The sequence below is a fragment of the Ursus americanus genome, chromosome 23, assembly GCF_024610735.1.
Source record: "Ursus americanus isolate L20-20 chromosome 23, mUrsAme1.1.p, whole genome shotgun sequence".
In the NCBI taxonomy this organism is placed as follows: domain Eukaryota; kingdom Metazoa; phylum Chordata; class Mammalia; order Carnivora; family Ursidae; genus Ursus; species Ursus americanus.
The window spans coordinates 40123581-40194759 of record NC_142149.1 but is presented as its reverse complement, the minus strand read 5'-3'; the positions used below and the strand labels follow the sequence as shown (position 1 = coordinate 40194759).

At 47.7% G+C, this 71179-nt stretch overlaps 1 protein-coding gene and 1 pseudogene across 6 annotated transcripts; one reads left to right on the top strand and one right to left on the bottom strand.

Annotated features, from left to right (window-relative positions):
• Window positions 1–29801: 29801 nt before the first annotated feature.
• Window positions 29802–63796, top strand: LYRM9 (LYR motif containing 9). 6 transcript variants are annotated; one of them, XR_015721360.1, is made up of 6 exons: window positions 29802–29905; window positions 42217–42360; window positions 44000–44092; window positions 45022–45367; window positions 57584–57651; window positions 58436–59490. XR_015721360.1 is itself a non-coding variant. In XM_045773349.2 (5 exons), the coding sequence occupies exons 2-4, from the start codon at window positions 42235–42237 to the stop codon at window positions 57635–57637; spliced, it is 273 nt and encodes a 90-aa protein (XP_045629305.1). In that variant the 5' UTR covers window positions 29802–29905; window positions 42217–42234; the 3' UTR covers window positions 57638–57651; window positions 58436–59490. The 6 variants fall into 6 exon arrangements, 5 of the variants coding, with proteins under 5 accessions (XP_045629305.1, XP_087710760.1, XP_045629303.1 ...); XM_045773349.2 differs by lacking the exon at window positions 45022–45367; XM_087854634.1 differs by lacking the exons at window positions 45022–45367; window positions 57584–57651; window positions 58436–59490 and adding an exon at window positions 63049–63796.
• LOC123776958 (U1 small nuclear ribonucleoprotein C pseudogene) lies at window positions 56011–56476 on the bottom strand (annotated as a pseudogene).
• Window positions 63797–71179: the final 7383 nt, after the last annotated feature.

Here is a 71179-nt window from a genome sequence, read left to right as displayed (position 1 = left end):
GATGAACGAATCTCGAGCGATGGATCATTGGGCATTTAAGTAGAGTAGCTGTCTTTGAAAAGGAGAGGCTTCCAGGGCCCATTGAATGATGTCATACCTCCCACTTGCTCACCAGCAGGCCACCTCTGCCCCCGAAATTCCGCTTCTTTCGGTCTCCCAGAGGAGCCCAAGAATCTGTATTCAGCAGGTGCGTGTGATGTGCACTCGGGTTTGGGAACTCCTGGTGTAGGCAGTTGTTTCACCCTTCCTACACACACACACACACACACACACACCTTCTGATTCTGTTTTGCTTGATCTTCCAACTTCCTGACTTCCCACACCAAATCCAGTCCCCTTCAGGCTGCATTTCTGGTTTGTTGGGCCTTGGTTTTAGCTTTGCTTACTTTCTTGCCACCAGCTCCAAGGAACCCCCCAGCTCCCGACTGGCCCAGCCTCTGCCCACCACCCTCTAGGGGGTCAGGGGGCTTCAGACTTAACCAGCCTTCCTGTCCTCTCTCTCTGCTACTCACAACTTCCATTCCTTGCTACTGCGTCTATTGGCCAGGTCTTCGCCACTGGACCAAAAAGAGGTGGGAACAATTACTCAGATAATTCAGATACTTATTCAAGCAAAAATGATGATTTTTTCCCCCTCCTGAACAATCCAGAGAATTGTGTTAATTCCCAGCTTCACTTTGTCTCTGGAGCCCTGGCCTCTTCATTCTATGACTCTAGTTAAAATTTGCTCCCAGTGATAAATACTTCTGATCTAATTGTTTTCTCTTACTCATGTTCCACTGGGGGGTATTTTCAGGGAAGAGGATCTATCGTAGGTAAATGAGAATTAGCTTCAATCCTGGGTAATATTAGAGTCAAAATGAAGCTGTCATGGTAGACCCACCATCTAAATTTCACTTTCTGGAAGGCCCTGCTCTATTTCATCCCTCCCCAACCCCTGACATACGCAGCAGCAAGGAGCAAATTACCATTTATTAAACTCTAATTATCTTTCCCGTTTTCAATACCATTCTCCGTGTATGTCTGCGGCACGCAAGCCTGTACTCCACTGCCATTAAATTAGCAATAAGTCTTGTTAGCATAGCATCCATATTTATAGACAGGGTTGAGTGACGCTGTAGTGACATGTCACAAAGTCAGATGTCCTTAATAGAAGGTTAGGAACCTGTCTTCATCCTGCAGCAATCCAGGCGCATGGCAGATGGAGGGGATTTGAGGGGACCTAACAAAGACTTAGCTGTTTCGAGATAGTTTCAAGCCTTTCATGCGGGTCTATGAAAGTTCAAACAGAGGGGCACCTGGGTGGCTCGGTCGGTTAAGATCCGACTCTTGATCTCAGCTCAGGTCTTGATCTCAGGGCTGTGAGTTCAAGCCCTGTGTTGGGCTCCACAATGGGTGTGGAGCCTATTAAAAAAAAAAAAAAAAGTCCAAGCAGAGACATCTCCCCTTTGGGAAAAAAGCCCATGTTTTTCACTTGGGTGTCATGGAGATCGGGAGGCTGACAGGAAATGGTGGTGTCCTGTTCTGTTGTTCACACAACAACAGTTCAGAAAGGGCGTTGCAGATCCTGCTTGAGCTGGCTGGGTTTGTACCACTCCTCCCCACCGCGATGTCCAGGCTGGGCATCTGCCTGAGCACAAGATATTCTGGAATGGCCTCCTATGCTAGGTAATCCTCAGGTGGCTTCAGGACAGTAATATGGAACAGGCTACATATTATCAGTAGGGGAAGGTTAGCTGTGCCCCTAGTCAGCCAGGGTCCATGGATAAAACAGATCCAAGATCCAGCGGATCTGGCTAAACACACCCAGGTCTGTGTAATTACAAAGTCCGTGCCCTTTCCAATAATGCTGAACGTCTCACCCCAGAGATCCAAAGCAGACTCTTTTTTTTTCCTGTTTCCCACTGCAAAACTTTGCCCTAACTTCTGAAAAGCATGTGGATTCCCAATCACCATCTTTTAGCCGAATGCTGCCCGAAGAGGCACCAGGTGACCTGCCCACTCCATGGGGACCAACTTCTGTCCCCATCCCCTGCACCTGGCAGGAAGTTCTTCCCGGCGGAGGAAGCCTCATGTTTCACCGGCTGCCCATCCACCCTTCTTGCAAGTCAAGTTCAGCAGCCTCTGGGGCAGTTCCCTGATGAGACCCCAGGTCTTACCTGGTCTCCCCCTTTTTCTCATCTTATTAGATTTAGAATCTGGGAGCTAGAAGAACAGAAGGAAGAACTGACCCACCGCTTTGATTTTGCAGGCAGGTCTGTGACATTGAGGCAGGGGCGGGGAGGGTGTTCAGAATAATCCATTCCCCCCTCGCAGACACCTGGTGTCCCTTCACCTATTGTTCAGTGGGGCTGGCGGCTCCCCGCAGTGTAATCACCCTTGGCTCATTAACAAGCTGCGCTCATTTGCATATCTAACTATCCCCGTACATAGAAAACAGAGCTGATTCCATCTTCCCCTGATGTATATACAGGAAAAGGGCAGGGAGGAAGCAGACAGGAAAACCAGATCATACCCTCCTTCCTCTGTCCCCCGCATTCACCTGTTGGTCAGTTTCTTTGTTAAACCAGCTCATTCTTTCCTTACAGACAAAGCACCGATAAACTTTATCTTGTGTTTACTCTCTCTTTCCTTGCCATTTGGAAAAGCTGTGATTCCTCCCCCTTTTCACTTCCCCTGTTTCCACCTCTCCTTCTCTGGCTCCACTTCTGGGAGAATACCCCATCCCCTCTTTAAAAAAGCAACACAAACACCATAGCCCTCTACATCCATCAGCTTTATGCAAATGCATGAACACACCCACCCTCATTCAGCACGCTCAGAAACAGGAACTGGCTATCTATAGATCAGCCTGATTACAGTTCATTTTTATACAGCTTGAGAAGCGTGAAAAGTCACAGGCTGGGGAGAAACCAGCCCCAAATCGTCATACAGATGATCGTGACACATGTAGATCATTTATTCCAGAAGTGCCTTGATGGGCCCCTGGGATCCACCCTACGGATTTCTTGTCAGTTTATAGGAAAGCCTGCCGTTCTCGTGATGCTTTCTAGGGCAGTGCCATCTTAATCACGGAAGGGGGAGCGCCCATCTCTGCCCAGCTGCCACCTTCTTGGGAAAACGGCTTCCAAACAACAGACCCCAGGGCAGGAGGGCCAGCACTAAAAGAGGAAGTGGCTGGGAGAGAAAAATCTAGAAAGTAGCGGCACTTCCTGCCGGCTTCATCGCTCTCTCCATTCATTCTGCAAGCGTTTATTGGACCACCTGCTGGGTGCACAACCGTGCACTAGTTCTGATCACATTTATTTGACAAACCGTTTTAAGGGCTTGCTAAGTGCCAGTCAGTGTTCTAACTGCTTTGCAAATATTAACTCCTATAATTCTCATCATGCTCCTACGAGACAGGTACTAGCATTACCCTCACTTCACAGAGGTGGAAAACTGAGGCACAGAGAAGTGAAGTAACTTGCCCAAAGTCACACAATGCATAAGCCTGGGGCCGGGATTCTAACCCAGGTGGTTGGCCCCGATTTGTGCTTCCAGCATGGAGCTGGGACAGGGGTAGAATGCAGAGATGACCATTTGTGGCTTCCCTCTCCGGCATTCATTTACCCTTCCTTAGCCAACGGCATCCCTATTCTCTCTTAGGGAATTTACTTCCCCCCTCCTCTGCAAGCTCCTCACGGTTGGGGTGGGTGTGGCCCCCATGCCCAGCTCCAGGGGGTGGATCTTCATCAGTTTAGGCCAATCAGCATAGCTTATCCCCAGCCACCCAGATGGGTCGTGAACAGGCACGTGGCCACAGTGAGTCTTCGGAATTCTGAAGCAGATGTCCAGGGAGACGCTCTCATCTACAGGACAGTGCAATGCGAGGCTCCTGGTGAGAGCTCCTGGGTGAGAAATAAGAGTGGAACAACTAACCTGTGGGGCTTAAGAACGACCAAATGGAAGGTAGAGCCCAGAGACAAGGAGACAAACCACATTCTTGGTGAAACATTTTAAGCCGCTGGATCAGGCTTTGCCTGAAGCTAATTCTACCTCCAAATTTCTCAGTTGCCTGACAAGTAGTAGGCTGTCAATGAATATGTGTTGAACACATAAACTAATAAAATCCCTTTATTGGTTAAGCCAGGTCGAATTGGGTTTTCTGTCGTTGGCAACTGAGATTCCTAACTGGTACACACACACACACACACACACACACACACACACACACACACACACACCAGTGACAAAATAAAAATAAGAAAAATGCAGTATACCTGTACACCTGGATATAGCACACCCTGACAGGGATAAGTCTTGTTAAAACAATATTCTGTAGGATAAGAGACGGGGGTTTGGCCCTCTTTAACCACCAGCATCCTGACCCTAGCAGGCATGGTTCTGTGGGTCTGGGTGCCCATTTGTAACAGTAGAAGGTTTCTCTAAGCTGAGACTTTTGAAAGTGACAAAGGGATTTGTTAAGGGTAAGAGAGCCCACACTCTGGAATGAGACCTAGATGAAGAGTGTGATACATATTTATTGGCTGTAAATGATCGAGCCTCACAGTGGCGCCTGCAGCAGGCACCTGCCCATCCCCCCTCCTAAGGAATGGTGGTCCTCGTGGTGGCCTGGAATGGCTGTGGGAGCAGTTCCTAGTCAGCCAGCATCCCAGCCCGCCCCTCCCTCCCAGGCCTTTATTATTAAAGCCAAGCACCAAGCATTTGGTTCTTTACTTGCTCAATGCTCAGACTTTACGAACTGGGCTGCTATGAGTCCCTGTCTGTGGAAGGCTGTTTCCTTCTTTGTATCCTCCACGCCGCCCCCCTGGCTGTGGGGTTCGCAGCGCTCTGCTCCTAATCAAAGGGCCGAAGGATGGTCTGTTTGCCTTCATCCACACTGGGGCCATGGGGCTCGGGCGTGGTTGGGGAATGCATCTCACACCCATATCCCCTCCAGGAGTTACTCTCGGCCAGGATCCAGGCTGCAAACGGATCCTTGGTTGTGCAGAATCACAGAAGGGGATGAGGAAACCAACTACTCCAAAATCGGTCATGTCACCTATTCAGTTAAAACCAAACCAACAGAGGGGCGCCTGGGTGGCTCAGTCATTAAGCCTCTGCCTTCGGCTCAGAGCGTGATCCCAGGGTCCTGGAATCGAGCCCCGCATCGGGCTCCCTGCTCCGCTGGGAGCCTGCTTCTTCCCTCTCCCACTCCCCCTGCTTGTGTTCCCTCTTTCGCTGGCTGTCTCGCTCTCTGTCAAATCAATTAAAAATAAAAAAAAATCTTAAAACCAAACCAACAGAAATGATTCTGAATATTTTATTCCTCTGACCCACCATCATGACCACTTTATAGATTTCAACATCATGCTCCCCTTTCTTCTTCAGAATACCCCCAACTCCCCAGTTTTCAAATGTATATTTGATCTGTTTGCAAATGCAGGTTTGGAATTTGTTTTTGTTTTTGTTTTTTGCCGGTGGGAGGCTTTGCTCCCCTGTGGACTACAAAGGAATTCCTGGAGGGGTGTGCGTAAGGGAAGGTCTTAGGCATACCCAGGTACCTAAGAAAGCCTGCATGTAAATTAGTGTGTTAAGAAGTTGGCATGATGGTCCTTGGGCCTTATTCTTACCCATAATGCAGGTCTTAAAAACAGCAAAGTCCTGTATTAAAATTTAGAGCCTGTGGGAATTTTTCCCCACCCAGCCAGAGGCAGGAGTCAGTGTATTTGACGTTCAATGGGTGAGTCTTATCCTAAGAAAGTCTGTTCCAGGTCTGGTATATTCCCAGACCCATAAGGACATTTCTCGTTCGAGGCTGTTTACAAAGACCTAAATGAAGACTGTTATTAGACAAACAAACCCCGAACCTTTCGCTAATGTAAGAAACAAGAAAATAAATGGTCTGGCTATTGTCTACTGTCTGGCTAACATAATGTGAGCGTCAGAACTCTTCTCTGATATGTCAGCTAGCCTCAATCGTCCAGCCTCTTTGGTCCAGGGGTGAAAAATACAATCCTCTTACCCAGCAGTAATACTGCTTGGTCTCCTGCCACTTGCCCTGGGGAGGTCCAACTGTGGTTGATTCCTCTCCCATTGTGAGGAGAGTCCCTGGCAGTGGTGTTAATATGTGTCCCTAGGTCTGGTCCTCTTGTCCTACCCTCCCACCCCAGCTCTGTGTTCCCGCTCTAGGACTCCAGCTTGTCACCAGGTGTTTCCTGCTGATACCAACCAAAGATACATGACAGCCGATGCCCGCCAGCATCTCTGCTGAGGTTGCCAGGGCCCAGTGTTGAGAGCTGTTCTATCTGTGCCAAGAAGAGCGTTTCCTGCTGCAGCCAGACCCATTTCTGAGTCATCGCTGGTTATGGTCTAAGCTTCTAGAGCCCAGGCTGGGGTATCATAGGCAATGGCTTTTGCTGGCTTTCTTCAAAAGTCATTGTAGCCCCCTTGACCCTGGAGCCCACTTGATCCCCATCCAAAGGCCAGGATCTTCCAGGTAACCAGCTGAAGGACAACCTCAGAGACAGATACTTGGCTGTGTTCATATCACCCCTCTGCCCCTTTGTCTTTGAACCAAACTAGGTTGCCTTAACTTTCTATAGTGGATTTAACTCTGTTAGCTGCATGACTTTCAGCAAGCAGCTTAACCACTCTAGGTCTTATTTTCTCATCTGTAAAATGGGAATAATGCTTATCTCATTGGGTGGTTGTGAAAATTAAATGTCAAGTCTTCTATGTGCCAGGCACCGAATAAATATTCAATGAATACTATAAGTTATTCTTAGGAAGCTCTTCAGCCCCTAACCAGCTTTCTAAACACATCTGACTCCTGGGATGTTGAGGATGATGATGCTGATGAGGCTGATGATTTTTAAAGATTTATTTATTTATTTATTTTGGGGGAGGGGCTAGAGGGAGAGAGACACTCAAGCAGACTCTGTGCTGGCGCGGAGCCTGATGCAGGGCTCGATCTCACAACCCTAAGATCACGACCTGAGTGAAAACCAAGAGTCGGGCACTTAACTGTGCAACCTGAGCGCCCAGGATTATTATTATTTTTTAATATTTTTGTTTCCATGTATTGAACACTTTCTCTGTGGCAGCCACAGTACTGAGGGCCTGTCATTCGTTCTCCCATTTATTTCTCACTACAGCCCGAGAGGAAGATACTATTGAAAGCTTTGGTTCAGGGCTGAGTACACTGAGGCCCACAGGGATCAAGTGGGCTTTCCCAAGGCCATCCATGCGCTAAGTGGGGGAGTCAGCATTTGAACCCAGAACAAACAAACTGCTCCAAGGCGTGTAACGTTAACTACTCTGAGATATTGTCACTTCAGGATGAATAGAGCTCAGTCTCAAGCTAGTCCCTTGCTAAGGAGATGTTTTGGTTTTTTTACACTATTATTCCTGAAGAAAATTTTGTAATGTCTTATTAGATTAACCAGGAAATCCATGAAGCTGGGACCTGGTCCATGTTCTGTTTGCTTGTCCAGCTACGCTGGTCCAAGAGTGCCCCTCTCATTTCCTGCTTCAAGCCAGGAAAGTCACGCTACCCTGGGCAGAAATGGTGTTCCCTTTCCTTGGTCTTTCACAGACACGGCCTTGGCCCTCTGCTTTCCACGGTAAAGGTACAGGGAAAGGGAGAGATAATTCACAATCCCATTCTTTTAAAAAAAGTCTTTAAATTTATATAGACAGATGTTGTTTTGTTCATTAAATCGTCACGCTTTGCTTTAAATTTTTGGAATAACTTTGAGTTTTGATGTCATTTCAAATTTACAGAAATGCAAGCAAACAGACAAACAAAGAAAAAACTTACAGAAATGTTGCAAGAATAAGACAAGGAATTCCCATATAACCTTCACTCGGATTCACCATTTGTTCACATCCTGCCCCATTGGTTTTCTCTCTGCATTTTTTTTCTAAACCATTAAAAAGCAAGTTGGAGACACCGTGTCCCTTTCATTCCTGTATATTTCACTGTATGTTTCCTACGAACAACCGCATAACCACAGTGGTTATCAAAATCAAGAAATTTTACACTGATACAAGAGCGTCATCTGCTTGGTAATTCATATTCAAGTTTTTCCCAATTATTACAATGATGTCCTTTATAGATATGTTCCCAGGTCTATGATGCATTTCAGGATCACTCGCTGCATTAAATTATCACATCTCTTTAATCTGGAAGAGCTCCTCAGCCTTTCTTTGTATTTTTTACTTTGACATTTTGGAAGATGAAAAGCCAGTTATGCGGCATAATGTACCTAAATGTGTGCTTGTCCGGTGTTTTCTCATGATTAGATTCAGCTCCCGCATTTTGTGCCAGAAACATCAGTGAAGTGGTATTGTGTCCTTCTTAGTGCATCGTATCAGTGGGCCCATGATGTTGGTTCTGTATTGGTGATAGTAGCTTTGGTGGTTTTTGTCTTTGTTTTTACTGTAACGTTGCCGTTTTCCCTTTGCAATTAATAAATAATTGTGAGAGGCTTTTTTCAGCTTCAGCTTTTTCTTCTTGGCCAAAACATCCACAGCAGCTCTGATATTAATTAGGCCTAAAGTGGGAACTGAGCTGGTTCTAGAAAATTCCAGTGTCTTCCTCAGGCTATTGTCCTCTTTCTCTTCTTTTTTTTCTTCTCACTTTTTTTTTTTATCGAGGCATAATTTACACACGTCTCATGTGTATACATATCTTAAATGTGTGGCCCGATCCATTGTTACATACGTATATACCCCTGCAACCAACACCCAGACCAAGGCCCAGAATATTTGCAGCTCCCTAGCTGGTCTCTACCTTTTCTTTCTAGACGTGAGGAGAAGCCATTGGGAAGTTTTGAGCAAGGCAGGTGATCTGCTCTGATGGACGTTATCAGAGGCCACTCGGGTTGCTACGTGAGGAGTCAACAGTGACAGGGCAGGGAGATAGGCTGGGAGGTGACTTCCCTTGGGTTTACCCAGAAACACAGCCTGAGTCAAGCAACTCAGGGCGAGAAGTTTATTTGGGAGGGGTCCCAGAAAGGCCAGGACAGATGCAGGGAAGTGGGACAGGGAAGGGAAAGGAGGCAGAGAAAGATGCATTAATTGAGTTACCGCTGTGGAAAACCGGAATGTAATTCTCCTGAGGGTACCACAGAGAGCCGGGCACATGGCGCGTGCTGGGGGACAGCTTGCCTGGCCTGTGAGGGCTGGTGGTGTGGAAGTGTGTGCTTGCTGCTGTGAGGACAGTGGCGGGCCCACCAGAGAATCTTGCAGAAAGGAGGCCGGAGAGGGGAAACGAGGGCCTCACGGTCACCATAACACTTATTTCAGAGGCCACCCCTTGAGAAACCCCCTGGACTCCCGGAAGTGATTGGGAGGCGGGATAGGAGTGTTTTTGCAGGGGCCCTTATGCTGCTGAAGGAACCGACAGGGATGGGAACGAGGGAAACGTGTCCCCCTTACTAGTCACGAGCTCCATTTCTTCTCTATCCCCAGGCCTGGAAAACCTGGTTGCATTGCGATTGTTCTCTCCATGACTGGCCTGGAGCGCACGCTTAGACCACACATTTCCTGTCCAGTGTGGCTTTCTGAATGCTGACTCCAGTTTACCTCCCCGACCTCTGACCTTAGCTCGGTCCTCTGGACTCAAAGCGCCATCTCTCTCTCCCTGCACACACCTCTTTCTCTGTCATCTGACCCGGTCGTGACCTCCTGCCGGCACATTGCCTTATCTTGCAGCCTGGCACGACTCCCAGAAAGCTGCCCTTGGCTTGTCCTAGTTCATTTCTCTCCCTAATTTGACACTGACATTGACAGATAAAGACAAGAGAGAAGCCAAACCCCAGGGCGTAACCGGTATCATTCAACCTCCACCAAATTAATTCTCAGGATCCCAAGATCATGCCAGCCTGGGATCTGAATTTCCACGGCCTGGGCTGGAAGTGGAGAGTAACTTCTGGAATTGTCACATAGAGGAGCTCTTTGCCCAAGCAGAAATCCCGGTACTGAGATCTGGGGCTCCCGAGTCCAGGTTGTGGGGAGAAGCAGCAAAGCTTGACGTCAGGGAGGAGCAAGAAGAGAGAGAAAATGTGAAGCCGGACCAAGATGAGATACCTGTATCTCACAGCTGCACCCAAGCACGGCCCATGGTCTGCGTGAGAGCTTTCTTATTCCGAGAGGAGAGTAACACCTAGGAATGTCGGCTTGTGTATTTACCATCCCACACCTGCCATATGGAATTGTCTTCTGCCCAAATAAAACCAGTCACAGTTAAGAATTCTGTGGTCCAGGACGACTGGGTGGCTCAGTCGGTTAAGCGGCCGCCTTCGGCTCAGGTCATGATCTTGGGGTCCTGGGATTGAGCCTCAAATCAGGCTCCCTACTCAGCGGGCAGTCTGCTTCTCCCTCCATGCTCTCTCTCTCTCGCTCTTTCTCAAATGAATTTTTAAAAATCTTGAAAAAAAAAAAGAATTCCTTGGCCCTTGATTTTAAGCATCTTTATCATGGCACTCAATCTTATTGAATAGTAATACAAATTAATATTAATATAAATTAATTGATAAATTGCCAGCACAGTCTCAAAACACAAAGACATACCTACTATGAGAGAAGATTCGAGCAAATTGGTAGGGGAGCTGCTTGAAGGCCCTTAATGACCATAGTGAAAGTAGAATTTGGGGGCACCTGAAAGAACTTACAGACACAAGGGGACATTCCTGGAGTCCTGGAGTCCCAGACTTGACCAAAATTTGGCACCTTGACCCTTGCTGGCCGCCTGCCCCATCAGTCGAGACTGGCCTTGGGAGAAGTACCCATAGTCTTGAGCCTTCTTTTATTGCCATCTTTTTTCTAACAAGCCTTTATCTAAATGCAAATGTGGCTCCAACTTTTTGATTAGGATATTATATAGTCATCCGTTCCAGAAAAACCACAATTAACCAGTGATTTTATTTCTGCCTTGACATTTCTTTGTTTGGAAAGTTCATTTGTAGCGTGTGTCTCCTGATGGGAGTGGGCAGAAGGGAGCCATTCGCTGTGTGTGGGGACTGCTGCCACGTGTTCATAGATGGAAAGGTGTTGGTTTGCATCGTCGTGGGTAGGGGGTGACAGTGAGGCGGGGAGGGTGGCAGGGTACCGTACTCTACCTTAAAATATTATTCTAAAACATATTGGCAGCTAAATCTGGCCATGTTTGTGGGATTGGGTGAAGCCTTACTTGAAACGACAAGGCAAGGCACACTTTATTTATTTATTTTTTTAAAGATTTTTATTTATTTATTTATTTGACAGAGATAGAGACAGCCAGGGAGAGAGGGAACACAAGCAGGGGGAGTGGGAGAGGAAGAAGCAGGCTCATAGCGGAGGAGCCTGATGTGGGGCTCGATCCCATAACGCTGGGATCACGCCCTGAGCCGAAGGCTTAACCGCTGTGCCACCCAGGCGCCCCGGCAAGGCACACTTTATGTCAGGATTTTGAGTTTGGTTGGGTTATCCCTCCTGGGGAGACGGCTCAGGGGAGGCCTGGTGCAGAGGGACAGTTACGGGCATCCCGGCTTACCGCGTCCTAGCTGCATGGCCTCGGGCAACTTACCTAGCCTCTCTGGACCTCCAGTTCCTCATTTAAAGAGTATCACTTAAGGGGCACCTGGGTGGCTCAGTCCGTTAAGTGTCTGCCTTCGGCTCAGGTCATGACCCCAGGGTCCTGGGATCGAGCCCCACATCGGGCTTCCTGCTTGCCTGGGAGCCTGCTTCTCCCTCTCCCTCTGCCACTCCCCCTGCTGTGTTCTCTCACTCTGTCTCTCTCATTCTATGTCAAATAAATAAATAAAATCTTAAAAAAAAAAAAAGAGTATCACTTAACTCCTAGGGTTGCTGGAGATTCAATTAAGAGTTAATATTTATCCGGTTTAGAATAGAGCCGGGTGTACAGGACATTGCATGAATGACGTTATCCTTCCCTGCCTGAGGTCGGGTCTACCATCTAATTAAATGTCTACTAAATGTGAGGTGCTGTGCTGTACTTTATATGCATTTTTATTTCATCCTCAAGGATACAAAGTTGTATTACGATCCTTATGATGGTTTTTATGTATAAGCTGGGTTAGGCTCCAGTACCTAGTTATTTACTCAAACATTAATCAGGTGTTGCTGCGAAAGCCTTGTTGGTGTTATTAATAGCTACAGTCAGTTGAGTTAAGTGAAGGAGATTACTCTCAATAATGTGGGTGGGCCTCATCCAATCAGTCGAAGGCTTGAAGATCCACACCTGAGGTTTTCCAGAGAAGAAATTCTGCCTCGGGACCCAACATTAACTCCTGCCCGAGTTTCCAGCCTTACTAGCCTTACCAGCCCTCACCATCATGTCAGTGTGTGTGGATGTGCGTGTGTGTGTATAGGCATGTAAGGAAACAGACGATTTGAGAAATGAAGTAATTGCACAGAGTCATGTAACCAGGACGTGGCAGCCGAGACCTGAACCCGGGTCCCTCTTACTACGAAGCTGACTTCCCATGTAGGCTGCTGTCGCTCCAATCATAACTTGAAGTGCAGGCGAGAAGACCTGTGATTTCGGACTGTTGACGGAGTTCAGAACACTCCCTCACCCTCGAACTCTAACGAAAGGACCGATAGAAGTACAGTTCCTCTGACCATCTGCTCTGCTCTCCACTCTGGTGGCATCAGGAGGAAAGCCTGGGGTGGGGAACAGGGAGAGAGGAGGGGGAGGAAGAAGGGTTCTGTCAGTGGGGCTTTGGGTAGCAACAGAAACTGACCTTCATCAAGTTACCCAGAAATGTCATTGAGGCGGGCAGCTCAGAGGAAGAAGGGCCGTGGAGCTGGGTCACGGGAGCCCTAGCCATGGTCTCACCGCATGCACAGCCTGGTGAGGCGACTGCGGCTGCAGAGACACCCCCCTCCCCCGGAACTGGCCCCTTCTTCGGGCAAAGTGCTCAAGAGGACATCTGTCCAGCCAGCGGCTTAGATCGCACGCTTGCCCCAGTCTGTGGCCGGACGCAGGGAGAGGCATGCGCTTATACCTGGAAGGGTGCTAGCAATTAAAACCCACAGGAAACAAGGCGAGCTTTACCTGGGGTATTATTAAGAAGGGAAATGCATGTGCGACAGCCAAAATGATATATGACCATGACAGCAGCAGGAGAGTCTTAACTTGAATCCCTTTCTGCAAAATATTTCAGGAGGGGGGCATCACCAGCCTCCAGAAATGGGGCTTGGGCTTGTAGGGGTGATAAGGGGCACGTCTCTCAGCTTTAGCTTAAGATTTGGGGGTTTAGGAAAAGGTTCTTTGTATATAAGTTTTCTTTTCTTTCTTTCCTTTTTTTTTTTTAAAGATTTTATTTATTTATTTATTCGACAGAGATAGAGACAGCCAGCGAGAGAGGGAACACAAGCAGGGGGAGTGGGAGAGGAAGAAGCAGGCTCACAGCGGAGGAGCCTGATGTGGGGCTCGATCCCATAACGCTGGGATCACGCCCTGAGCCGAAGGCAGACGCTTAACCACTGTGCCACCCAGGCGCCCCTTTTTTTAGAGATTTTGTTTATTTATTAGAGAGAGAGAGAGCAGGGAGAGGAGCAGAGGGAGAGGGACAAGCAGACGCTGCGCTGAGCGCCCAGCCCAATGCGGGGGCTCGATCTCAGGACCCTGAGATCATGATCTGAGCAAAAACCAAGAGTCAGACACTTACCTGACTGAACCACCCAGGCGTCCCCTATATGTTTTCATATTAAACATAAATAGCAATCATGATGACAGCTGCTGATCTCTATCAAACACTTCGTGCGTACCGGGCACTGTTCTAAGGGCACTGCGTGGCGCTCACCCCATCTTCACCACTCTGTGAGGCTCCGTGAGGCTCCGTGAGGTGGGTACAAGTATTACCACTACTTTACATGTGAGAAAACCGAGGGACACAGAGGTTAACTAACTTGCCTACACGCCTCATGAATGGCAAGCAGTTACACAATAACGTCCTTTTACAATTCTAATTCTGGAATATTAAATAGGATAGGAGACTACCCCATCATCACAAGCAGTGAAGTTCCTCAAGACTAGCCTTCCTCTTAGCTGGAGAGCCGACAAGGTCTGATGCTTGCTTGATAAAGATTCTGCCTTGATGTCTGATCTGAGATGTTCGATTCCATTTTCTTAATGGCTGTCAATCAGTTCCCCACTGTTTCCCCGGAGGCTGGACCCAGCAGGGGTGTCGTCAGCACTTAGGAGTAGCATTAAGAACAAAGCCTGATGGGGCTGTTTGTTTTTCCCCTCACGGAGGTGGCCCATCCCTCAACACAGTCAGGAATGAACTCAGATGTCGATCAGTGTTGAATGAATGGCTTCCCAAATCACTGGGCTTCCCAGAGGCATCCAGTACGACTGGAGCAAACAGAAATGAGATGTGAGTTCAAACAATGACTGCCATCACCTTGGTTGGGTTCCAGGGGCTTCAGTCACTCTTAGGACAGCAATGTCCAGTAGAAATATATCGCGAACTACATGCCTCATTTAAAATCCTATATTTTTTTTTAAAGATTTTATTTATTCATCTGACAGAGAGAGAGACAGACAGCGAGAGAGGGAACACAAGCAGGGGGAGTGGGAGAGGAAGAAGCAGGCTCCCGGTGAGGAGCCCGATGTGGGGCTTGATCCCAGAACGCTAGGATCACACCCTGAGCCGAAGGCAGACGCTTACCAACTGAACCACCCAGGCGCCCCTAAAATCCTCTATTTTTAAGAAGGTAAAGTTACTTTAAAAAATACATTTTGACACAATAATCCCTAATATTATTATTTCAACATGTAAAAATATGAAATCTATTATTGAGATAACTGAGGTATTTTATATTCTTTTTTTTCTTTTTTTTAAAGATTTTATTTATTTGAGAGAGAGAGAGAGCACAAGCAGGGGGAGCAGAGGGCAGAGGGAGAGGGAGAAGCAGGCTCCCAGCTGAGCAGGGAGCCTAATACAGGGCTAGCTGGACCCCAGGACCCTGGGATCACGCCCTGAGCTGAAGGCAGACACTTAACCGACTGAGCCACCCAGGTGCCACTTACATTCTTTTTTTCGTATTAAGACCTTGAATTCCAGTGTGTATTTTGCATTGAGCACACAACTCCATTTGGAGTAACCACATTCTGAGTGTTCAGAAGCCCTATGTGGTTAGTGGCCGTTGTGTTGGATAATCCAGCTACAGACCATAACTCTTTCCACAACCTCATTTCTTGAGTATGAGCATCTGTGAGGTGCCTGCATTAGCTGAGACCTCATAGAATTTACATCTCAGAGAGGAAAATGTACAGTAAACAAGTAAACATGCATATAGACAGGGTACTTCTAGGTTGCGATGAACAGCTTCCTCAGAGTGACTTTGGAGAACACTAGAACATGAACGTGATGGGCAGAGGGGGTGGACAGCCTTCTCTCCGGAGGGGACATCTGAGCTGGAACCTGAAGGACAGAAGGAACCGGCAGTGTGAGGAGGGGGCAGAACTTTCTAGGCAGAGGCCAGAGGCAAGTGCAAAGGCCCTGAGGCTGGAAAACCCTCGGCGTGGGGAATACGGAAAGGATGGCTGTGTGTCTGGGCATAAATGGCTGAAGAGCTGAGTGGACAGGGACCAGACTGCCTACTCAGGATTTTGGATTTTTCCTAAATGTGAAAAGAAACCACTGATCTGTTTTAAACAGGATCTGATCTCAGTTTTAAAAAGGTGGCTGTGTCTGGTAACAGGGTAAATTGGGCCAATAGAGACCCCTCTCCTCCCCCTTCCCCTTACAAACACGGAGAAATGCCTTCATTTTAAAAACAAAGCTAAACAAAACAAAACGGAACTGTGTATCTGAGTTTGATAGAAAGAAATCCAAACGATCTTGGGTCAGAGAGTTAGAGGGGAGTTAAAGATGCAGCGGGGTCATCCCAAGTGGATTCTGGCTGCTTGGAGGTGGGAGCGGGGTTAGAGGAAAGTTCCAGAATACAAACCCTAATGGATACGAGCTGGAGTTTTCATGCTTGTACAGGGACAAGGGACAAGGCTTGGACCTCCCTGCAAAGGGGACTTAGAACTGAAACCCTTCATAAAGGCAGGACCCTCAGAGGGGTCCCCCGTCCCCTAATGAAACAGCCTAAAATGCCTTCCCTCAGCAACCCAGGGAGGAAGCAAGAAATCTTGTCTTTGTCTTGCAGAAAAAAAGAATCCGTAAGACATCTCAATCCTGCGCCATGTGGAGGGGCGGAGTAAAATAATTCCGCCGAGCCGTGTGGGAATTGGCGGATCTGATCCCAGCCCAATGGATTAGAGGTAGCCAGGAAGAGGGGGAGACCAGTTAGGCCCCTGCAAGATTTGGGGTGCTTCTTGAACTTTAATGTGCAAGCGAATGACCCGGGATCTAACTAAAATGCAGATTTGGAGGGCCCGGGTTAAGGTCAGGGCCTGAGACTCTGCATTTCTAGCAAGCTATGGAATGATGCCAGATGCCGCTGGTCCCAGATCCCTATTTGAGTACCAAGCTCCGAACAACAGACAGTGGTGGCTTGGACCAGCTTCGTGGTGGGATGGAGAGAACAGGGTGGATTCAAGAGATAGGCTGGGGGCAGGGCGCGCCTGGGTGGCTCAGTCGTTAATCGTCTGCCTTCGGCTCAGGGCGTGATCCCGGCGTTGTGGGATCGAGCCCCACATCGGGCTCCTCTGCTGGGAGTCTGCTTCTTCCTCTCCCACTCCCCCTGCTTGTCTCTCTCTCACTGGCTGTCTCTGTGTCAAATAAATAAATAAAATCTTTAAAAAAAAAAAAAAGAGATAGGCTGGGGAGAGAATCGACAGGACTTCCTGAAGGACCCATGCGGAACGAGGGAAAGGAGAATCAAGGGCAACTTCTGGGCTCCTGGCTTTGCGAACTGGGGGAAGCTGGTGCCATTTCTTGGCACGGGGAAGTCCAGGGCAGGGATAGGCTTTTTTGGGGGGTGGTGGTGGGAGTGGTTGGAGACTGTGTTGGGGAGGGATCAAAAACTCAAAGCCCGGCAATTGCAAATACTATGCCTTATCTCCTTTCTCTGTGAGAGAAATGCAGGCAGCAGGCACGGATGATCTGTTTTCCCAGCTTGGGTTGCTGACAACAATCTTTGCTTTGTAGGCCCAATCTGGCAAGTGTTAAAGGCTTAATAAATAACCAACTTTGTAAACGAGGTCCAGGATTGACCAGCAAACTCCCCTTCTCTGCCTCTCACACGTTCGACACACGCCTCCCCCGATTAGCACCAGCAATGACCGTGACACTTAAACCAGTTGAATCTAGGCTCTATCCACGGGTATCTTCCGAACTCCTCAGCGTGTCGTCAACGTGAACAACCGGAGTGCTCGTATAGGACAGTTTTTTTCTTTTTTTAAGCTTTTACTTATTTGTCAGAGAGAGAAAGGGAGAGAGAGTGAGCACAAGCAGGGGGAGAAGCAGAGGGAGAAGCAGACTCCCCACTGAGCAGGGAGCCCGATGTGGGGCTCGATCCCAGGACCCCAAGATCATGACCTGAGTTGAAGGCAAACGCTTAACGGACTGAGCCACCCAGGTGTCCCCATATTGCAGTTTCTGATAAATAATATAACGTGCAGAGTTAAGGGTTTTTTTGAACAAACATTTGTTTGTTTATTTTTAAGTAACCTCTATGCCCAACGTGGGGCTTGAACTCACAACCCCAAGATCAAGAGTCACATGCTCTACCGACTGAGCCAGCCAGGCGCCCCAACCAATATTTATTTTACAAAGGAGAAGAAATTATCTTTGTGCCGGGCACTCTGCTAGGTACTTTTACAAGCATTATCTTATCAGTAGCCTCAACAATCCTTCCAGGTAGGTTCTGCTATCCCTATTTTGGTGTATGAGGAAGGTGAGGCCCAGAGGGTAAGGAATTTGCTCAAGGTCACACACAGCCAGTTGGGACTTGAACCCGTGTCAGCCTTCGTCCAAAGTCCAAGTTCTTTTTCCATTGCTCTGAGCTCCCGGTGCCAGGCCCTGGGCCATGTGCCGAGTGGGATGCGCGGAACTTCAGAAAACATCATTCCAGCCCTGGAGGAGTTTCATCTCAGGGCAGAGAGAAGTCAATCACTCCAGCACTCTTGACATGTGGCCTTGCAGGGAGAGTTTGGTGCGGTGTCAGGGTGAGGGACGTTCAGAGTCTTCCAGAGCAGAGAGGACTTGAAACCACGCAGACGAGCGTGGTTAGGACCTGGAGAGAGAGGAGAGCCTCCCAGGCAGCCGTCTCCAGGCAGGGCACCAACACAAGCCAGGCAAGGGGACAGCCTCTTGCTAGCAGGTTTTCCCCCACTCTTTCCACCACTAAAATCCAACCTGGCTTCTCCAGGCCCAGGTTAAAGAAATGCGTGACTCCTTTAGGCCAAAATAGGTGTCCACTTCCCACTCACTCGAGACACCCCGTGATTATTTCTATCACTGCTGTCACCACGATAAATGATTGTGTTTCCTTCTTGAGGTCAGGGACTCGGCTTCATCCACGCGTGAATCCCCAGAGACAAGACAGTGCCTGGCACATAGTGGGAACTTGATTAAAAAAATATTTTTGAACTAACTGAATATTTTTCATGATGGTTTTCCTCCCCTTGGCCCGTCTTTGTTATTTGGTTTGTACCCTTCTGTTTTGCTTGGGATACACCTGAAACAACAAAGGTTAATAGATCAGTGATTTTTTTTTTTAAAGATTTTATTTATTTATTTGTCAGAGAGAGAGAGAGCACAAGCAGGGGGAGCAGTAGGCAGCGGGAGAAGCAGGCTCCCTGCTGAGTAAGGAGTGGGACACAGGACTCGATCCCAGGACCCCTGGACCTGAGCCAAAGGCAGACACTCAACCGACTGAGCCACCCAGGCATCCCTGCGTCAGTGATTTCAATAACATAGTGTATTGCTTCCTTGGAGGAGTAAGAGTAGAAATGGTCCAAAGCGCTGTGGGGCCTTCGCAGTGCCGGGTGTCCAGGATCCCGCTGGCCGGTAGCCCTGTTGCCCCAAGTACGTGCCTTTCATGGGCATGGTTGAAGGTGACTCACCACCACATCTACGTCCTGGCCAGCAGGAAGGGGTGAAGAGGGAAGGGAAGACAGGCTGCTTTCTTTTTACGCATGCAACCTGAAAAGAGAACACGTCACATCCATTCGGGTTCCGTTCTCGGGGCCTAGTGGTGGGGTCAGAGCTAGCTACAAGGTGGTCTGCGAAAGGTACCTTGTATCTGAGCGACCACTGAAGACTACGTTTCTATGACCAGAGAAGGAGAGAGCAGATATGGGGCGTGGGGAGGGCAGCATCTGCCACACTTTCTTTTCCCATGCTGCCCCGTCATAGGTGTCCAGACAGTTCCATATGATATGCTTGACCTATTTTTTTCTTTCCAAGGCACACTGCCTATTGAATTACTTGCAATTGTCCAATCATGGTCATCTTATCTGTCCTCCGAGAGCATGAGTTCTTTCATCTGTACCTTGCGCGGCCTTGATCGTAAAGCATGCCTTGTACCTAGCTGCTCCATCAACAGTGCTGAATGAATACACGGGTGAAGAAGAGAAGAGCTTTTTCATTATGCCATCCCCTACTCTCTGTGGAGTGGGATTTAGCAATTGCATTGAGCCAAGGGCACGAATACATCCGCATTGTCCACGCTGAGGACTCGCAAGATGGTGAAGCAGAGAGGGACCTAAGCCCCGTCTTGCCTGCCCTCTCTGGGGATGCACTTGAGCCCCAGGGAGGAGTTGGATCTGAGGACAGGTGGCTTTACTCCCAGGACACATGTCACAGGGTCAAGTGTACCACCAGCATCTTCTCTCCCGCGCCTCTGGCTCTCCTTCCTAAGGAGGACCCACTCTCCCCTTCATAATTTTAGAAGCACGTCTTTTGAGTTAGAATGCAAATATTTGGAGGGAAAAGGAAAATAGTCACGAAGATCAGCATTTTCTAGAGTCCTGAAACTGCCCGCCCTCTGCGTTTTGGTCATCTGGTTTAGGTGTAGAGGTGGAAATTGCTCCTTCACGGTATGAAACTGGGTTACATTTTGATGATGCCAGGGCCAGCTGGCCCCCGCGAGGTCTGTTACCATGGCAAACAGTAAGGTCACCTTGTGATTACCCACTTGACCTCAGCTTGTTATGTCTAGACACTCACACAGAGGGCAACATCACCCAGGAAATCAGAAACGCATAGATCCGCCCTGATTTCTGGTTTGTCACATTTTCCCCAAGCCGCCTGGACCAGGACAGGGTTTCCAGCTCTTTCATATTCATATCTGGCATTTCCTTGCTCTGGCTCTCCTGGGGCAGGGTTGCTTTCAGCGGATGCTGCCCTTCCCTCCCCCAATCCAGGAAGGGCCCTGGCCTCCCTGACAGCAAATCCATGGCACCACTTAGGTTTAATTAGAGCACAATGACGGATGATTAGTTTACACATCAAAGCACCGAAACAACTCCACAAATTGGCTCCATCCCAAAGCCCAGCACAGGAGCTGGCCTTGAACTCGGAGGCTCTGCCCCCGGGGGCTGGGGAGCTGATGAAGAAAGCTCAGGAACCCCATGCAGAGATGCACAGAAGGAGTGAAGAAACGGATCCCAACTGTTTCCAGCCCACACCCCTCTCACCTTGGCTTTCCCCCTCCCAGCCCTCTCTTGGCCCCCGCTTACAGCTCCTGGGTAGTCAGCTCACAGCTCCCCGGGGGCTGACTCTCCATCCACGAGTTACCCAAGCCCTTGTCTAATTCTCTTTTCTACCCTGTTACCCTCCCGGTGGGATTTTGACTGTTCATTTGGACACCTACCAAGGAATGAGAGAGAAAGCAAATAAGTTAATCTTCAACCCAGGATGCTTGGCTACTGGCTGGTGATTTTCTTTTCTTTTCTTTTCTTTTCTTTTCTTTTCTTTTCTTTTCTTTTCTTTTCTTTTCTTTTTTTTTTTCTGAGGTTTGATGGAGGAAAGAGCTAGAAACTGTAAATTGCAGTGAGGTAAATCATTTCTCTCTGGGTCTCCTTCATGCACACTCTCCCCATTCCTTTGGATGACCAAGAGCCAGGCGAACCCATGGGAGTCCTAGGCATGGGAATATTTCAGATCCTTCAGTGTCATGCTGGTGCCCTGGGGAAGCTGACGACAAAGTTTGGTTCTTCTGGTTCAAAAGCCCAGTGTATTCAAGCTAACAACCACTCAATTCAGCAAAAAACAAAACAGACAAAACCCCCTGGAAGTCCACGCAGTAGTTGAACCGAATTGACGCTCCCGGTCCTCACCATATCTCATCAAAATAATTGGCATGTTCCCCTTCAAAGTCATGCCATCAAGTCAATGGCAAAGTGGACACTTGAGTCTAAGTCTTTCTTCATGGCCCTAATCCCTCAGAACTATGGGATCTTTTTAATTGTTGGAAGAAAATGGGGCCGTGACCACATACAAATCTCATGAAACACAAAGGCTCAGACCCCTCCCCGGAACAATGGATGAGACGCAGCGCATGGTAGGATTCTTGTTTCCTTGCTGTGGGCCTTGGGGGTGAGCGGGCATCAGCCTCACCGCTGTGATGTGGGCAGACAGATGAATGCTGGCTGCCTCTAGCACAGGACAGTGGGCGGGAGCTGTACTGGGCTCTGAATGCTGTAAGCAAAGCACTTCAGAAGGAGGATGACGATGCATTATTAGCATAAACCAGGAACCTATTGATCTGGCTGATTAGAGAACCTTCCAAGGCACGGGGGTAATTAGCACAATTTACAGAGTAGCGGTTATCAGCCTCATTGCCTAATTAACAATGTAAATATCTTCCTAAATGGCATTTTATAATCATGATCAGATCCTCTAGCATTTGCCCTGTTTGCTGCTAATTCCTTCCCAGATGTACAAATAGCTGCCTTTTTTTCCACGCCTAACGTAACTTTTCTGCATCACATACGGTAAAGCAATTGTCCACGGCCCACATCTCTTTTGTATCTTACTAGGGGTCTATTCTGCCTTCCACTTTCCAGTGCAAAATATACAGTCTGCCAATTGAATTGCCAATTTAAAGTACTTAATTAGACGTGAAAGGGGAGTTCTGTCATGTTCTGGATTCTGAACTATTTTTTATTTATGTGCTTAGCAGGATAAGTCATCTTAAATTAGCATCACATTTCTCCCTCTGAAGAGCATGTGAGAAATGAGGCTATTAGGAGGAGAGGTTTAACACAATATTTGTGTACCCTAGTCATGGGTGCAGAGAATCAGCCCAAACGCATATGTCGCTTTGGCAAGCTGGGTTACTCTTCATATTTATTTTACTGCCTTATCATTTCTTGTTGAATTAATGTTTGCAAGAGAATATTTGGCCTGCCTAATCAAGCATATGTGCGGGGAACCGGATTGCTTTATTGCTTTATTTATTTATTTATTTATTTATTTATTTATTTAATTTATTTACTTTAAATCTATCCATTCTTTTGAGCACCCAGGCCACACTGAAAGATTATTGTTCCCTGCCTCAGTTCCAAATGGCATGCACACAAATTCAAATCTTTATGGAGCCCTGGGGGCGGAAAGTTCAGAGGCTCATAACCTCCCCTGGAAAGATGCCCCGAAAGCTTTCCATTACCGGAGGCCTGATGATTTCAACTGGTGGATTATTACTCACTTCTGATCTCTTTGCTCCCTCTAACTGCCTGGTGGCCAACGCAGCTACACATCAACAAAGTACGTGGGGAGGGCGTTTCGTCCAAACCAGCGCTTATGACGCTGGGAAGACGGTAGGGCAAAAATGAATTTTGGAGGAATTTGCTGTGGGTTTTAATTAGCCGTCTTGCCCTTTTTCCCCATTATCATTGATTTGTGTGATAAGTGCCAATTATATGTGTCATAAGTATACTTCTTTTTGCTGAAGACAAGAGATCTTATGTGTGATGCAAATAAGGGTTCTCAGAATGCTAATTTTGTAATGAGCCAATGCATTCTTCAAGGAGTTGATAGTTTAGAGGGGGAATAAAACATGTGCATAAATAATGATAATGCAAAGTAGGAAACTGGTATGTCATGAGACAGTACAGAAAGAATTATGGCCAAAAGAGGGTGGAGAAATAAATTATAGTTGAGAGATTCAGGAAGGCTCGCTTGAAGGTTGGGGAAAATTGGCATAAGAGCAAATTGAGAGTATCGGGTGTGGTTTCCAGACAAGGGGAACAGCAGGAAGAAAACACAGAGGTGGGATAGCATGAAATTTAAATGAAGAACAAGATGTTTACTAAGCCATTCCAGGAAGAATATGAAGGAAAACCCCACAGATAATGCTATGTAGGGAGGACGGGGCTCCACCACGCAGAACCCTAGAATCCGCACTGCTTTCTGTAGACCAGGGACTGACAAACTTTTTTTTTTTTTTAAAGGGCCAGCGAGTAAATATTTTAGGCTTTGGGGGACGTGCGGTCTCTGTCCTAGCCAACTCAACTCTGCCATTGTAGCGCCAAAGCAGCCGCAGAAAGTAAATGAATGGGCGGTTCCAATAAAACTCTACTGTGGACCCAGAAATAGGAATATCGTATAATTTCTATGTGTCGCAAAATATTCTTCTTTTGATTGTACTACTGTCCCCTGCTGTAGGACTGGGGCAGGGATGCGAAGCTGTAACTATCTTCTAACCTGTAGAGTTTTTCTTTACCTTTGGCCATATCCCCGTAAGCAGAGAGCCAAGGGCGGATGAGCCTGGATCCGCGGGAAGTCAGGGCGGCACGCGACTCTGATGGCGCACGCGGACGTCAGCAGCGTGTTAGCCTCAGTGCCGTGGGCCAGGACCAAGCTGCAGCATCTAGCACTAGGGCACCGTGAGGACTGTGCGCTCCCGATGGACTTGACAGTATTTGGTAATAAAAAAACAAGTACTCGGGTCAAGCGTTTTGACAATACGTGTGTGGAAAACACAGTACACAGACCGTCCTCTGCTTTTATGAACCCACGCTTGGGGACGCTAGACACTGACATCCCTCGGCTACTGTCCCTGTGCTTCATTAGGCCTCTCTGTCCATGAGCAGCTAATAATAACTTCCATCCAGCTGCCACCTGAGGTTATGAAGTTTCCAGCAAGTGATTTTCCTCCTCCCCAACCTTCGGCCGCCCCCAACGCCTCTGGCGGCACCAACCTGCCCTCCAGGACTAGCCTGGAGTTTAGACTGGTGGTCCTGCGGGAAGCCCCAGAGCCCCTGTCAGCTCTCCTTCCCACCCAGATTCCCTGAGACCGAATGCGGGGCTCAGGGAGGCAGCTCTGGAAGGCATGTTGAACCAGCTTTTTCCTTTGCAAGCTGCATGAAAGCAGCTGTCTATCTCACTTTGCAGATGCACCTGACATAACAAAGGGGTTTTAGAAACATTAAATAAAATGTATTTTTTTTTCTGATTTGGAATTCCACGCTTATGCTGGAATAAAAGGGATCTCTTTTATCTCCTTCCCCTTCTCTTCTCCACCCTCTCTTCTCTTCCTTATAAAAGTCTTTCATTTTTTCCCCCAACAATAGCTACATTGAACAATATACGGTAAAGAAAAGGTCATGTAGGTGACTAACTTAATTTTACAATGCTTCAAGAAGGAGGGTGTGGTCAGGGGACCCAAAGGCTGCTGAGAAGTAGAGGAGGCTAAGAATAGAGAAGGAGCCGTTGCTTCCGACAATATGGAAGCCATCCAAAACTTTGTGAAGAGCAGTTCAGAGGCATGAAGGTGGGAGCCAACTGTACCTCCAGAGGGATGAATGGGTGAATGAGTGAGGAGGGGAGAGAGCCTGTCTAGACAACTCTAATGATGGCTTCTTGTCATTTTGATCTCAGTCTAAGTGTCGCCTCTTTGGAGTGATCTAAAGTAGCCATCTGGTGACTATCGCGTGGCCATATTTTATTTCTCTGCAAAGTCCTTACTTATGACCTGATCATATCTTCTTGCTTTCTTTCTTGTTCTCTGCCCCTAGGACATCACACATATATGATTCTAGTGTGGGGTTTTGGGTTTTTCGTTTTTGTTTTTTTTCCCTGTATCTCCAGAAACTGAAAGTCTGCTTGGTACCTTGAAGATGTTCTATACCCATTTGTTGAATGGAAGGATAAAAGTTGGGCTATAATAGAGAGTGGAGAAATAGCCCAATGCTTTTCAAATTTTAATATGCCTAAGAGCCATATATTGGGAATCTCGTTAAAATCCAGATTCTGATGCTCTAAGATGGAAGAGTCTGCCTTTTTTTTTTTTTAAAGATTATCGATTTGAGAGAGTGAGAGCATACGCACATGAGAGAGAGAGAGAGGAAGAGCAGGGGGAGGGGCAGAGGGAGAGGCGGACTCCCCGCTGAGCAAGGAGCCTGACACAGGGCTGGATCCTAGGACCCCAGGATCATGATTTGAGCCAAAGGCAGCCGCTCAACCAACTGAGCCACCCAGGTGCCCCAGGTTCTACCTTTCTAACAGGTCCCAAACGAGGCCAGTGCTCCTGGTCCATGAATCACATCTTGAGTAGCAAAGCCCTTCGACCACATCGGTATGTTGCTGAGGATGAACAGGTGAAGAAAAGAAAATTAATGGAGCAGGAGAGAGGCGATAACTATACAAGCAAAGATTTTAGGAAGGCAGAGAGGATAGAGTCCAGAGAACCAGGAGAGGGATTGGTTTTTCAAAGGCAGAAGGCGACTCCCCAGGAAAGAAGAGGGGGTGAGAAGAGGAGGAAGCTGTCCACTGCCGGTGTCTAACCTTTCAGTGAGGTCATTCACTGAGAGCGAGGGTGGGAGTTCTGAGAGACTGTCATTCTCTTCCCAGGCAGCATCTAGTATGCCTTTGAGTTTAGACCATAAACTGAAAGTAAAACCCATCAGCTGGGTGCCATTTCTGCCGCCCTCACAAACAGCTTGCAAGTCCCCTTCTGGAGGATTCCAAAGTAAGGTATCTACCATTATAAACCGTGACACATGCCATGGGGCAAGGTACAGGCTACTCTTCGTGGGGAACAGGGGGAAGGGTGATCTGCCCCAGCGTCAAATGGGAGTAGGCGCATCAGGAAGTCGAGAAAGAGACCTGTGAATTGGAAAAAGAGCAGAAAGGAACATGGTGCATTTGAGGGTCAGAAAGGCCGCAGCAGGGGATCCGGGGCCATGGAGTGAAGCCCGAGAGGCCAGAGGCTGCAGGTAGGGAGTTCGGCACATCTCCGCAGAGAACGCTGAGAAGCCATTGAGAGGGCTGAGGCAGGCCAGTGGCAAGATGGGAAATAGAGAAGGAAAGGAGAAGGGGAGCGGGAGAGAGGGGTCCGGAGGCCTCTGCACGGACCCAGGGTTTTGCACGGATTGAGTCTCAACAAATGTTTGCTGAAGTGGAAGGTAACTATTAACTACATATTTGATTGACCAGAACTCCCTATTTCCTGGCCAAAATGAATAATGGTTTTCCTTAATTAACGAGGCCCCACTTAACTTTATTAGGCCTTTCTCTGGGACAAAGCACCCGAATGATAACTCCCTCCTACCTTTTTTCATTATCCACTGTCCTGTTTTCCTCTCTTCTTCTCTCTCCCACCTTTTCCTCTACACCTCTCTGCTCTTCCCAAATAATACTATTTAATATAGTTGATCAGATCTTACAGTCTTCATTTTTATTAACTGGGCGTTTAACTCTTATCTGTGGCCCTCTTATTCATATCAGACTCATATTCAGAGATGGCAAATATCTGATCATCAATGTGCTTCTCACGTGTGGCCACGGTGAATATATTATTACAGAACACACCAGGAGATATTGAATGATACACACCAGTCAGCGAGTTTAGATTTAGGGAGCTGCAGAAAGTAACACAGGACGAAGGTCCAGGAAGGCTAAAACCCAGGCTGTAAATTACCCTCCTGGTATATGTCGTAAATGGTCACCACTGCTCTCTTATCTCTCTTGTACTCCTTTTTTCCTTCCTCCCTCCCTTCCTCTCTTCCTTCCTTCCTCCTTCCTTCAAGATGATTTATTTGAGAGCGAGAGAGTGTGAGCAGGGCAGGGGCAGGTGGAGAGGGAGAATCCCAAGCAGATTCCCACGCTGAGCACAGAGCCTGCTGTTGGCTCCATGCGGGGCTCGATCTCACCACCCTGAGATCATGATCTGAGCTGAAATCAAGAGTCAGACGCTCAACTGACTGAGCCACCCAGGCGCCCCTCTTGTACGCCTTTTTACAAAAATCTTGAAATCCCTGCTCATCCTCTTCTTCAACCCAGCAATTAAAGAAAAAAAGACACTAGGTGTCTGAGAATTCACATAACCTTTCACACCCAATATTTTTGCTGTCTTAAAAACAAATCTTCAGTAGTCGGTGAAGTTATGTTTTGCAACAGCCTGGGGTGGAGAAGATCTGTTCATTGGGTTTCCCGTTTTCGCCCTGGTGTCCCCTTTTGGCACATTCACCAGTCACCCATGCCCCTCACCCGGTGCTCTGGCAGGATTTGAGACATGCAAATTGCAAACTGGTAAATAGCAACTTTGCATATTTTGAATAGAAGGGAACAACACCGTACCACTCATTCTGTTCACAGGGAAATCTGAGATAATGGGAGTGAGAGCGAGGGCAGATTGAGGGTCCTAAGTGTTTTCTTCAAAGTGTTTATTATGCTTATTAAATCTATTGTACAGTGATGAATTAATTTGAATTATTTACATGGTCAACCTTTGAGACAATAACCTGATTTAACCGGAGGATGCAAATGTATCATTTCTCTTTGAAATCTAAAAACAGGTTTAAACTGGAGGAAGCATCAGGACTTGTATCTTTTCCTACGAATGTTGGTTACAAACCAGCAGTTGTCAGGTTAAATGACATAATGTCAGAAATCAAGAGAATGTGGCGATGTATTTCTTGCGAAAGTCGATAAACTCCCCTGTGAGAACATGTACCCTGGACAGCCAACTCTTGGGTGACAAATTTCTCAAGGAAGTCTTTCAATTCCATTTATCTGTAAAATATCCTGCGCTGTCTGACATGAGGGTGGTCATCAGCTAAAATTTAAACGTAAAGGAAAATGACATAGTAAGAATGGTTGGATTTTCATTCGATTAGGGGGCCCGGTGTCATTTTAGTGAGTTTGGCTGTCGAGAATCTAAGGTTGCTGTCAAGTTCAAAGTATTCTAATCCAATTATTTTTGAAAAACTAGGTTTTCCATTAAGACTTAAATTTTTGTCCAAGCCTATTCAACTTTGGATTATTTTTTTTCTTGTTCTTTGGATGTTTATAAGGAATTTTTGTGAACCGTAAAATCATGTGTGTTTAGCAAGACAGAAGAGACACAAGTAATTCTGAAGGTGGTGTCTTTCTGAGGTAAAGTGAACAGCTTGCGTCTTAAATATTTTATGAGATCTAGGTATTAGAACAATGTTTCTGATGCGGGAACACAGTGATCTAGGAACAAAAGGGAGATGGGGCCAAAGAACGGACTGTGAAATTTCTTCAAAATATCAAGTGATCCCAAGGCTGAAAACAGCAATGGACGGTGATACTGCAGATTGTTCCTAATAAGGGACTTAAAAGCTTAATGATTTATTGATTGGATCTTCACTAATGATGTGCCCCTGACTCTGTGCGTGTAACTAAGAGGGCTGATTTATGAGGGTACAATCGTATCTTTCAGATATATTTGGTCCAAGTCTACGTATTGAAAATAAATTGAAGCGTTGAGGCAATTACCAGAATATTTCAGGGGAGGAACGCTCACATGATTTGTCTGTTAGGTGAAGGCTAATATATTAGGTGAAGAGAAAAAAACAAAAACAAGAGACAAAAAACTCGAAAGGGAGTTAACAAAAACAAACAAAACAAACAAACAAACAAACAAACAAAAAAAAACAAGAGAGAAAAGCCTAAACTAAAAAACAAAACAAAAAACCCCACTTCTGTTAAGAAATATCCCCTGCGTCTCCTAGTCTAAAAGGAGGAAAATAGATTCTCAGGTGCTATCAGGGAGCAATATTTTCCTTTCAAAAAAGAAGAAGAAAGAAAAAGAAAAAAGGAAAAAAGAAAAAAAAAAGTTGTTCTGTTAAATCAGCTACACATGGAGTCAGTCTGTGTAAGGAAATCCGCCTTTTCATTACAAATGGGTTTAAAAAGCCCTAGAGAAGTGAGACGTGAACAGAAGCAATATTATCCACTAACAACCCAACTCTCTTTCCGACAGCTGAGAGATCAGCAGCATCATTGAACAGGGGGTTTGTCTTAAGATAAAGACTCATCTTTATTTCTTTCAGGATATAAAACTTGTATTTAAATCAATTCAGAGAAGCACTTTAGCTTTAAACATTAGAGAGCGGGGAGAGTCTATTTAATAAAACAGCATTATTTCATTTTCAAAGAATGATACTGGCAGTAGCTCTGAGTTTAAATTCTGCATTCTTTTCCTCAATTATAATTATAGATGGGTCTGAAAGGAAGCATGCCTATTACTGTCATATTTATTCTTTTGACAGGTGTTATGGGACTGTAATTTGATGAAATGACTCAAAACGCAGATTCCCTTACAAATACAATTCCTGTCATCAACACGAGTGGTTTAGGGGAAGTCCTCCAGCAAGCCTTTTCACCAATCTTGAACACCCCTCATGTTTTAGCAGCGATCCATATTCAGGAACATGGGGGAGAGCCTGCCTTCAGGGCTTATATCCGAGGTAGCAACAGCCAGAAGGAAGAGTGGGTGTTTAAGGGAGAGAAGGCTGTTAGTGGGACAGCCTTCTCTTTCATCTGGGTGGGGTCGGATCAGGCAAGGGGCACCCAGCCGGTCTTGCCTGTAGGGTTTCCCTATAAAACAGACCCCAGCCCCGCATGCGGCCGGCAGAGGGCGCTCGACGAACAGCCGCAAGGCGGGGGCGGTGCCGCGGCGCTCCCGGGGCGCAGGCGCACTCGTGGCTACCGCGTCCGCCGCGTCCGGGGTTGACGTTCCCCAGTGGAGGCGGGTGAGCCGCGCGGCGCCGGCGGAGGGCGGGAGAGGAGACGCGGGCGGGCGGGGGACGGAGCCGCCCGGGGCGGCGGGGCGGGCTGGTGTGAGGCCTCGGGGGGCCCCGCGCCGCCCCCTTCCCCTCCCCGTCGGCCCTCGTGGCCTCGGAGGCCCGGGTGTCCTGGCGCGCGGCTCCCGGCCGCGCTCGGGCCCGTCGCAGGCCTCGCCGGGCGGCTCGGGGGAGCGCAGCAGGCCCCAGGACGCGGGGAGGGCCGCGGGGCCACAGGGAGCCCAGGGGACTCCAGACGCGTCTGCGAAACGCTCACTGTCTGGCACACACCTCCGCGCTCAGCCTCGGCGGGGCCATTTATAAAAGCAGACGGGGCCCCTTCGCGGTCCATCTGGCCCGAGCGTGCTCCCCGGGAGCGCGCTGGCCTGGAGTAACCTTCACGTTTTGATTGATGCTTCTGCATAACACATCAAGTCACGCTGAGCCCCGAAACCTCTTAGTTTTCAGGACTATTTTATTTTTTTACATAGCTTACAATTCCCTCATTTAAAGTGCGCCATCGAATGTCTTTTCGTGTATTCAGAGTTGTGCATCCGTACTCATAATCAATTTTAGAACATACTCGTTGTCCCCGAAAGAAACCTCTCCTTTAGCTGTCACTCTAAATCACCCAATTCCCCCACCCTGCCCTGGGCAACCCCTATCTACTTGCTGTCTTTCTGGATTTTCCCATTGTGCACATTTCCTATAAATGGAATCATACAATATTTGGTCTTTTGTGACTGGCTTCTTTCACTTAGAGTAATGTTTTCAAGGTTTACCTGTTTTGTAGCCTGTATTAGTACTTCATTTCTTTTTATTACAAAATAATATTCCATTTTACGGGTGTACCATGTTTTATTTATCCATTCATCAGTTGATGGACCTTAGGACTGATCTTAACCAAGGCCCTTCTGGATCTGATCTGACCCAGCCTTCCTGGCCAGCATCCTGTTTGCTCTCGGTCTCCCTTGGCTCCCCCGCCCCCCTTCTGTGGGCCTGGCAGTCCATTCCTCCCTTAGGCCTTCATGCAACCGGCCCTCTGCCTTCGCCACTCCTTCACCAAATCCTCTTCCTCCTTCAGACCTCAGATTTAATGTCCTTTTCTCAAGAAACCTCTGACCCTTGACTGGGTGAGGGACCCCATGAGCCAATCTCTCAGGGACTTGAATCCCGCTTTGTAGTAATTAGTTATAACTGAATAGTTTTAATTTTATGTTAATGTGTAAGGTACGTGGGGTCAGGGGCTGCTTCTCTTTGTTTCTGTAACCCCAGTACCTAGCACCTTGTTGGTGCTTAGTGACTATTTCAATACACGTGCACACATGCCTACCATGTATCAGGCACCATACTATACTAGGGACACAGTCATGAACAAAATAAATAAACTCCCTGCTTTATGGAGTTTACATTCCAGTGGGGGAATACAAATAATTAAATGTCAGGTGGTGAAGAGTGCCATGAAGAAAGATAGAAGGGACTGCAGAGCGGTCAGAGAAGTCCTCTTAAGTGAGACCTGGATTCCTTTGGGGTAGAGCAATGTGGGTGCCGGGAAGAGTAGCTGGTTCAGGGAAGGCAGAGGGAGGGAGAGCATGAGAGAAGAATAAATCCGGAGCTTTCAGCTCAAGGGTCCTTTGAGATGAGCCCTGTGTGTGTGTAGAGAGAACTTGTTAGAAGGGTAGAGACCTGGCTTCAAAGCCCAGCTGCACTCTCACCTGGTTCTGTGTGACCCAGAGGCTCAGTTTCCATCCTCTGTAAAAGGGGAGTAATAGGGTTGTAGGTTAAGTAGCCCCTGTGAAGTACCCAGCCTCGTGGCTGACACCCGGCAGATGTATAATGGTTCCCTTCTTTTGCCCTCAGACCACAGTGGTGTGTTGTGGCCTGTGTATGGGAAGCCATTGGCACAAAGCAGTCTGATGTCACAATGACTCACTTCACGTTGCTGGTTGCTTTGCTCGGAGACCAGCATGTTTGCCTTTTGTCTGATTTTTCCAGTTTGCATTGGCTGGGCTAGCTCGCCAGGTTCACTTGAAACTGGTAAACTGGCTCAGGGTGGGGATGTTCAGAGCGCTCCTTGGCCTCTTCTGAGACAGCAGGTGTGGGGGCAAGAGCTGAGGATCCAGAGCCAGGGATTCAGGGCCTGAGTTTGAGACCTGGCTCTGCCACCTGCTGGCTTTGTGATTCCAGGACAGCCACTGTCCTCCTGGCTTTAGTTTCCTCTCTGGTGAACGGAGGTCAATCAACAGACATTTATAGAAAGGATTACAGTGTGAGACCTTATTAGAGGACTGCGGGCAGCGTGGGGTGTGAGCCTTGAGGAGGTGACGTGGGAGCTAAATCTTTAAGGATCAAGAGGAATTCTTGAGGCAGGCGAAGAATCCAGCGTAGGAGAAAGAGAGGCGTTGAAGAGCACAGCGAGTTTCAGAGATACGATTAACGATAGTTACCAAGCGCCTCGTCTGTGCTGGGCACCGTGCTAAGTGGTTTAGGAGTGTTAGTTAACCCTCACAAGGACTCTGTGCAGGAGATCCTATTAGTTGTCCCATTGACAGATGTGCAGCTGACTCTGAGGTGGAAATTGAGAAACTTGCCCAGGTCCCACAGCGGGCCAGTGATGGAGCCAGGATTTGAACGTAGACTGCCTGATCCAAAGTCCGTGAACTTAGCTTCTAAGTTCAGTATGTGGCTAGAATGCAGCGAGTGTAGACTGCAGGAGGTGAGTTTGATGAGAGAAGTTGGAAGCAGATTTGAGAAGGGTAAAGAACACTCCACAGAGGTTTTGGAGAAGGGGAGTGACACGGTGGGGTTTTTGGGAAGCATCCTTCGGTCGGACTGCAGAGAGTGATATTCGGATGGTCTGAGCCAGGCATTGTTACAAAACTGGGAGCCCAGGGGCTGCCCAGGTGCATGAAGCGGGTCAGGCACTGAGGACAGGGAGGGTGAGGGGAATGGGGAGGGTGGGTCTCGAGAGCCTTGACCACGAAGGCAAGGGGCTGGAGGAGCATGGACTCTAGCTTGGGAGAATGTGCGTGTGCAAGCTGGAGCCCTGGAGCTGGGGGAGCAGAACCACTCTGCTTCCATATTGCGACTCTCCCCATCCAGAGAAATAATTGCATATTTAAAGAATGGCCCGCGCAGCCTTAATTTAGCCTTGTATCAGTGTTTGATAGGGCATAATTTCTGGTCATGTTCTGTAGTTCCATCCTTTTCTTTCTTTTTTTAAATCTATGACTTTTCCCCACTTATTTTTAGGTGCCCTATGTCAGGGCACAGGGTAGGGAAAGAGCCAGGGGGTTAAATGGGGCCGTAGGCCTATTTCTCAGCATCTGTACCAGTGATATCATTGGGCTCCCAGGAAATTCCCTTTGTGGCTTTATTCTCACCCTTTTCCTTTATTCTGTTACGTTCCCCTTTGGGTTTCCTAAGAGCTTTTTTAGCATTTCCTTAGCTGCCCCCTTTTCTTTGTCTGTGTAATTGACATCAGCCTTGTGACTTTTTCTTTCATCTCTATGCAGCGGGAAGCTATAGATGATGTCCTTGGGTTTCAGAAAAGCACGGAGCAAAGTTTTATGGAGAAGGTTGAAAAATAAGTATGGGATAATAGCACAGTCAAGTGCTTTCATGAATGCGGACCTGGTCCTGAATGAGCCCCAGGAGAGTTCTCTGTGGGGTCCTTAGCCCGGATCCAGGCAGCATTCTGTGGATGGCTCAGATACAGACAGCAGGTGGTGGGAGAAGCGGGTAGGGGCACGGGGCAGCGGCCCTCAGTTTGATTCCTGGCCTTACCATCTAATAGCTGTATGGTCTCTGGCAAGTTTCTTACACTCGCAGAGCCCCAGTTTCGTCATCTATCAAATGGGGCTAATGATAGGTACCCCATAAGATTATTGTGAGGGTACACGAGGTAACCCATGTGAAGCTCGCAACACCTTCCAGGCACATACTGATCACTGCCTGAACGGTGGGTCGTAAGACATGGCATCAGCCGTGCAGAAAGCTCGAGGTAGGACAGCTCAGTAACATGTCCGGCCGTCCATCTCTGGTCCTGGGGCCGAGCCCAGAGCCACACACATGTTAGGTGCTCTGAATGGCATTGTATGGGTGACTGACACAGCTCGCTGGGGTCAATGTCTCTCTCTTTGGACCCCATTTGTTCGTGGGATGGGATTGTTTCTGTGCTTTTGTTGTGCTGAATTGAGTGGAGTTGGATAACAGACAGGGTCAGATACCCCAGAGATTGTGGCAGATGGCAACTCTGGACTAAACTAATAAAATACAAGATGGGAAACAGCTTTAAGAAGAGTTCATGGAAAAAACGTTCTTCCGAGCTGAGTGCATGGGGGCCAAGCTCAGAACGCAGTCTGGGCGGCCTTCCTTGAACTGCCAGGTACAGGAGGGGACATGGTCACCTGAGCTCCAGGACCCACGGAGCTGGTCAGGATCCAGAACTGGCTTTCCCATCGGACGATGCATCTAAGAGAGACCAATAATGAGGGTGTGTGTGTGTGTGTCCCGAGGAGCGTGAGCGGGATGGGGAGGCATTAGGAGAGGACAGCACCTTCAGGATGGGGCTCTTGGAAGAGGATGACTGCAGGCCTGGAGTCACTGACTGAACGATGATGACAGACTGGTCTCGGGGTCAGGTAGGGAGACTTGAGCCCCAGAGGGCAGAGCTCAGATCCACAAGTAAAGTTTACAGAGCAGATTTTAGCTCAGAAGCAAAGGGTCTCTGTGACAGCTCTGGCTGAATGAAGTGGGGCGCCCCCACTCGGGAGATCGTGAGTTCCCCGCCACGGAGCGTGTTAAGGGAGAAAAGCTGGATGACTCCCTGCCAGGGATGTGGAGAAGAGATTTCTTTTACCCTGAGTGGGAAAAGGTCACCTTCGACGCTCTGGTTTTGACAGACTCCCTCCTTTGGATGACTTTCTGCTCATTCAGTTAACACCTCTGTCGGAGCACCTACCATGGGTCAAGCCATGCCACCTTGGCTATTTTTATAACTTTCTAATTCATTGGAGGCTGCAGCATGAATAACCAGAGCTCAGTTCTGATTTGGGAAAAGCTAAATAAATTTCACCTGCTCTTTAGTTTGATTTCAAAGGAAAGAAGATGTATTTTTTTTCTCTCTGATGTCTGCAGAGGTCACTAAATCAGTGAAATCCACACCCTCTCCCAGGGTCCATTTGCACGAGCAGCTCCCTTTGGCAGCCCATTTTTGTCTCGGATAGAAGCACCAAAAGGTATCATAACGGGTACTTTTCCCTTTTGCCGCTTTTCCAGGGGTGGGGAAGGGCCTCCTGTTGACTGAGCTGCCATGAGCCAGGCAGGCATGTGCGCTGTCCTACCCAACCCTCACGTCAGTCTTGCCATGATCTGGGGCCCATGTACTCTCACTGTTCCACTCAGTCTTCTGGGTGCGGGAGAGTTGACTGGAAGGTGTTGGAGAGAGGAATGGTTCCATTTGACACCCTTCTGTTGAGGGACCTAACAAAGCCCAGAGGAGGCTGAGCCTGGAAGAGGGTGGAGGGAACGGGGAATTCGTTGCAAATGGGACAGAGCTTGGCAGTTGACTGGGGAAAGCCTTGGATCCCCTCCCCCCTCTGCACGCACACATATGCACACCTGCTGATGAGCTTAGGGTTTGTTCTGTGCGTGCCATTAAAGGATCTCAAGCAAGGGGCTCAAAGATGAGATTTGTGTTTTTCGTTGCTCATTCTGGCTGAGCACAGGGAGGGACTGAAGATGAGACATGGCAGAAGGGTGTTGGATTAATCCAGGAGAGAGGCTCTGAGAGCCTAACAGAGACAAGGAAAAGGAGGGGCCCCTTTCCTTCAAGAACTCAGGGAGGTTGGAGCACTGGTGTTAGAGTCAGAGTCCACATCCCAGCACCACCACTCCCTGGTTGTGTATTCGTAATCAGCCTCAGTTTCCACATCTGCAAAATGGGATGATAATGCTTTTTGTCAGAGGGTGGTTGTAAAAATGTCTAGCACCACACTTAGCACATCAGTCAGCTCTCGGGCAAGGATGAATTTCATGGAGGAGGGGATTTGAAAATATTCTTGCCTGATGGCCTCTCCAGACTGAGTGAGGCAGGAGGCGTCGGTTGCCTGCAGGGAGTTCCTACAGGTGAGATGGAGGGAAGCTGAGGGGGCCGGAAAGGCTTGGCATAGATGGGTGGGAGAGGGAGGGTGTTGCTGCCGGAGGTGATGGGCGAGACTGCTCAGGGCCTGGAAGATTCTGCAGGTCATCAGCCAGCAAGCAGTGATGGAGGAGCGTGCTCGACACCGGGCTGTACCACGCTGGCACTGAGAGAACACAGATGGGGGAACCGGATACAGTCCCTGCCCTTGTGGGAGTTCCGTCCGTCTGATCGGGGAGGATGGAGAGGCAAACACTCGGAGCCCGGGGCGATTCCCGCTGATCTAAGCAGGCACAACAGGCTGTGGGCAAACAGATCAGGAAGAGAGTCTAGTTCTGTGTGGGGAGAACAGACGACAGGAAGACTTAACTAAAAGAAATTGCCTGGAAGGGGCGCCTGGGTGGCACAGTGGTTGGGCGTCTGCCTTCGGCTCGGGGCGTGATCCCAGTGTTGTGGGATCGAGCCCCACGTCAGGCTCTTCTGCTGTGAGCCTGTTTCTTCCTCTCCCACTCCCCCTGTTTGTGTTCCCTCTCTCGCTGGCTGTCTCTCTCTCTGTCGAATAAATAAATAAAATCTTTAAAAAAAAAAAAAAAAAGAAATTTCCCGGAAGAGTGTTAGGGACTCACAGAGTCAAGGGAGAAGGCTGGAGAACTGGGCAGGAGTCTAGACATTTCTAGAAGGCCAAGAGCTACAAGGACAGTTCAGAGCAGGAAGAGGCTGATCAGGACACACCATTGCTGGGGTGCATGAACCCATTTTCAGGCTCTTTGTAACTCTGCTCGAGAGCCCATTTCCAGAGGTGGGGAGTACTCAGTTGGCCTCGCCGGGGTCTGATGTTCTCCTTGTGGCCAGGCGGGGTGGAGCCCCAGACGACAGTCTCAGCAGGCCAGGCTCAATCCGAAGAAGTCATCCCTTAAAAAGAAATTGGGGAGAGGGGTGCCATTAAGGAGGAGGAGCTCTCACCTGGACTCTGGAGCCAGACTTCCCAGGTGGAAATCCTGGCTTCTGCGCTCAGAGCTCTGTGACCCTGGACAAATTGCTTGCCTTCTTTTCGCCTCCATTTCTTTATCTGTAAAAGGAGAGCATAATGGTACCTTCTTGTAGCATTATTGTGAAGATTAAAATAAGTGAATTCAAGCGCGTCATTTAGAGTAGTGCCTCTCACGTGATCTGTACTTAGTGAGGCTGCTGTAGTAATCATCGTAAGTGCTTATTATCTGTTATTATTACTAAAGGAACTACAGGTGGTGTGCCAATGGGCCCGGCAGGTGGAGGAGCGATGAGGGATGGATCTGGGGGGTCAGAAGGCTTCGGGAGTGGGTGCCAGCCTCATGAGTTTAAGACTTTATCCCCTAAGTAGTGGGAAAGCTGGGGAAGGGTTTTTCTAAAATAACTTTTTGTTACAAAAAATTTCAAAATATAGGGAAGTTGAAATAACAGCACAATGTCCACCCTTATTTCTGCCATCTTAACATTTCACCACATTTGCTTTATCTTTCTCACCCTATCTTTTCTCTTTTCGTGTTGCCTTCTGTGGGACCGTGTGCAAGTCAGTTGCAGACATGATGACACATCACCTCTAAACACTTCCTTCCACTTGCATCTCTCAAGAATGAGGACATTCTCCCATGCAACACATTGTCGTTCTACCTAAGAAAATTAATAATTGATAATAATTCACAATATCCTGTCATTTTAAGTGGGGCATTAGACAAGGCGTTGTGGCTGCCATGTGGAGGATGGCTGGAAGGGGTCTTAAAATAATTTCACAGTTTAACTACATTTGGGGAAAGTTGTCATGAGTGACAGGGGCAGGGGCGATGATCAGATATGGGGTTTTAGGTAAATACCCTCCCAGTAACGCAGGTAACAGATGATGAAACCTGAATTAGAGTGATGTGGGGTCACAAGGGCTATTTGGGGTACCCATAGGTCTCCCACTGAACATGGTGGCAGGGATGGTGGGTCAGTGAAGGCTTCCAGGAGGAGGTGCCAGACCTAACAGCTGAGTGTTGAAGGATCAGGAGACCTGCAGGAAGCAGACTGAAGGCAAGAGTGGGAGGATTCATTCGACACATGAATATTGAACATCTACTGTCATGGTTCCGTTTATGTATCAGCTTGACTGGGCCATGGGATACCTGGAGATTTGGCCAGACATTATTCTGGGTGTGTTTGTGAGGATGTTTTTGGATGAGATTAACATTTATTTATGTATTTTTTAAAAGATTTATTTGAGAGAGGGGGGTGGGGGTGCTGAGGGAGAGGGAGTCTTTTAAGCAGACTCCACTCTGAACGCAGAGTCTGACCCGGGGCTCGTTCTCACGACCTGAGATCATGACCTGAGCCAAAACCAAGAGTCTGATGCTTAACCGACTGTGCCACCCAGGTGCCCCTGGATGAGATTAAAGTTTAAATCAGGAGACTGAGTAAAGCAGATTGCCCTCCTTAATGTGGGTGGGCCTCATCCGAGCACTTGAAGTCCTGAATAGAACAACAGACTGACCCTCCCCCGAGTGAGAGAGGATTCTCCTGGCTGATGGCCTTCAGGCTGGGACATGGGCTCTTCCTGGTGTGACACTGACTCAAACTGGGACATCTGCTCTGTGAGATTTCAAACTTGCTAGCCTCAATAATCACATGAGCCAATTCCTCATAAGTAACGTACATATATGAATATAACACACATATATATATATTCCCTCTGTATATTCTATTGGTTCTGTGTCTCTGGGGAACCCTAATGCATCTACTATATGCCAGGCATTCTGTCATGGTGCAGAGACCGTAACAGGTGAACATGATATAGACTGTCATGGAGTGCACCACTCAGAGCTCAGTTTGCCTGAACTCTGCAGTGAGTGGTGGGAGACGGGATGAGGGGGTGGGCAGGGCAGGGGCCTTGGAGGAAGGAGTGTGGATTTTGTTCCATAGGCCAGTGCTTTCCAAATGTCAGTACCACTTTCATGATTTTTGTCATATCCACATCTCAGCTGCATTCTTCTTTGCTTGATACATTTAAAAATATCAATTTTATGCCAATTCCTTTCTAAAACTGTTTAAGCCACAATACCTATGAAATTATGGGATTTTTTTTCATTACACATGAAAATAAATGTAAAATCATTACGATAAAAAGATGTTGGCCCATAGACTGCTTAAAATAATTTCACAGTTTTCCTACATTCGGGGGAAGTTGTCATGAGTGACAGGGGTAGGGGTGGATATCAGATCTGGGGTTTTAGGCAGGAACATGCCATGCTGAGATTTAGGTTTTGGAAAGATTCTGTGGAGTGGTGAATAGATTAGAAGATAGGGAGACGCGCTGGGAATTGTGGCTGTTGTCCACGGGAGCTCTGATAAGAGCCTGAAGCAAGGATGTGCAGTGGGAATAGAGAGGAGGGGACAGATACGAGGGGGCATTCAGAGGTAGAATTGGATAGGACTTAGAGACAGTGGCATGGGATTGAGGCAGGAAGAGGAGTCTAGGTTGGCTTGGTGATGGTTTTGGTTTGGTTGCCTGAGAAGACAGAGGTGCCTTCACAGGAGCAGGGAGCCCAGGAGAGGCTAAGGTCAGGTACAAAGAGCAGGCTACGCCAAGCAGTGGTTAGGGACAGCAGAGTTTGACTACAGTTTTAGCAACGATGCTGTGAAGTTCACTGCCCCTTAATTGCAAACCCACACTTTAAATTAAATTAAAACATTTTTTTTAGTTTAACTCTTCTGAGTGGACCCACACATACATTCTCTGCTACTTATTACTGAGAATGACTAAGTATTATAATTGAGCTGAAAATAATCACCCGCCCATACTTGCTGGGTTGGTTTCTAAGTATTGCTTGGGTTTTTATCTACTGAAACAAAGTTGTGCTCTTTCCAAATGTTAATTTTGAAGACTGCAGATGGTAACCATCTGTTACACGACTAGCATTTTACAATATTTGATTAGCACTTTATATAGTTTGGGGAAGCCTGCCAGTGGAGTCTGCCCATCAGGTGGGGACTTTGGTGGTATGTCCTCTGTGGTGGCCCTTGAAGGTCTTTGCCCCCATCGTATGGGGTTCCCCTTTTTTTGGCGGGGGGTGGGGGGCTTTAGTACAGCTAGTCAGACTGGCAGGTGATATTCGTGGCAGGAGAACCTTAGGGCCGTGCCCTGTTCGCACTCTTCCTTAGAACTGGAATCATCAGACCTCATCGTGGAAGCAGAATTTGGGTGGTCAAGATCTGTCCATCAGTTAGGGCTCTTTGGGTTGCAAGTGACAAAATAACAAACCCAAGCTGCTTTGTTAAAGGGCATTAATTGGGGCAGGTCATTAAAAAGTCTAGAGGTGGGTCTGCCTTCAGGCGGACGGTTGTATGGTTCAAACGAATTCTTCAGACTTCCTTCCCTCACACTCACAGCTCTGCCTGCTGCTGTGTGGCTTCAGTCTCAGACTTCCAGAGGAGGCAAGATGGCGCCGTTGAGAGAGGAGCAAATCCCTTCAGCAGCAAGTGTAGAGGGAAAGAACTGAGGCCTTCCCGGTCCCCCCTGCAGAGGTGGTGAATGCGTTCTGATTGGGCCAGCTTCCATCACGTGCCCATCTGTGACCCAATCCCTGTGACCACATGGATGCAAGGCTCTGATAGGTCAGACCTGGAGTGGCGTGTTCTGATTGGGCCAGCTTCCATCACGTGCTCATCTGTGACCCAAGCCCTACGACCACGTGGATGTGGGGCTCTATTGGTCAGACCTGCAGCGCGTCCCACCCTGACCCGTGGGCAGAGGCCTGGGGAGAGGTGGATCACCAGTCGCACATCCCGGGCTGTTCGCGGAAGGGAAGAGGGTTGTGGGGCCGACTGCCACCTGCCCGCCCCGGTACCATGGCGGGAGCCCAGAGTACCAGGAGGCATTGGCACACTTAGCTGTGGAGACAGGCAGTTACTGTTGCCAGGAAGATAATATGCTGGTAATGGAATGAAGGAGCCTCTGAAACCGGCTACTTAATGAATTTCCTTTCTTAGTTTAAGAACCTCTGATAGATTTAGTATTCTGATTCTCTCTCTCTTTTTTTTTTTTTTTTTTTGAGGGGGAGGGAGTTGTCTGTCTTCTTTTTATGTTACTTTAAAACTAAGGCCAATCACTTAATCTTGGTCTTTTAGCTCCTTCGTTTGGAACATTGTGAGCTTCTCTGTCAGAGAGGGGAGATCTGTCCAGAGTAGATAACAGATTCCATTCAGTCCAGTTCAGCAAACAGGGCACGAAGCCCCGGGGCCTGGGCCAGGCTCCACAGGCCTGGCAGCAGATGAATCCTCAGCAGTGTGGGAAGCACTGTAACGGCTCCAGAACAGGGCACTGCAGCCCCTCAGGGTGGGACAGTCAGGAAGGGCTTCCCAGAGGAAGTGACACGGAGCTGAACCTGGAAGGATGAACGTGAGTTCCTCTCCTGGTGGAGAAGAGAAGGAGCATCATCCCCTTGATGCTAAAGGGGCTGCTTGTGCGAAGGGACCAAGGGGTGAGGTACTTGCTGGTTTGGGCGATGAGCCCAGGCCACTGGTTCCAGTGCATTCTGGCATCAGCACGGAGGAGACTGGAGAGTAACAGGCTAAAGGCAGGGACACGAGGCAAGACGCTGTGGTGGAGCTCCAGGCAGGAGCCTGTGGGGCATCTGGTTAAAATGCAGGTTCTCTCTCGCAGGTCTGGGGCGAGAGTCTATTTCTAACAAGCTCTCCGTTGACGTCAGTGCTACTGGTCCAAGATGATACTTGGGAGTGGTGAGGCTCAGACCTCTGGCCATTCTCGCCTCTGTTGCCTGCAGTCAGCCGGTTTCTCAGTCTTCCAGTGCAGGGCCTTCCTGCTCATCTCCCGTACTCTGCCCATCCGTGACACCTCCTCACCCACCACTGCACGTTGGCTTCCAGAAAGACGGCACCAGGAGGAGGCTGTGCAGTCTTGCTTTTGGTCCTGGCAGACCTGCTCTGGCCTGAGACTTCGGCAGGACTGAATGCCACACCCGAGCTCAGGGTCCAGGTTCTGTGCAGTGTGGCACGAAGGGGACCTGGCCTCCACGTTGTGTCAGACCTGCTCAGAGAGCCGTGGAACGTGGGGCTCAGGGCCAGGGATTGGCTCGATGCCTTAGAAGTAATGCTGTGTGTTTTGCAGGGACAGAGGGTCTCGCGGATGGCCCCGCTACCAGGGGCGGAGCTGGTCCGGACGCCGCTGCAGCTCTACCGATACCTGCTGCGTTGCTGCCGGCAGCTGCCGACCAAGGGCGTCCAGGAACACTACAAGCACGCTGTCAGGCAGGTGGGAGCAGCGGGCGCTGCGCTCGGGATCGGGGCTTCCCGTAATAGGGGGCCTGTCTCACCGTTGGGGGCAGGGGACAGGGATGGTCCTTCGGGGGCTGGTGGAGGGGAGGGCGGCAGTCTGGTAAGAGCCACCAAAACCCACAGCCCAGCTCCTCTCTCGGATTTCTGCTCAGAAAACAGAAGATGTGTCATCCAGCACATCAGCTCTGTGCCAGGGCTCAAGTATGCCAGGGCAGCTAAATGGATAAATACAACAGAGTATGGGACATCGCATCATTCTGACAGGCATTCCTGCCAAAAATGCACAGCCTGAATTTACTCGTGAGAAAACCTCAGGTAAATGCAGACGGAGGGACCGACTCGCACACAGCTGGCCTCGGCTTACCCAACATGACAGTGTCGTGAAGCACAGAGAAGGGCAGACCTGCTCTGCTTTCAGGAGGACTAAAGAGATGTGACCGCTAAATGTAATAAGTGGATTGGATTCTGGACCAGAAAAAACAATGATTAAAAAGGACATTAATGGAGACCTTCATGAAATTGGAATATGGGCTTAGATGAGATGATAGTGTTATATCAATGTGGAATTTCCTGAATTTGACTACGGTGGTTATGTAACTTCCTCATTAAAACACACTGAAGCATTTAGGGGTCAAGGGCACGATGTCTGCAACTTCTCAATGCTCCCAGAAAATTGAGTACAAACCCATATAAAGAGAGAATGAGAAAGCAAATGTGGTGAGATGTTTACCACTGGTGATTCTGGTAGGGCATTTGTTTATCTTCTTGCAGCTTTTCTGTAGGTTAGCAATTATTTCCAAATAAAAAATAAATAACTAAAATGAATACGAATGTAATGTGGAAAGTAAAAAAAAAAAAAGAAAGAAAGAAAATAGAGGTAGCAACAGACAGGCTGTGAAAACATGGAGGAGGGAGCAGCTAGCTGTCTGAGGGCGTCAGGGAGCACTTCCGAGTGAGCACTTGAGGTGCTCCTAAAGACAGGAGGGCCTGTGGGGTCGAGAGTGACTGGGCAGAGGAGGGACCAGGTACCCTTGTGAAGGGCCCTGAGTGCCACACCAGTGAGCCTGAATCTCACGTTCCTTCTCAAGGGCAAACATCTGGTTGAAAGCAAATGGCAGCCCTGCGTTGCTCTGCACCGGGCCTGGCTGGAGTTTCCAGGCCCCCCTCCCTGGCCCCCCCTCTGCTTGGCCTTCCAGCATGGGCCCGGGGAGGCCCTGTTCCTCCCTATCGTGCAGCCTGGTGCAGGCAGCTCCCTGGGAGGAGCAAATGAAACCGAGAGATGGAAGTTTCCTTGGGCCCCTGCTGCCTGATAACCTTCGGGCCCAGCATCTTCTGGGGTAACTTGGGGGCCAGTCTTCCGTTTGCAGCTGCTCTGCTGGCAGGAGGACAGGCTGTGTAGTTAGAATGGACCGGGATTTGAATGCTGGCGCCATGCACTGGTGGCCGGTTAGGGCATCCGAGCCTCTGTTTCCTCATGTGTAGGTGGGATCATCCTAATGTCTCTGGAGGGCTAAGAGCCATGCTGAGTGGAAAGTGGCCACAGCGTGCCTGGTACTCTGAAGATGCTGGTCCCGTGCATTTCGCGTTGTCATGTTTTTTTATGCTTGAACTTCCAGAGTTTCCGGGTTCATTCAGATGAAGACAATCCCGAGAGAATCCAGCAGATTATTCAAAGAGCCATTGAAGATGCAGACTGGATCATGAACAAAGTAAGTGCTTGGCTCCCGGCTCCCCCTGCCAGCTGGGGGGTTGACAGCGGTAATCTCCGTGGCCACCAGGGGTCGCCCCTGCCCCACAGTTGAGCCCGATCAGCACTGCAGAGGCACCCTACACCCCCAGCCAGTTGCTCCCTTCCTCCAGAAGCCCAGAGGTGGTGGCAGATGCCTTTCTGGTTGCATCTGTTTTCTGCAAGGGGTAGGGAGTCCTCAGTCCCTAAAGGCCAACAGTGCTGAGTAAACTGAGATGGGGTAGCAGAAAGAAGGAAGAGAAAGGTCTTCTTGGAAGCAATAATGCCAGAACTAGCAGCAGCCTTGCTATGCCTTAGACGGGAAAGCTGTGAGCTCCCTGTCTCCACGGGTGTTCATACTGAGGTAGGGTTATTGAGGAAACATTCACGGATCTATTTTTTTTTTAAAGATTTTATTTATTTATTCGACAGAGATAGAGACAGCCAGCGAGAGAGGGAACACAGGCAGGGGGAGTGGGAGAGGAAGAAGCAGGCTCACAGCGGAGGAGCCTGATGTGGGGCTCGATCCCATAACGCCGGGATCACGCTCTGAGCCGAAGGCAGACGCCCAACCGCTGTGCCACCCAGGCGCCCCACGGATCTATTTTGATAGAGGAAGGGAGGGAGTCAGGAAGACAGACTAACTTGCTGGACATGGATGGAACAACCTAGAGAGCTGGGGGGAGCAGGTCCCACCCCCGTATCCTTCTAAATCAGAATCTCCAGCTGTGGGGGCTGGGGTTCATTTCTAAAACTCAGTGATTGGCCTCGATGGCTTCTGAGGGTCTTCTTCTATCTGAGATTTTTTTTTTCTTTGAACCAAGACTCAGCTTAAAGAACAGGATGGGCATGTCCCGCGTTCCCTTCTGACGTTCCCGCGTCTGTCTTATGTGCGCCTTTCTACCCCGTCAGCTTCCTTTTCCATTAACGAAGAAAGGCGGTCCTGGTGCCAACTAGAGAGATTTGACTGTCTGGTGCCTGCCCCGCCACCTCCGAGGAGCCCCCGCAGGAGGCAGCTGAGGCCCAGAAGAACATGGTTCTCAAGATTTCCTAGGGCCTCCCTCCCCCATTGGCTTCCCTCACTCACTTCTGATGATCTCTCTGCCTTACAGTATAAGAAACAGAACTGAGACACTAGGGCCTAGAGAACAAAGCTGTCGTGCAGATACGGAAGTTGAGAGACCTCGCTTCTGGAACTCAGCAACAGCAGCCATTTTGGAATATCCGCCGGCCTTGTTGACTGAGAGCAGGAAATCGGGTAGGAGAGCTGACATTGGCTCAGCTGGCTCTTCTTGCCCCGTGTGTGTCCCCAGCATCCTTCATGTTTGCTTTTCTGGCCGTTGCCGTGAGAGATTTGGGGAGAATATGTTTTGTCACTTTGCTCTGAAGGTGCCGCATGTATTCTGGATGTTGTCCTTTGAGACCCAGCGTGGGCATCCCCTCAGGCTGTCCAGAGAGGACAGGGCGTGGGTTTTTGAACCAATCAGGTCTAGATTTGAATCTCAGTTCTGCGGCTTTTCAAGGGTGTTGTCCTTGAGCTCAGCCTCCTCCTTTGTGAAGATTATATGAAGAAGTCGAAGGGCTTCATGCAGGACATGGTACGTGGTGGTGTGAGTAAACGTCCCCCGAGGAGGCCATCCTCCACCGCTCCTTCCTCCCCGCCCGCAGCGCTCCACATGGCTCTCTGGCACACTCCTCGTCGCGCCCGGGTGGTGTGTGGGCCTGTCCTGCCTGCTTGTTGTCCCTGAACCCTCATGGCCCCACCACGCCCAGCACTCCACCAAGCAGCCGCTCCTGCCGGCACTGTCCTCCCGTGGAGTCCTGGTCCTCACCTTCACGGGGTGTCTAGCGTCCCTGAAGTGGTGAAGTGCACCCCGCATGGAACAAGGAGGAAGGGCGGAGCAGCTACAGTGGGCGCCGAAGCGTGCAGGCCTCTGTGAACCTGCCATCTGTCCTGCTGGCCCTGCCCTGCTCTGCACCGTCTTGGAAGGAAGAATAGAGGCAGGGAGGCAAGGAGGGAGGTGGGGAGCAAGCACACCTGTGGGCTCTGGTGAGCCTGAAACCCGTGGAGGGACAGACTGGGTCGCATCCCAATTCCATACAGATTGCTCTTGGGGGAACTTAACCTGGCCTATTTCAGTCTTGGTTTCCCCATCTCCCCGCCAATGCTGCAGCGAGGAGCATGAGACCTAATGCATGCCAGGTGCTTCTGGCCGTGGCCGGTTACCGCAGTGAGGGAGCCCTGCTTTGCAGATGGGGAGATGGAAGCATGGACAGGTTGAACCCCTTGTCAAGGTCACCAAGCTACTAAGCGAGGTCTGTCTGAATCATCGCACACTACAGATTTGGGAGGGAAAGGGGCGCAGCAGAGGGAGGGAAAGCAGCCGGGAAGGACTGGGGTGGGGGGCACTGGCCAGAGCAGGGGGAGTGGCCAGAAGCAGAAAGCCACGCTGGGCTTGAGTATCCCCCAGGACTCTCAGCCAGAGGGATGCGCCAGCAGGTTCGTGACCTGCAATGAATTACAGGACTTACAGTGACTCAGGGCCATCTGTATGCACTTGACTGATCAGCAAAGAATGAAGTAAATATATCAATTTCTGAAAGCTCTGGTGTCTTGAATGCTATGCTCACTCATTCCCCAAACACATGCTGTTCTCTACTGTGTGCTGTCGTACTAGGTATTGGGGACTTAGAGACAGGCCTGTAGAAAGCTGCCCGGGAGGGGATTGTTGTTCAGAGGGGATGACTAGACGCTGGTCCCATCACCAGACAACAGTTGATATGGGCAGATCTGCCCCACCAGGGTGGGGGAAGCGGAGGGGTCTCCGGCCAGGGCCACAGCCGAACCAGCCCCACTCTCTGTGGTTCAGCCCTTCTGAAACCAGGGGGGCCCATCCTTGGTCAGCAGCGGGGTGTCTTGATCACAGGAGTGGGTTTGGTTGTATCCCGGGCATTTCACCGGCCCAAGCGGTGTGAGTGAAGGCTGGCCAGGGTTTGGGAAAGAGTTCGTGTCCCTTGCCCTTAGCCGGCTCCATGGGGGTGTCCCGTGACCTTCAGTTCACTGGTTGCTGCTTGATCCTCTTGTGCCAACTTACCCGGGTGGCAGATGGTGGGTGCCCACCACTGGCGAGGGGTGGGCCTGGGTGGGGGAGGGGTCGGTTAGCAAGGTGTTGGCTGCTCTTCACCTGCTGAGCAAGGTCATCGGAGGGCACACACCTGGGAAGCGCAGATGGAGGAAACACTCTCCCAGCACTCCAGCCTGTTCATTCCCTGTGTATTTGCCCAAGCTTCCCTCCTGTCTGCAGTGCCCTTCTTAGCTTACCCTATTCACCTAAAAAACATCTTTTCTCTGTCAAGACTGAGCTTAGGCATTATTTCTATGAAGATGTTCCTTGCTCCCCCTAGCATCACATCTTCCAAGATTCTTTTCATGTTAGCTGCTGAATGCAGACCAATCAGATGAGACTGGCTCCTTGAAACATGAATGTAATCTTAGGCCAAATTAAGAAAGACATGGAATCAAGAAGGAGGTGAAAATCCTCCTTGCATTCTGCTTCATCGAGATTATATCTAGAGCAGTGATTTTCAAGTGTGGTCCCTGCCGCCTGGAAATCCCCCAAACCCTCTCATGGGATCCTCAAAATCAAAACTACTTTCATAATAATACGAAGACTTCGTCTTTCCTACCCTGTGAACATTCACTCTGCTGGTAGCTCAGCAGGACTCAGGATAGGGACTATTGTCCCCAGCTTCCTCATGAGTGTCCCTGATGGAACAGCAAACTGATGACTTTTGCTCAATCTCAACCCTTGAGTGTAAAAATATTCTGTGCGATGAGCTGAAAAGCACACATGAAGCACTTGTACTACACACATGAGTAGGACAGTTGTCTGGAGGAAAAGCACACAATTATTTGAGGTGTGAGCTAAATAAACTGCTTTATTCCCAGAACACCATTTTTTTGTTGTTGAAATAATGACTGGCAAACTGGTTGGATCTGTCCTCTCTCATGTTAATCATCCTTCATAGTTTCATTTCTTCTGTAGTGTTGACATTCATTCATGGATTCACTAATTCATTAATTCAACAGACACTGAGTGCCTCTTATGCGTCAAAAATTCCATCTATGTCGCCATCTTGGTGAGATTATGGGTGGTTTAATTTGCTCCCCCTACTGATCTGTACGGCTTCTGGAAATGTATGGAGAGATTTAGTTTTAGGCACCCATGATGACCCCTAGGAATCTAGAAGTCTCTTTCATACCCTTTTCAGGGAAAAAGTTTTTTTCCCTTAAATTTTCCTATTTATAGACATTAGGCCGCATTTACACACACATGCATAACATTTGTTGCTAACAAGTCTGGCTGGAAAATGGTGAATCACTTTGAAAACATGTTTTTTTCTGACATCGTCACCTTCCTATTACCATAAATCTTTAAAATTCTTGAATTGGAGAGATAAGAGGAATTGGCCAAGGGGCCAACTTGCTAGGTCAGCCTCAGCTTCCAGCCCCCAGGCGTGAGGTGATGAACACTCTCATCCTTTTCTTCATCTTGGCTGCTCGTGTGGATTTCATGCTCTCTCTGGCTCAGGAGGCTATGTCTTTCCCTTGCACACTTGGCTATGTCAGAAACGCCTGCCTGAGGAAATTGCAACCCTCAGACACTGCTGGTGGGAACGTAAAATGGCGCAGCTGCTTTGGAAGACAGTTTGGAAGTTTCTCAAAATGTTAAACATAGAGTTACCATATGACCTAGCAATTCTGTGTGTACACCCAAGGAGAATGACATATGTTCACAAAAAAACTTGTACACAAATGTTCACGGCTTTATTCGTGATAGCTAAAAAAAAGAAATGTAAAAAAAAAACCAAACCACCCAATGTCCATCACCTGATGAATGGATGAATGAATAAAATTCAGCATTGTCATCCAGTAGAATAGTATTTGGTAATAAAAAACATGAAATATTGATACACCCTGCAAAATGGATGAACCTTGAAAACACTATGCTAAGTATAAGAAGCCAGTCACAAAAGACAAGGATATATTGTACGATTTCTTTTGTATGAAATATCCATAACAGGAGAGTCTCTGGACAGGAAGCAGATTAGCCCAGGGCTGAGAGGGGCAAGTGTTGGCAGGAATGGGAGTGACTGCTAATTGGTACAGGTTTCTTTCTTCTTGGAGTGATGAAAACTAGTTTTCATTTCGGTTTAAAATTAGATTGGGGTGATGGTTGTATAATCTGTGAATACATTAAAAATGACTGAATTGGGGGCGCCTGGGTGGATCAGTTGGTTAAATGTGCGACTCTTGATTTCAGTTCAGGTCTTGGTCTCAGGGTTGTGAGTTCAAGCCCCGTGTTGGGCTCCATGCTGGTTATGGAGCCTACTTAAAACAGAAACAAAAATAAACCACTGAATTGTACAGTTTAAATGTGTGAATTGTACGGTATGTGAATTATATCTCGATAAAACTGCCAAGAAGAAATCAAATGCCAGGAGAAAACCAAATAAATCTCAATGTATCTGGAGGGTACCACTTAAACCGTCACCAATTTCTAGAAAATTCTCACCTTCTTTAGTCTTAGTTGAATGGAACAATTGTCTTTTCCCTTCAGTGGTGTCTGAAGTTGAACTTTTCTACTGGGCTTCTCCTGACGCCTTCTTCACCCCCCCTGCCCTCAGCTTGTAATCCTGTGAGGTGACTCTCACCATTCTTCAGAGAACTAAGCGAAGAGAGGCTAAAACATTTGTCCAAGGTCACATCTCAAGAACGTACATGTCCCAAGTTAAGTCCTTTCTAGAGGCTGAAGGCTGTTCTTCCAAAGGCGTGAAGAGATGATAACCAATCTCTATTAAGTTCTACTTGAAAAATATTTTATTCTCATCCCTCTTAGAAGCCTCAGAGGCACAGAAGGACTGGGGGAAATGATGTGACTCTGCATTACAAATAGTTTAACTGAGTTTTTAGCTGGAGTGCCCTCAGCTTGTCACCTCTGCCTGAAACAACCTCAACCCATTATTCTGGTTGCCTACTGATGTTATCTCTTTTTATGTCTGCCAGGGAATGGAAAGGGCTGCAGAGCCCTGGAGTCTTCTTGGTGTGTTCGGTGGCTGGAAGCACTGAACTGAGGTGTCTCTCTGCCTTGGGTATGGCCACCACAACCCAGATAAAGAGGCTTGATATCGTAGTGGATGGGCTAATAATTATGTGACTTTGGGGGAAGTTACCTAACCTCACTAAGCCTCAATTTTGCCATTTGTGTAAGAGAGATGAAAATCACAGCTGTCTCCCAGTATAGTTGTGAGGATCCAATGGGATGCTCTGTGCAACATGCTTAGCTAGAGCCTGGTACACAGCTAGCGCTCAATAAATGTAGCTTCTGTGCTTGTTCATTGCATGTGGTCTCCCTGCACTGGTGGTTGGGGTGAGTTGGAGCTTGCAGACTGACTTCTCTGCGTATTATTTCACTGATCAGGCAGAACAAACCCATTTTAACATTTCCCTACATCCTCCCATCATAACTGCGAAGAGAAAACTGAGGAGAGAAACCAGGAGCGTGTCCAAGTGGTCTCCGACGTAGCCACGTGATCAATGTCATAAGGCTCTTAAAGGGATGATAATTTTAAAAAAATATATTTTCAAAGTAAGCGCTACACCCAACGTGGGGCTTGAACTCACGACCCTGAGATCAAGAGTCGCATGCTCTACCGACTGAGCCAGCCAGGCGCCCCAAAATAATTTTTAATGAAAAGAAAAATGCCTATGGTATGATGCTCCCAAGAAAAAGTAGTACACAGGTTGCATGTACACTGTGTTCATTTCACAAAGAAGTCGTCAGACAAACTTGTCTGTGTCGGGAAAAGCAAACTGGAGAGAGTCACCAACATGTGAATAGCGGTAGTGAAGTTGTGGGTAATTTTTTCCTCCTTCTAGTTCTGAATTTGTAAAATTTGCCTACATGAAAAAACCTGCATGTTTATTTAAAAGTCAGCCACCCAGAATAGATAAGACAAAGCACAGGTCTGACATAATAACAGAGGAAAACCCTTCAGGCATCGGGGTAGCGGAGAAGAGTCTCTGGGGGCCCATGCTCCTCTCTTCCTCCAAAGTATAGTTACCCACCTTAGGGTTTTCCGGGGCCCTGCCCAGCCTCAGTCAACCTGTGCCCATATGCGAGCACTGCCTGTGGGTACCAGTCTGGGCTGGGCCCTGAGGCTGCATTCCTGGGGGCAGAGACTGACTGTGTCTTGTTCATCTTTGTGCCCCCGAGGCCAAAAGCAATGCCGTGTGTGTGTGTGGTAAGAACACAGTTAAGGGTTGAATAGAATCTCCAAGGTTGTTATTTATGATTTGTGACTTGACTTCAGCCTTGACTTGCCACTAAGCCTCTGGAATCAGATGGTACTGGAATTCACAGTATCAGTAGTGCACCACTGTGGAGAGAGGCAACTGGGAGACTCACATTCCCCACATTCTCATTGTTCTGCCGTCTTCTCTGATTAGGAACCTCTTCTCAGATGGTGCAAAGATCTCCGGGAGCTCAAAGACCCTTGCATTGTGGGGTTTGAATACATGATATTCCATTTTACATTTTCCAATCGCTACTGTAATTAATTTATCCTGACAGGGCTCTTACTGACAAGAATCTGGCTATGTTGTGGGCCAAACTACATCCCGTACAACTCAACAATGCAACCCTGCAAGGCCCTTCTGATCCAGCTCTTTCCTGGCCCCTGTCTCCTACCCCAGGGCTCTCTCCCTCCTCTCTGCTCCAGCGGCATCATGTTACCCACTCAAATGGGCCCAGTGTTTTGCGCTCCAATTCCAGCCTTTGTTCATGCTATTCCCCTGCCTGGTGTGCCCTCCCCTCGGCCCATCTGCCAAACACCTCCCCTCTCTTTCAAGGCTCCTTCAAGGCTCCTTTACAAAGCCTTTCTTGACTTCTATCCATGGGTAACGCTGATCTCTCCCTAAGAATACTACCATCTCTAGACCATTTCTTGCACTTCTTCAATATTCACAAATATTTAGTAGGCACTGGATATGGAGCTAGGTGCTTGGTATGCATTATCTCGAATTCTGGCAGCAACCACGTGAGGAGGCATTGTTGTTCCCATTTGCTGATGAGGACACTGGGGCTCAGAGAAGTGAAGGACTGATCCAGGCTCTCACAGACGTTAATGGTAGAGCCAGAATGGACACTGGGTCTGTGTGATTCCAACAGTCAGTCAGGTTCGCCATACTGCACTGGATTACTCAGCCGTGTGGTGGCTGCCACGGGGGGTGATGGCTGTGCGTTCTCAGTAGTCCCCTGGTGGGCAAGCTTGGAGGAGCAGCCTGGCTGGAAAGGGAGTCGCTAAGCGATGGCCGAAGCTGCATTTGGGCAACCATCGTACTGCTTTTTATGGACTGTGTGTTTACATAAGGCAGTTTTAGAGTAGCATGGTGGAGATTATGGGGAGCTGAAACCCCTTGCCTGACCGCTGTGGATGGACTCAGGGAAAAGTTAGGGGAAGAGGGCTAGATCAGGGAAGCAGAGGGCAGACATGCAGTTGTAGGAAGTCATGGGTCCATGTCAAGATGATCAGTCACTCATTTCATCACCCACACTGAGTCGGACCAAAAAGATCCTTCCATCAGGAGTAGATGATGCCATGCAGCCCCCTGAGGAATTTCTAATCCAAAAGGGGTGTGTGAAAGAAGAAATTTGGGGGGCATTCGTAATAAACAGCCATTTAAAAAACTCTCATTAAATAGCATTCCCATGCTCCTGAGAAGGGAGCAGCAATTTTTTTTCTAAAAATAGGAAAGAAAAAGTTAATTGGGAAGAGCAAGAAATAATCTCTATTAACAGCAATAAAATCATGACATTTGAATGTAAAATTTTCAACTTTTCCAAAGAGCTATCATAGATCATCATCTCATTTGGTTCTCGCTTCTATTAAGTGAGGTGTCGAGAGGGCCGCTTACCCCTAATCCACAGGGGGTAAAAAGCTCTCAGTGTTGAAAACTGGGAGGAATGATCAAACCCTAATGGATCTTGTGAGGCAAGCCCTCCAGTGCTCATCGTGGAAACTGAAGTTACTCTGTGAACTGTTGCGGGCAGAGAGACGGATTGGGTAGTCCTTATTGACTGGAAGTGAGTTGAACCTTGGGTCCTGGCAGACAGAAACTGTCCCTGTGAGAAGGCAGGTGAGCTGTTATTACTTCCCTTGGTGGCCATTTTAGATTTGTTTGGGTTGGCAAGGACATTCTCAGAAGTCCTCAAATGACATCACCAATAGTGCCAGGCAATATCCTTGCGCACAGGACAAAGTTGAGCACCCTCTGGATTGACCAGTCAGGGATGAGTAACTTGCTTGTTGACATTGATCCCTGATGCCTGGACCCTCATCTCTTCCTTTCAGCTTTAATTACTGTCCTCTTTTAGGATAGCAATAGTTCTAGATGCAGTTGCACAAGGAAGCATTGATTCTATTATCTGTTTCTTCTATTCTTCATGCTCTTATTATTGATTGGGTTCCAGGTTCTGGTTTTGAATAGGTCATGGCATATATAGTAACTACATCATAGCATATTTAGCTTTAAGGTCATTGTTGTCACTGGTGTCAATGTCATCATCATTTTTCAGTCCATTTTGATTCAATTCAATGCAATTCAGTAGGTTTTTGAGCTCCTACTCATTCAAAGCATTGTGTTGGGCACTGAGGATACAGCAGTGCATCTTTAAATATGGCTCCCATTCTTACGAGGTTTATGGTCTAGTAAGAAGAGAGACATTAGAGATGTAATTATATGCCATTAGGATAATTACCAAAGGATGCTATAGGATAATGTAGTAGGAAGACTCAACCTCATCTTGTTGGGTAGAGTAGGGAATGGACACAAGGAAGGAAGAAGGAGAAGTAAGATTCCAGCTGAGGAGGGAAGGATGAATTTGCGGGGGTGGGGGTTGGAAAGTGATGGGCTTAGGAAACAAAGAGCACTTCAGTGGAGAATACAGCAGGGCCAAGGTGTAGAGAGCTTGGCATATCTGTAAACTTAAAGGAAGTCCAGGTGTCTTGGATCACAAGGGGGAAAGTCATAGGAGATGACCTAGGAGAGCCTAGCCAAAGCTATGCTATGGATTTGGGACTTTATCCCAAGGGATTGGGAAGCTGGATTAAGTGGTTGGAACGTGTTATACTAAACAGGAAGTAGATGATCATTATGATAATGGGGATGAAGATGATAGTAATAGCAAACACTTATATTGGACTTCCTGTGCCAGTCGTTGTTCTAAGCATCTTACAAACATTAATGAATTTACATAAAGACCCATTCCAATCCACCCCTATTTTCCAGTACCAGGAGGCAAGATCAAGCCAAAGTCTTTGAGAGAAACCCAAGAATCAGGTTCTGGGAAGACCAGAGAACGGAGGCCATACCTTGTGGAGTGTTCTGGAGCCAAGTTCTCAGGGTCTGGCAGAGAAGGACCTGAAGGAGGGCAGGTTGGGGATAATCCAGGAGGGCCAGATGACTGGCACAGACAGCGTTGGGATTTTTCAGCTCAGCTGAAATGGCAGGAGGCGCATCACACTGAGAACTCTCTATGCCGAGCTGATCTGTCTCTTGCCTTTGGTGTGAACTGCAGCAGATGATGGAGGTGACCAAGATACTCCTGTATCAGGTCTGTGGACAGTAGAATGCAAATGCTAGACCAAGACATGTGACACAGCTCTGTATCAGGGCTGTGCTCCAAACCAACGTAAAACTGAACCAGAACATCCACTTCATAATTGAGTGTAATTTGGGGGATGTAGTTGGCAGATACTGTGTGTACTTTCAGGGCATTCTTGCCCCAGGAAAGGGGACCGGAGAATGCAAATGAGGGTCTGAGGGTTACATGTGTCGCCAGGTGGGCGGCGTGGCAGGCTGGACTACTGTGACAGTTGCTGCTTCTGGCTGCCCATAATCTTTTCCCTCTCTCCCACCTGACTTTGCGGGGACCAGCTATCCTGTAGGCAGATGATCATGGCTAAGTTCTAGACTATCTAGAATTCCAAGAGGGGTAGAGTCATATGGGCTGGAGTTTTCAGAGAAAGCTTTACTCAGATCCAGGAATTTGAGCTAGACATTGACAGGTAAACAGAATTAGGACGATCAGAGAGATGGAAGGGCATTTCAGGTGGAGGGATCAACAAGAGCAAAGGCTCAGAGGCATAAAGAGATGCAGGGCTGTGATGAGACTCAGACCAGGCGGCAGGGTGTTTGCAGGAGATGGTGAGGGATAATCAACAAATCAAATCAACCACAATCTAGAGTTTGGATTGTATGTCTGATACCTTGCCAATCAATTTATTGCTAGCCTGTCCTTTCTTCATCACCCATTTCATGACCCAATATCCATCACTCATTGTCAGAAAGTTCTTGCTGATGTCTAACCTAAGTCCACACTAATAATATGAGGTGTTTTTTCTGGGTTTGGTCTTCAGAAGAGGCAAAAGACACGCTTTATGGAAAGTCCCACCATGGAAAATATCCTCACCCAGACTCCAAATGTCCCCGTGGAAAGCTTTTGCCATTTGGAATGGCCCAAGTAACCCTAGCAGCAGGACTCTGCCTCTGGGGAGGGACTCTGCCTGCTCTCGGGCTCCTGCTTATTTCCTCTTTGTCTTTTTTTTTTTTTAACTAAAACAGTTGACAATTTTATTTTACATTTCACAATACTAATGAAAAATTTTTTTTTTATCATCCCAGTACTCCCCTGCCAAAACTATTCTTTCACTGATAGGAAGGGAGAGCAAGTCTTCCTTGTCCTGCGGTTAGAAAACATCCAGAGTCACAGCACCATGATCTCCTGGGGAAGTTGAACAAATAATAGAAAATGGATTTAAAGATGCTCCCCTCTCTCCTTATCTGTCTGGTCAAGTCATTCCTGGCCAACTGGGTACCATCATGGGACAGGCGGGAGGTCTTATCATTGGGGCCCAGGTATCAATGGCACAGTGGCCTCCCATAGACAATCTCATCCCACTGGCGTCATCCCAGGAGCAGGAGGGCCCATTGCTGGCATCATGGGAGAGTCCCTGTAGGGTGTGCTGGCAGCTTACCAGGGCAGGGAGGACCGGGGAGACGGGGGGTAGGTGGGATCGTTGCCCCTGCAGGAGGAGGAACAGAGAATGGAGTAGGAGGGATCTTTCCTTGTTGAAATGCGGCGGTGGTTTTGTGGATCAGGCTCGGAGCCTGCTCTTGCATCCATTTCTGATAGCAGTCCTGCACGTTCTCTTTGTGTTTCCTTCCGCTGCAGTGTGTCTTCCTCACAGATGGAGAGTCCAGCGTGAGGTACGGGTCGCAGTAGTCGCAATAAAACTGAGCCATGTGGCTCTGTAGGCTGTTGGCCTCCTCTTTGTCTTTCTGACTGATAAAAGGACTTAAGATTCCCCCATTGAGCTCACGTTGAGAAGGAAAGGGAAAAAAAAGGAAGAAATTGTCATCTTTGTTTTTGGAATAGAACTAATTTACAGATGCCAAATATCATTTTGAGATGCAACATTGAAAAGAAAAATGGCACAGGTTTTGGGTTTTTTTTTTAAAGATTGATTTATTTGTTTTAGAGACAGTGTGAGCCGGGCAAGGGGGAGGGTGCAGTGCACAGGGAGAAGGAGAGAGAATCTCAAGCAGACTGCCTGCTGAGTGCAGAGCCCAACACAGGGCTCAGTCTCACAACCCTGAGATCATGACCTGAGCCGAAATCAAGAGTCAGACACACAACCAACTGAGCCACCCAGGTGCCCCCAAAATGGCACAGGCTTTTAAAGGTAGTTCATTTCTGATTTTAAATGAGGGTAAAAGAGGGTACTTCTGATATATTAAAATTGCCCCCAAAGCAAGAGAATGGCATCAGAGAGGCCTGGGCTCATATCCTGACCTGGGTACTTGCTAGTTGTGAGACCTTAGGCAAGGTACTGCACTTTTCTGAGCCTCAGCTTTCTCATCTGTAGAATGGGCTAGGGCAAAGGACAGTAATCCTTTCTCTGTAGGCCTGTTAGGGAAATTACCACATTACAGCACTAACGGAGACTGGGAGTTCAAGATCCCTACTCACCTTGTCCTCATTCTTTACTGTTGCCTCTCCCTTGATTCTTCCCCTCCCTGATCCACCTGTCTGGTCCAAGACTTAACTTGCCAAGGGGACTCCAGGGCAGAGCTCACAGCTGCTTTCCTTCATTATCACAGGGGAAACAGGGAACTCCTTCTGGAGGCGAGCCCGTTGGTCTCCCTTTCATCTTCCTTATGAAGCCGGGGTGATGAAATCGAACGGTCCGAGACATGTGCCTGTGCTGTCAACCACCGGAATTTAATCAGAACTCACAGACCAGCTCTTTGGGTTGTGGCACTTGGGGAGCTCAAGACGTTCTGGCCGTACCCACTTCGTGTTGCTTTCCCTGATATTGCAAATACTTTTGGATGCTTATTTTTTTGCAGGAAAGCATGGAATGCATATCGGGCTTTTCAATAAAAGTTCCCGTGGAGAAGTGACTGTATCTCTGGAGGTCAGTGGCTGCTTCAGAGACGAATGGTGTACCTTTTCAGCAAAGAACCTAATTAAACAAGCTCGAGAAACCCCCAAGTAATGTGTCTCTGTGGGGCCACAAGACCCTGGTTTCAGGGGCAAAGAGGGGGGCTCTGATGTCAATTGAATGAAATAAACATTTTCACCCCACTGCCTGCTCCAAAGGCCCCAAGGGACTCCTCTGTTGGTGGGTTCCCCTTGGGAACCATGCCAGGAATCAGGGAGTGGGGTGGGGGCCAGGACTCCCTAAACCCTTTTCCTCTAATAGTATAGGGAGTACTGATTGGAAGCCATTTATTTAATAAATTAATTTCCTAATTCAGTTAATCAATAAATAATTGTCATGTAATTTTTTTAAAGTTTTAGAATAGGTAAAATATTTGCATGGTTCTAAATTTAAGAAGTGCACTGTAAAAGTCCCCCTTCAACCCACTCCTCCACCCAGGCCGGGAGGCAAGCAAAAATACCAGTTTCTTATACCTCCTTCCAGAGAAATACTGGGCACAGAAAAGCTGTACCTATTTTTTTTCCTGGGCCTGTTTTTCTTTTAATTCACATAAATGTTAGTCATTTATAAACTCAGTCCTGAACCTTCATTTTTTAAAACTTAATAATAAATCTTGGAATTTTTTCAAAAATTGCATGAAAGCCCACATTATTCTTTTTTATGGTTGGTTTTAGTCCACTGTGTGGAGGCATCACGACTTTTTTGTGATCGCCTGTTGAGAGACACCTGGTTTGCTTCCATTCTTTCGCTATTACAGATAACTCTGCAATGAATAACCCTGGATAAATGCCATTTCATACGTGGAAAAATCGATCTGTAAGATAAGTTCCTAGAAGGGAGTTGCTGCGTGAAAAGGTAAATACCTTTGTAATTTTGAACCAATATCGTGAAATTGTCCTATGTAAAAGTTGGATCAAGTTACACTCCCATCAGCAAATTGTAAGAGTGTTTTCAATATGCAAGCGTGTTTAATTGAGCGTGTATTCTGTTTGCTGTATATTGGGTGGTTAAAACGGTGGAGCCAACCTCTACTCTAACGGCTTCCCTTTGCTCTTGGGAAAAGAGCAACCTCCTTCCGCCACCTTGCATGACGCCGAGCCTCATTGCCTTCCTCTCGCCTTTCCTGACTCACTACCCTCAGGCACATCCCTCTCCTTTCCTGACTCACTACCCTCAGGCACATCCCTCGCCTTTCCTGACTCACTACCCTCAGGCACATCCACCTTTCTTTAGTTTCTCAAACATGCCAAGCTTCTTCCCCTCACGTGATCTTTGTACATGGTTGCCAGGTGCTTAGAAGGCCTGTTCTCCCCTCTCCTCACCTAGTTAACCACTTTTAATCCTCAGCACTCAGCTCAGTCACCACTCCCTCTTGGGCACCCTTCCCTGATCTCCATGACTAATTCTCTACAACTAGGTTATAAGCTCCCCAGCACCATGTACTTCTCCTTCAAGGCTCAGAAGTTATTACCCATTTCATTTCTGCGATGATTCAGTTAATGTCAGTCTTTCCTGCTGATCTGTGAGCTCCAGGAAGGCAAGGACCATGTCTGTTTCGCTCCTCATTGTATCTCCAGAGCTTAGCACTGTGCCTGGTACCTAACAGACACTCAGTAAATATTTCTTATTTGGATTTATTCAATAAGATCGATGACTATTAAGTATCAACTATGTGCAGGAATTGTTCTAGGTCCTGGGAATGTATTAGTGAATAAAACAGACAAAATTCCTGCTTTCGCAGCGCTTAACATTCTGATGGTGGTTGGGAGAAGGAGTGTACATTCAATAAATGCATAAACTATAAAAATATAATATGTCAGATTGTGATAAATGCTATGAAAAGAAATAAAGCAGGGTAAAGAAGTCGTAGGATTGGGAGAGCCATTTAAAATAGAGTCTTCAGGAAGTTCTTTTAAAAAAATTAATATGTGAGCAGAGAAAGCTATTTGGAGGAAGGGTTTTCCAGACAAAGGGAATGGCAGACTTTGGGGCAGGTCCATAATAGCATGTTAGAAGTACAGCAAGAGGGACGCCTGGGTGGCTCGGTTGGTAAAGCATCTACCTTGAGCTCAGGTCATGATCCCAGGGTCCTGGGGTCGAGTCCCACGTCAGACTCCCTGCTCTGCAGGGACTCTGCTTCTCCCTCTGCCTCTGCCGCTCCCCCTGCTTGTGCTCACTGTGTCTCTCTCTCTCATTCTGATTGATAAATAAATAAATAAATAAATAAATAAATAAATAAATAAAATCTTTAGAAGTACAGCAAGAGAACCAGCATAGTTGGAATCAAGTAAGCAAGAGGAAGTGAATGATGATGGATGGATGAATGAATGACCCATTGGCATGTGGTGGGAAAGGTGAAATTTACAAGGGGAAAAACTGTAGTGTTAAATCAAAATTGACAAGAGTCTTCAACAAATGGTACCAAATGGACATCTACATACAAATAGTTGGACCTTGATCTACACCTCTCATTATCTACAAAAATTAAAATGGATCAGGAACCAAAATGCAAAACTTAGAACTATAAAGCTTCTAGAAAAAAATCACAAGAGAACATCTTTGTGATTTTGAGTTAGGCAAAGATTTCTTAGATACAACACCAAAAGTATGATCTGTAAAAGGAAAAAAATTTTGAGTTGGACTTCTTCAAAAGACACTGTTAGCAAAATGGGAAGACAAGTAATAAACTTAGGAAAACTCATTGCAGATTGCATAACTGATAAATGACTTGTATATAAAGATCTCTTAAAAACTCAACAGTAACAGCAAACAACACAGTTTTAAAAGGGCAAAAGACTTAAACAACTGCTTCACCAAAGAAGATCTATGACTGGCAAAAAAGATGGATGGCAAGATATATGGATGAGCACATGAAAAGGTGCTCAGCCTCATTAGTAATTAATGAAATGCAGAAAACTGCAGTGTTATAGGACTATCCATCCTTTAGAATGCCTAAAATAAAAAGTATTGATAATACAGGGGGGTCTGGGTGGCTCAGTCAGTTAAGCGGCTGACTCTTGATCTCAGCACAGGTCTTGATCTCAGGGTCGTGACTTCGGACCCACATTGGGCTCCGCTCTGGGTGTGGAGCCTGATTAAATAATACAAAAAATAAAATAAAAATAAAAAGCATTGACAGTATAACTGCTGACTGGAATGCAGAGTAACTGGAACTCTTCCACCTTGCTGGTGGCAATGCAGAAATGCTACAGCCACCTTAGAAATCACTTTGACAGTTCCTAGGGGCGCCTGGGTGGCACAGCGGTTAAGCGTCTGCCTTCGGCTCAGGTCATGACCCCGGCGTTCTGGGATCGAGCCCCACATCAGGCTCCTCTGCTATGAGCCTGCTTCTTCCTCTCCCACTCCCCCTGCTTGTGTTCCCCTCTCTCGCTGGCTGTCTCTATCTCTGTCGAATAAATAAATAAAATCTTTAAAAAAAAAAAAAAGAAATCACTTTGACAGTTCCTTATAAAATTACCATACATCCGTCACGTGACCCAGAAGTCTCGCTCCGACAGAAATGATAATGATGATCACACAAAAGCTGTATGTGAATGCTTACAGCTGTGTTATTTGTAACTGCCCCAAACTGGAAACAACCGAAACAGTCCTTACGTGAACAATATGTAGACAAATGGTGGGACAGCCATACAATGAAATACCACCTCGCAATGAAAACGAGCGGATTCCTGATACACCCAACAACATGGATGAATGTCACATGCCTTACGCTAAGTGAAAGACGCCAGACTTAAGCCTGCACACTGAATGATTCCATTTGACATTTTGGAAATGGCGAAACTATGGGGACAGAAAATGATCAGTGCTTGCCAAGCATCTGAGAAGAGGGCAAGGACTCTGATGATCTCTCAGATTTGCACACCTGCCCAGCTTCCCTTGGACGGTTTAGGGACCTCCTCTCAAAGGAGTATAATGCAAAGAGGGGTTCTTGTCCTCTGAACCAGAAAACCCTGCAACTTTAGTACTTCAAGGGCTGTTGAGTTTTGGATATGACAGGAGATGGTGGTGTCTGGTGGCCATGGTGGTGCCCTGGGACAGCTCTGTGACGAAGCCAGGGCTCAGCAGGAGAGGATTTAACCATGGCCACACAGGAAGAATCTCCAGGGAACTTCTGGATGTACAAGAGCATAGGGAACAAGGGGCAGGGAATTTCGAGTTGTTACTCTTACTGGAGCCCTCTGTGTCCATAGCCAGGTAGGATCTTCTCCCTACTTCTCCCCACCTTTCCTTGTGATCATTGTCATGTAAAGTCTACAGATGGTTGTGATCCTTCTAATGTGGCCAAAGGAGGTCTTCGTGAACAGAAATTTGGTTACCAGACACCCGTTTAGCATCTCCTGAACATATACCATAGATAGAACCCTGCTATGTTCTTTTAAAACAAAATTTTTTAAAAGATTTTATTTATTTATTTGAGAGAGAGACAGCCAGTGAGAGAGGGAACACAAGCAGAGGGAGCAGGAGAGGAAGAAGCAGGCTCCCAGCGGAGGAGCCCGATGTGGGGCTTGATCCCAGGGACCTGGGATCACACCCTGAGCCAAAGGCAGACGCTCAACGACTGAGCCACCCAGGTGCCCCTGAACCCTGCTATTTCTAACAGGAGGTGCCACTCCTGTCCCTGGGCAATGCCTCTTATTGGGAGCAATCACACAGGAAACAACTTTAGAATTACAGTATAATAACATGTATTCTCACGCAGGGACTAGGGCAATGGGCTCTAGGCTTGTTGCTTGTTACCCCGTATTACTTGCAACTGTTTTATTCCTGGCTACACAGTAGAATCACCTGGAGGGAGGAGCTTCAGAACTCTGAGGCCTGGGTGCCCCCAAGACTAATTCAATGGAAATCTGTAGGTAGAGGCCTGCTACTGATATTTTTAAAAGCTAACAGGTGATTTTATTTTCTTCATCTTTTTAGGAACATTTTCCAATTCATTAAGACAATACATATTAAACAGGACACAAACAGAGGCAGATTGAAGAACATTCTGCATTTCTAAGCTTTGTAAAAATTCAAAAATGAGGGCCACCTGGGTGGCTCAGATCATGACCTCAGGGTCATGAGATCGAGTCCTGCATCAGGCTCCCTGCTCAGCACAGACTATGCTTGGGATTTTTCTCCTTCCCCCTCTGTTCCTCCCCTGCTCTTGCACACACACCCTCTCTCCAAAATAAATAAATAAAATCTTCTTTAAAAATTTTAAAAATGGGATTCTCACCCTTTTAAGTACTATATTTTTTCAATAGCAAACTGTCTTAAATATGAAGTACTGTACAATAAATGAATCGAAGATAAATTTTATAAATACACAGGTAGATATTTCTTTTCTTTCTTTCTTTCTTTTTTTAGAGAGAGAGAGAGCATGAGCAGGAGAGGCGGAGGGAGAGAGAGAGAGAATCTCAAGCAGACTCCAGGCCGTGTGCAGAGCCCAATGCAGGGCTCGTTCTCAGGACCCTGAGAATATGACCTGAGCTGAAACCAAGGGTCAGAGGTTCAACCCATGGCGCCACCCAGGCACCTCCTACACAGGTAGATATTTTTAAGATTAGAATTTATCCCACGTTAAAACAGTGTGCTCGGGTCCTTCGGTGGCTCAGTCAGTTAAGTGTCTGCCTTCGGCTCAGGTCATGATCTCAGGGTCCTGGGATTAAGCCCGTGTTAGGCTCCTTACTCAGCAGGGAGTCTGCTTCTCCTTCTCCCTCTGTTCCTCCCCCCTGCTTGTGCTCTCTCTCTTTCAAATAAATAAATAATCAATCTTTAAAAACAAACAAACAAACAAACCAGTGTGCTCAATGTATCCTACTGTCTGAGGTTGGAAGAATCCAGGGATAAGTTAGGATTGAAAAATAAAAATTTGGTAGTGAAAATATTATTTTATCCTGACACCACAGGCAAAAAATAAAACCATGATCTTCTTCCTAGAAACATCCTATTCTTTATGTAATTACGGCCAACAACCTCATTTCAAAATATTTAATTCATTTCATCTAAGCTTCTTTAGGCCAACAAGGCAATACAGTGAAAATTCTTTTCAGCAATAAATAGCAACACTAGAATAAATAAAACCTCCTGAATATTTTAAATGATGTAAATTTTTTTACTTATTTAATATTTGTATAACTGTTAAATATAATATAAACATAAAATTACTTATTTTTTCTTTTTCTTTTCTTCTTTAAAAAAAGATTTAATTTATTTATTTGAGAGAGAGAGTGAGCGAGAGAGAGAGAGCATGAGTGGGGGCGGGGAGGGGGAGAGGAGCAGAGGGAGAGGGAGAAGCAGGCTTCCCACTGAGCAGGGAGCCCAATGCGGGGCTCGATCCCAGGACCTTGAGATCATGACCTGAGCCAAAGGCAGATGCTTCATTGACTGAGCCACCCAGGCGCCCCTAAAATTACTTATTTTTTCTGAAGAGATTATCAATGAAAGAGTTCATTGCTACTTATAATCTTTTTTATATGATTATTAACCTTCTGTTTCCTCAATGTAATAACTCAGTATGATATTGGTGATTCTATTTTCACAAGTGCTAGTTAAAAAAGGTGCAGTGCTATGAGATTCTAGCTATAAGAATTGTTTTTACTGAAAGAATTCAATGTGCACATTTAATCTCCTGAGAACCGGGCAGGAATCACAAAACGACCTCCCGCGTAGTTGCCTCCCCGCAAGATGCATCACGAATATCCCGAAGGTACTGACAAGCTCTACAAATAAAACACTGTGGCACCTGCCACGTCAAAATTTGGCCCACCCACAGCGGACGTCACAGTGGTGTACTGAGGCCAGCTCACACCGGGCTTCCAGGGCTGACGGTTAAATACTCAGAAACTTGGCAAGCAGGCTGTTCAGTTATTAGTAACGGGAAATCTTCCATAGTGGGAGGGATTTCATGGCCGAAATCAGCAGAGACTCCACATCAGGGCGCCCCCCACCAAGAGCCGGTCGACCAGAACCCGCCACCTAGGACAGTATTTGTGACTTTACGTGGATTTGCCATCTTTTGGAAAGCAGCTCCTCCCAACCCCAAACCAGCCCTACCTTTTCCCCGGGGACACAAGGAGCTATGATTCCATGAGCACAATACTGAGCCTACTGCAGGCTCGTGTGACAGAGGCCCAGGTGTCTCTCTTCTTCCATAGCTGCGTTATGCCAAGTCCCCTAGTCCTGGAATGACACCCTGCAGGTGCATGAGGAGGATTTCCTTGATAACGCGTATCCCATTTACTTTGAGCCTGGTTATTTATCATGTGTGTATACATGTGAATACATGTCCTCCCCAGCGGTGAACAGATGTATAAAGCACCCGCCATCGGGCATGGATTCGGGTAGAGAAACCTGAACGGAGAAGCTGCCTGGTCAGAGAGTCTCGACATCTCATCAGTATGACTCACAGTTGCAGAGAGTCCCCTATATCCCCCTGCAAAATGACAAAGGTCTGTTTCATTGGTAATTATGATTCTGCCCGTGACTCACATTCACATGGTGTCTCCAGTGAATAACTTTGGGATCTCGGCTACTCAGATTTTCTCCAGGGTCCTGCGGCAGCCTGAGACGATGAGATACAGCAGTGGTTCTCAGACTTGAGGGCACATGGGGTGGTCTGGAGGATTCCTGGAAACAGAATGTTGGGCCCCACCCCCAGAGGTTCTGAGGCAGGAGGTGTGGGCAGGGCCTGAGAATCTGCATTCCTAACAAGTTCCCTGGAGATGCCGCTGAGCAGGGACGACACTCTGAAAACCACCAAAGCAAAGCATCGAAACAATCTTTCTCTGTCTCCGCTCTCGCCCTAGGTGAAGGGAAGGGAAATAGCATTTATTGCGCTTCTACAATCAGGCAAATCATCTCATTTTATTTAATGCAGTACCCTCCAAGTAATTATTACCTCATTTCACAGATGAGGACGTTGCAACTCCAGAAAGGTGAAATGCCCAGAGCTTTACAATGAGGAAATGGTGAATCTGGGTCAAATACAAATTTATCCAAATCCAAAATCTATATTTGTGACACCCTGCTGCCCACTCCCTGTGTTCGGCCAGGGTAATTGCATAAGCTTCAGGGGTTAATTTTATTCGACTTCTTCCTGCATGATAGTTTGTCCTCTACTTTAACGGTCTTACTGTATTTTCTCCAGGTACTCTGGGGTACAGCCAGAGTTCAGTGCGTTGGTTTAGAATAAGTTACTTTGCCTCATTCAGCCTCACTTTCCTTATCTGTAGCATGGGGAACCGTATTACCCACCTTGGAGTGTTGCGATGGAATTACAGATACGAGACGATGCACCTGGCCGACGTTAGGTGCACGACACTTGATAGGTGTTGTCATTACTCCGTAGGCTCTTGCCCCTCTTCTGTACCATCGCAACTTCGGAATGAGTTAGATGGTGTGTTCCTCCCCTCCTCTGTGTTGACCGCATTCACCAGAACGCACTCTGCCCACGTGTTTTTTTTTTTAATGATTTTTTATTATATTATGTTAGTCACCATACAGTACATCCCCGGTTTCCGATGTACAGTTCGATGATTCATTAGTTGCGTATAACACCCAGTGCACCATGCAATACGTGCCCTCCTTACTACCCATCAGCGGTCTGTCCCATTCCCCCATCCCCCTCCCCTCTGAGGCCCTCAGTTTGTTTCTCATAGTCCATAGTCTCTCATGTTTCATTCCCCCTTCTGGTTACCCCCCCTTTCTTTATCCCTTTCTTCCCCTACCGATCATCCTAGTTCTTATGTTCCATAGATGGGAGAAATCATATGATATTTGTCTTTCTCTGCTTGACTTATTTCACTTAGCATTATCTCCTCCAGTGCCGTCCATGTTGCAGCAAATGTTGAGAACTCGTTCTTTCTGATAGCTGAGTAATATTCCATTGTATATATGGACCACAACTTCTTAATCCAGTCATCTGTTGAAGGGCATCTTGGCTCCTTCCACGATTTAGCTATTGTGGACAATGCTACTATGAACACTGGGGTGCATATGGCCCTTATCTTCACTACGTCTGTATCTTTGGGGTAAACACCCAGTAGTGTAATGGCTGGGTCATAAGGTAGCTCAATTTTTAACTTTTTAAGGGACCTGCACACTGTTTTCCAGAGTGGCTGTACCAACTTGCATTCCCACCAACAATGTAGGAGGGATCCCCTTTCTCCACATCCTCTCCAGCAATTGTTGTTTCTTGCCTTGTCTATTTTTGCCATTCTAACTCTGCCCACGTGTTTTAACTGTCTCCCATTGGCACCTGTTCTGTTGGAGGGTGTGGTGATGATTAGATGAGATAACGTGCAGGATGCGTGGCAGCCAGTCCACAAGCAAATATTTACTGTGCATCTGCTCGGTGACAGGCCCAGGGTACAGCCATGAAGCAGAGTGTCCCTGCCCTAAAGGAACTTACATAATGATTCTTATTGCTCCTTTCTGGACATGGCAGGGATTAGGTCTCTAACACTTTTGTGACATCACTGCTGCTGCTTCTCCACTATTATTTTGCTTGGTTTCTGAGCTATTATTTTGGTTAGTTGGTTGGTGTTCAGTATGTGTTCTAGGAGCCAGTGGATTGGCTGGGAACTTGGAATCCTGCATTTGAACTCCCGGCAGCTACCTGTCTGCTTTCACACAAATGGACTTGTTGGTACCAGCAATGGGACACACGGTACCTACAGTGTTGCAGGTCTGGGGAGGGCTCACTGCTGGGACTCTTACGACAGCAGCAGAAGCTGGAGTGAAGAGCTTGCTTTTCATTCCAGCATCTTCCACATCCCAGGACCAGAATTTCCATGCTTCGTATAGTGCCTGTGACCTTTAATAGTTAGTGGTGTACTTGTCAAGGTCACCAATGACTTTCGTGTTGCTAAATCCAATCCTCAGTTCTCTATCCCTTTCTTAGCTGACCCATGGCAGCATTTTGCGGGGTCAATCCCTCCCTCCCTCCGACCCTCAATACTTCCCTCGCTTGCCTTCCAGCACACCGTATTCGCCTGGGTGGCATTTCCTCGTCCGCACTAAGGAGGTTCTCAAATCTGACCTCCTCGTGTCCCCACTCCTGCCCTGCCTGCCGTGTTCTCCTCAGCCACAAGCACCTTCACCTTCTGGTTGCTCAGGCCTAAATCCTTGGGGTGGCTCTTTCCTCCTCTTTCTCTCATACCCCCCATCTGATCAGTCCATTTGCAAATCCGGTTAGCTCTACGTTCAGAATATATCTAGAATCTGACCACTTCTCATCACCTCTGCGGCTGCCCCTTGGCCTGAGCCACCGCCTCTGTCACCTGCATGATTTTAGTAGCCTCCTATCTCGTCTCCTCACTTTGGTCCTTGTTCCCCTCCCTAATAATTTATTCTTGACTTCGGTGGCCAGGTTGATTCTTCTAAAATGTAAGTCAGATCATCAGATCAAAGCCCTCCAGAGACTCCTTGTGTTTCTCAGAGAAAAGCCGGTGTTCTTAAAATGGCCCGTGAGCCCCACGTGATCTGGCCCCCATGACCTCTCACACCATGCCCTGGAGAGTACTTTCCCTGTCTCTCTGCTCCAGCCACCCTGGCCTCCTTGCTCTTTCCTGACGTAGCCAGGCCCATCCCACACAGGGCCTTTGCACTTGCCGTGCCTTGTGCTGTCATGGTCGCCCCCCCTTCCCCCCTGGTAGCAGCATGATTTGCTCCCTCGCCTCCGTGTTTCTTGTGCAGTTGTCACCGCTCAGTGAAAACCTGCACGGTCCCCCGATTTAAAACTGCAGCCTTCCACATTCCCCACCCTCTGCCCTGCGTTGTGTTCCTTCACAGACTTACCCCTCCTGACAGACTATGTGCGCCCTGATTTGTTTCCTTTTATCCCTGTCCTCCATACCAATATAAGCAAGAAGGCGGGGATTTTTCTATGTTCTGCCTGCCATTCTCTCCCGGGCACCGATTACAGTGCCTGGCACACAGTGAGCACTTACTAAATCCTTATCACACGCATGACTACCTGCTGTTTACGAGTTCCTACTATGTGCTGGGCACGTGCTGGCGGCCTTTGTGGATTCTATAATTTCGTCCTCCAGCAACACGGTGAGGTGGACACTACTATTATTATAAGGATGAGGAGACGAGAACTTAGGCTAAGTAGCACGCCTGAGGTCGCACGGTTAAAACGTGGTAGAGGGAGGGTTTGAACCCACCTCGCCTGCCTCCAGAGCCCCTGCGCCTCAGCACTTTGCTGTGGTGCATTGAAGCCTCAATCCACAGTCCCTGCCTCCAGGAGGCCTTCCTGACCCCCAGTTGCAGGCTGGGCAGGACACCAAGCCAGGACCCATCTTGGTCGCAGCACTCGCCTGCTAAGATAGGAGTCTGTTTGTATGTCTGCCTGTCCCTTTAGACTGTGGGCTGTGCCAGGACGGCACCTTATTCATGTTTGTTTTCCCAGCCTGGCACATAGTAGGTGCGCAGTGCACATCGGTGCAGGAGGTAGGTGCTGCTTGTGTCTTCTGGGCACCGTGGGTTGATCGCGGCTGTCGGGTGCCACGCAGGGGCCCCAGGACCATCAGCCCCTGTGTCTTGGGGGATGAAGAGCAGTGCTGCGTGGGTACCTGTCTGCTTTCATCCAAACACAGAGTGGATACCCAGTAACTTTTGTTGACTAGAAGGACGTAATTACATCCTTAAGGAATTGAACCCTTCGGGCCGCACAGGAGGCTTCTGGGTTTTCTTTCTGTTTTAGTTGTTGTTTTTTAATGCCTCAAAGAGAAGCATTTGGAAAGGAAGCATTTCGCAAAGCTTGCTTGGCCGAAGTGCTCGTAGAGGAGACTGCAATGACGTCTTGCCCTTTTTGGTTTAACTGAACAGAAACCCACTCTATTTTGGTCGACGCACTTTTGAACCATTGTTAAAATTATAGTGAAAGAAAATGCTCTTTCCTACAGAGACTGGGGGTGCCGTAACACCGTAGGCTCAGTACAGCAATGCTATCTGCAGTACGGGTACAGATGGATATAAGCACTTGGGTTAAGTCGGGGACATTCCCTGGATATCGGTACTTTTGTTACCTCTCAGACATAAATGTAACTTCTTGTAATTTGGCTTTTTATGTTAAAAACAGACCACCTACGTTTAGGAATGGGGTGGCTAAGATTCCAATTAACTGAGGGTTCTAATTGATTGAAGTGCAGGTGATCGGTTTTGTAAATAACGGGTGCCTAAGACAACACTGTAAACGGTGTCCGTATTTACTCATTCCATGAACCAGAAACAGTCATACCTCCCTGTAGCCAAACCGGAGCCCAGTCCAAATATTTCAGCTGTTCTGCTACTTTGTTAGTTGACAATTGTGTAAAGAAGTGGACCTCTTTTAATTCCCAGGGCTTGGACATCTTTTGTTCTATTGAGATTTTCGCAGAGCTGCTGCTTGTAGCAAGGTTTGGCTGAAAGATAAGAACATGGATGTGTGTAGCTGTGAGAAGGGCTTTGCCAAGAGCAGAAAAGATTGTTTTGAGCCTCTGCACCTGCTTGCCACCCTGGGCTGTGATGCAAAACACAATCCTTTCAAACAAAAGAGTGTAGGAAGTGACTGTCCTTCAGCCTCACCAGTCAATTCAAATCAGCTCCAAGAAAACAGATTCAAATCAGTAACGCAAACCCCACCCAGAGCTAATTTTTTCTGAACAATAGCAGTCACCAAGGCTCACTGAGCATTAGGTGTTCAATTCTATTTTAAGTGGCATGGGAGCTTACCCCCAAAGTCAGGTTTAATTAACTAATTTTATTTGCCTCTTGATAAAAAAAAGGACACGCGGTGTGTTTTTATAATTTTAAATACAGTGAAAATGAGGAATTTCCACAGAGAGAGTAGAAGATGGTTATAGAAAAATAGGAAATATTCTCTCGGGAATGTGGATAAAATAGTTGGAGCATGAACTTTAACTCTGAGCTTCCTAGAACCGAAGGGAAAAATAAAAACGGTTCGGTAGGCCATGTGAGTTTTATCATCATTTGAGGAAGGAGAAGGAAAGCAGCTGCAGCTTCAAATGGTTTTGTTTGGAGGAGCAAACATTCACCTGGCATTATGTGGTCGGAAAATTGGATTTTGTAGAGCTTCATGCAAGGGACTCGAGAATTGCTTGCTCAAAGACGTCTTCCGTTGTGATTTTGCAGGCGCGAAAATGGTCTAGGTCTTGCCACGAAATCATGAAAGCACGGATCAATGATGGCTCTTCTGAGGAGAGCACTTAACTCACATTTAAGCTCCCGCATCAAAGCCCGATCCCACGTCACATTTATTTTTAACTTTGGTTCAGGGATGCAAGGTGGTTGCTCATAGTGAGTTGACTTCCAGAAAGATGGACTTCAGAGCCCAGACAAGGAATACAAACAAGCCAGCTCCAGCAAACCACCAGAAAACTCGCACGCCTTTTCCCCCCGCTGGTTGTGCAATACTGTATTTGCCCCCATGTGATGTGTCAAAAGAGAAAGTGAAATAACCAGGAGGGTCTTGACCAAAAGAGACACAAAG

Bases quoted from the DNA above. Each gene is read 5' to 3' on its own strand.
- LYRM9 (XM_087854634.1), top strand. From the start codon at position 42,235: ATGGCCCCGCTACCAGGGGCGGAGCTGGTCCGGACGCCGCTGCAGCTC. The intron at 42,361-43,999 runs GTGGGAGCAGCG...TTGAACTTCCAG, and splicing joins ACAAGCACGCTGTCAGGCAG to AGTTTCCGGGTTCATTCAGA. The intron at 44,093-63,048 runs GTAAGTGCTTGG...TTCTTTTTTTAG, and splicing joins CAGACTGGATCATGAACAAA to AGAGAGAGAGAGCATGAGCA.